Source organism: Bufo bufo, chromosome 10 (genome assembly GCF_905171765.1).
Source record: "Bufo bufo chromosome 10, aBufBuf1.1, whole genome shotgun sequence".
NCBI classification, from domain to species: Eukaryota; Metazoa; Chordata; class Amphibia; order Anura; family Bufonidae; genus Bufo; species Bufo bufo.
In genome coordinates this window covers 145,543,728-145,615,371 of record NC_053398.1, presented here as the reverse complement: position 1 = coordinate 145,615,371, position 71,644 = coordinate 145,543,728, and the positions used below count along the sequence as shown (strand labels likewise).

The 71,644-nt window shown below is 50.5% G+C and overlaps 3 protein-coding genes across 9 annotated transcripts; 2 read left to right on the top strand and 1 right to left on the bottom strand.

Annotated features, from left to right (window-relative positions):
* The first annotated feature begins 22 nt into the window (after positions 1-22).
* Positions 23-8,161, top strand: AARS1 (alanyl-tRNA synthetase 1). 3 transcript variants are annotated; one of them, XM_040409566.1, is made up of 21 exons: positions 23-164; positions 1,390-1,545; positions 2,808-2,996; positions 3,074-3,219; positions 3,302-3,493; positions 3,680-3,824; positions 4,428-4,573; positions 4,649-4,757; positions 4,837-4,987; positions 5,077-5,201; positions 5,369-5,513; positions 5,600-5,778; positions 5,905-6,018; positions 6,100-6,306; positions 6,399-6,583; positions 6,659-6,767; positions 6,845-6,958; positions 7,030-7,149; positions 7,227-7,313; positions 7,398-7,511; positions 7,595-8,161. In XM_040409566.1, the coding sequence occupies exons 2-21, from the start codon at positions 1,402-1,404 to the stop codon at positions 7,778-7,780; spliced, it is 2,907 nt and encodes a 968-aa protein (XP_040265500.1). In that variant the 5' UTR covers positions 23-164; positions 1,390-1,401; the 3' UTR covers positions 7,781-8,161. The 3 variants fall into 3 exon arrangements, with proteins under 3 accessions (XP_040265500.1, XP_040265502.1, XP_040265501.1); XM_040409568.1 differs by having other exon boundaries at positions 30-164; positions 1,397-1,545; XM_040409567.1 differs by having other exon boundaries at positions 84-184.
* Positions 8,162-10,954: 2,793 nt separating this feature from the next.
* Positions 10,955-12,689, top strand: EXOSC6 (exosome component 6). The gene is made up of 2 exons (XM_040410347.1): positions 10,955-11,645; positions 12,350-12,689. Exons 1-2 carry the CDS (start codon positions 11,022-11,024, stop codon positions 12,503-12,505), a joined length of 780 nt encoding a protein of 259 aa, XP_040266281.1. The 5' UTR covers positions 10,955-11,021; the 3' UTR covers positions 12,506-12,689.
* Positions 12,690-17,662: 4,973 nt separating this feature from the next.
* On the bottom strand, positions 17,663-51,045 carry ST3GAL2 (ST3 beta-galactoside alpha-2,3-sialyltransferase 2). Of its 5 annotated transcripts, XM_040409666.1 has the most exons (9): positions 50,903-51,045; positions 44,248-44,375; positions 32,043-32,124; positions 26,291-26,912; positions 25,114-25,307; positions 21,935-22,114; positions 19,645-19,690; positions 18,761-18,880; positions 17,663-18,674 (listed from the first exon to the last, which is right to left on the bottom strand). In XM_040409666.1, the coding sequence occupies exons 4-9, from the start codon at positions 26,630-26,632 to the stop codon at positions 18,495-18,497; spliced, it is 1,062 nt and encodes a 353-aa protein (XP_040265600.1). In that variant the 5' UTR covers positions 26,633-26,912; positions 32,043-32,124; positions 44,248-44,375; positions 50,903-51,045; the 3' UTR covers positions 17,663-18,494. The 5 variants fall into 5 exon arrangements, with proteins under 5 accessions (XP_040265600.1, XP_040265599.1, XP_040265602.1 ...); XM_040409665.1 differs by lacking the exon at positions 32,043-32,124; XM_040409668.1 differs by lacking the exons at positions 32,043-32,124; positions 44,248-44,375; positions 50,903-51,045 and adding exons at positions 36,888-36,957; positions 41,533-41,832.
* Positions 51,046-71,644: the final 20,599 nt, after the last annotated feature.

Below are 71,644 nucleotides of genomic sequence, written 5' to 3'. Positions count from 1 at the left end.
CACCGCCATTACCTGTTATCCAATCAGAGGAATGCAGGGGCGGAGATTCTACTGTCAGCGCTTTCTGCTTGTCCGATCTGAGACAACGTGAGAAGCCGGAGAAACGAGCGCAGATCCCGGTAATAGCCGCCACCTGCAGGAGCGGTCACCAGCCAGGAGCCAAGGGAGAAGCGCCGGAGCGGGGGTAATACAGGCCGGGTATCTATAGTTACCCCGGATATAGAGGTGTATGGTGGTAACAGCCTGGTATCAATAGCCCCCCCCCCCCCCCCGGAGGGTAGTTACCCCAGATATAGTGGTGTATAGAGGGGTAACAGCCTGGGGTATCTATAGAGACACCCCCCCCCCCCCCCCCCAGAGGAGGGTAGTTACCCCAGATATAGTGGTGTATAGAGGGGTAACAGCCTGGTATCAATAGCCCCCCCCCCCCCCCCAGAGGAGGGTAATTACCCCAGATATAGGGGGGTATGGTGGTAACAGCCTTGTATCAATAGCCCCCCCCCCCCCTTCCCCGAGGGTAGTTACCACAGATATAGTGGTGTATAGAGGGGTAGCAGCCTGGTATCTATAGCCCCCCCCCCCCCCCCGATATAGAGGGGTAACAGCCTGGGGTATCTATAGAGACACCCCCCCCCCCCCCAGGAGGGTAGTTACCCCAGATATAGTGGTGTATAGAGGGGTAACAGCCTGGTATCTATAGAGACACCCCCCCCCCCCCCCCGAGGAGGGTATGGGGGTAACAGCCTGCTATCTATAGACCCCCTAAATGAGGGTAATTACCCCAGATATAGTGGTGTATGGGGGTAACAGTCTGCTATCTATAGACTCCCTAGAGGAGGGTAATTACCCCAGATATAGGGGTGTATGGGGGTATAACAGCCTGCTATCTATAGACCCCCTAGAGGAGGGTAATTACCCCAGATATAGGGGTGTATGGGGGTATAACAGCCTGCTATCTATAGACCCCCTAGAGGAGGGTAATTACCCCAGATATAGGGGTGTATGGGGGTATAACAGCCTGCTATCTTTAGACCCCCTAGAGGAGGGTAATTACCCCAGATATAGGGGTGTATGGGGGTATAACAGCCTGCTATCTATAGACCCCCTAGAGGAGGGTAATTACCCCAGATATAGGGGTGTATGGGGGTATAACAGCCTGCTATCTATAGACCCCCTAGAGGAGGGTAATTACCCCAGATATAGGGGTGTATGGGGGTATAACAGCCTGCTATCTATAGACCCCCCAGAGAAGTGTAAGTTCATTGCTCTCTGGGGTGGTCTTCATTTCTCCGGGGTCCTGGCTGTCGGTGCCCCTGCACTATTGCAGTATCTGAGGGTCCCCTGTGAGGTTGGAGCCATCATTTTGACACGCGGTGTTCTTCTTTGCAGCTTGCAGTTACCATGACGACTTCGCTGACCGCCGCCGAGATCCGACAGAAGTTTATCGACTTCTTCAAGGAGAATGGCCACACGTACGTCCACTCCTCCGCCACCGTCCCCCTGGATGACCCCACCCTGCTGTTCGCCAACGCAGGCATGAACCAGGTGCGTCCAGTGTGAGGGCGCCCCCACCTGTGTGAGAGGTCTGGGGTACTGCTGGAACCTGAGGAGTACGGGGGGCCCCTCACCAACATTTACCATACTGTGATGTCCATCAGTGAATGGAGTGATGATTCCGCCCCCTACAAAGCGGATAGTGGGGGAGGGGGGTCATGCCCCCCCCCCCCTTCTCATCAACTAGGCGTGTCCCTCCTGCCCGTAGATGTGTGGGGATCTAAAGGGGGGCTTTGCAGACAGTTTTGTCCACACAATCCTCTGTAATAAACCTTCAGCTGTGAGAAGTATAAAAATCGGGATGGGTGTTGTAGCATCTAGATGTAAACAAGAAGATTCTCTTTCACTGACAGCAAGCGGACATCTTAATAGCCAGGGAAACGTGAAGTGTATGAGGTTCCCAGGGATTCCTGATTTTAATACTGGTTGATGGGGGTCTGGAGCAGGGTCTGAGCATGGTAGATGTTGGGGGTCCTCCTGCTGGATCCGTGGCATAAAGCAAGTGTAGTGCTGTGCGGCGGGCGGGCGTGAGAGCTGTGCGGCGGGCGGGCGTGAGAGCTGTGCGGCGGGCGGGCGGGCGTGAGTGCTGTGCGGCGGGCGTGAGTGCTGTGCGGCGGGCGTGAGTGCTGTGCGGCGGGCGTGAGTGCTGTGCGGCGGGCGTGAGTGCTGTGCGGCGGGCGGGCGGGCGGGCGTGAGTGCTGTGCGGCGGGCGGGCGTGAGAGCGCTGCAGGGGGCCTCTTATTACTCAGCATTTTGTATGGAGAGCTGACGGGGATGGTGCCGCCCGTCCCCCACGTGTCAGCAGATTAGTCAGTCCGTTCTGTGCGCTGTCATTACGAATGTATCAGCAGCTGTAGCCCCCCACCTGATGAGACCCCTGCAGCTCAGCGGGGCCCCGGGTCAGATCAGCCATGTGGCCCCATATGAGGCCTTCAATGCTGACGGCAGCCACTTTCCACGTGGGGATAAGGCAGGATTCGTCGCATTCTGAGTAGTTTTTAGACCTGGTGTAGTCGGTGGGTGGCTCCTGGCCGGCGGTGTACTTACTGGTGGCACAGGATGTGGCGTTGTCACGTGGCCGCCGGCTAAGTGCAGCCCTAGTAAACGCCTGTGATCACTTGTGTGGGGGCCGCGGTATTCGATGCAGCTGTCTGGATAGAACTCTGATTAATGCGTGTCTGCTGAGAATGATGAGTTTTGCGGATGATGAGGGTGATGTCCCACACTAACCATCTGCTCTTCCTTTTCTTCAGTTTAAGCCGATCTTTCTGAACACCATTGACCCTTCCCACCCTATGGCCAAGCTGGTCCGAGCCGCCAACACCCAGAAGTGCATCCGTGCTGGCGGGAAGCACAACGACCTGGATGACGTGGGGAAGGACGTCTACCATCACACCTTCTTTGAGATGCTGGGCTCCTGGTCCTTTGGGGACTACTTCAAGGTGAGGCCTCGCGGTCAGTGCTGCTGTGGTGTGATGGTATTCCTGGCGGGATATTAACCCTGGTCTGCCCCCTGTAGGAGCTGGCGTGTAAACTGGCCCTGGACCTTCTGACCAAGGAATTTGGCATAGACATTGATCGCCTGTACGTCACCTACTTTGGTGGTAACGAGGCGGCAGGTTTGGAACCGGACCTGGAATGTAAGCAGATTTGGCTCAACCTGGGGTAAGATGGGGTCTCCTGGGGTGGGGTCCTTACAGGACCAGAGGGGATCTACGGCGCAACGCTGACTCCTCGTTTTCTCCAGGCTTCCCGAGAGCCGCATATTACCAGGCAGCATGAAGGACAACTTCTGGGAGATGGGGGACACGGGCCCCTGTGGACCCTGCAGCGAGATGCACTTTGACCGGATTGGGGGCCGCGATGCCTCTCACTTGGTCAATATGGACGACCCCAACGTGCTGGAGATCTGGAACCTGGTGTTCATTCAGTTTAACAGGTAAACCTGCGGGAGCGGAGAGGTCACCCATGAAGTAGAGTTCATATGTTTAAAGGGCCGGCCCAGTCAGCCACATAATCGCATTGTGTTCCAACGTAATTCCTGTGCAGAGCAATGTGTTTCCATGGTTACAGACATCAAATGCGCTGTCCGTCTTGGACTGTAACGCTGGCTGTTCTGTTGTAGGGAAAGTGACGGCAGCCTAAAACCATTGCCCAAGAAAAGTATTGACACCGGGATGGGTCTGGAGCGGCTGGTGTCCGTGCTGCAGAGCAAGATGTCCAACTACGACACTGACCTCTTCGTTCCATACTTTGATGCCATCCAGAAGGTACGGGAGGCTTTATACTCTATGGCGTTCATCGGCACTGCAGATTATAACGAGGCCAGCGGGGGTTGGGAGGACGTGAAGCTGCACTGCCGCCCTCCATATTAGGGCTCTTTCACACGAGCGGATCCCGTGCGGGTAATCTGCTGCGTGAAAGAGAGCCAAGCCCCGCTCCGGACAGCAGAGACACGGAGCATGGACATGACTGATAACGCTCCGTGTCCCTCTGTGATCTGAGATAAAGTTGTCACTGTGATTTTGTAGTAAAAAGGTCACAGAGGCGCGGAGCGTTATCAATCATGTTACTGCTTCGTGTCTCTGCGGTCCGGAACGGGGCTTGGCTCTCTTTCACGCAGCAGATTACCCGCACGGGATCCGCTCGTGTGAAAGAGCCCTTACAGTCAACATATAGGGGATGCTGGGTAAATGAATTGATCCCAAGTTACAGCATGTCTCATACTCCAGAGCAGCATTCACATGCCTGCAGGCGTCAGAGCTAAGGCCTTCCAGCAGGATCCCCAGCTTGTTCAGTGTCTGCACACAGCATGCTGGCTGTCCCGATTGGTTTATGTAGCGGCTGGTTATGTAAAGTGTCTTTTGTCACAGGGCACCGGGGCAAGGCCCTATTCTGGCAAGGTGGGCGCAGAGGATGAAGATGGTGTAGACATGGCATACAGAGTGCTCGCAGATCACGCCAGGACCATCACAGTTGCCCTTGCTGATGGTGGGAGACCGGACAATACTGGCCGTGGGTAAGTCTTGTAGGGAAGGGTTGGTGTTTCTGCCGTGGGGAATTGTCGCCTCATCTCTTTCATACTTGGTTGTAGATATGTTTTACGCCGAATCCTGCGCCGCGCTGTGAGATACACTCACGAGAAACTTGGTGCATCCAAAGGCTTCTTCGCCAGCCTGGTTGATGTTGTCGTCCAATCGCTGGTAAATGTCGCTCATTGTGTCCTCCCTGCGTCATGTCATCTGCTGCCTGCAATGTCGTCGTCTTCTTCTGTCCATGCAGGGGGACGCTTTCCCCGAGCTTAAGAAGGACCCTGACATGGTAAAGGACATCATTAACGAGGAGGAGACTCAGTTCCTGAAAACTCTCAGCAGGGGGCGCCGCATCCTGGACCGGAAGATACAGAGCCTGGGGGAGAGCAAGACCATCCCTGGTAAGAGAAGCCGCTCACTGCAGGGCCTTCCATGACAGACAGCGCTGAGGACTAAGCCGAGTCCTGCTTCCCCCCCCCCCTTTCCCCAGGTGACACCGCATGGTTGCTGTACGACACATATGGATTCCCTGTGGATCTGACCGGCCTGATTGCAGAGGAACGAGGCATGAAAGTGGATATGGAGAGCTTTGAAGAGGAGCGAAAGGCCGCCCAGGTAACACTTCACGCCGTTCATCAGGTCGTTCAGGACTGCTCCACCCATCATCCACCTCTCTGCCTATGTTGGACTCTAGTAGATGGACCAATAATGGAGCAGCAGAATATTCACTGCTTCCTGTGTCGGAGAGTAGTCCTCATCCTCTACCCTGTGTCCTATTACAGCTCAAGTCTCAGGGGAAGGGGGCAGGTGACGAGGACCTGTTGATGTTGGATATTTACGCCATTGAAAAGCTGCGCACCCGGGGTCTGGAGCCGACAGATGATTCCACAAAGTACAACTACACGTCAAGTCCAGATGGTGTCTACGGTAAGACGAGGTGGTGCTCGGTGTATGTCATGGGGCAAATATAACCAACGATTCCTTGTGCATTGTCACATTCTGCTGCTCTGCAGTGTTTAATGGAGTGGAGGCCACTCTGAGGGCCATTCGGCGGGAGAAGACCTTTGTGGATGAGGTCCACACAGGGCAGGAGTGCGGTCTGGTCCTAGATAAGACCTGCTTCTATGCAGAACAAGGAGGACAGACGTACGATGAGGGATACATGGTTCGGGTGGATGACAGCAGCGAGGACGTGAGTATGGGCGATGGGGAAGGGATCACTTTCTAGGTCACTGCTATTTAGGAATGTCAAATAGTTAGACTTGTGATGGGTGTGAGGTTCGGCTTGAGGCGTCATTGAGTGATCTTGTCTTTGTAGAAAACAGAGTTCAGTGTAAGGAACACACAGGTCCGGGGCGGTTACGTCCTACACGTGGGGACTGTGTACGGCAACCTAAAGGTCGGTGACCGCGTACATCTCTACGTCGATGAGGTGAGTTCGCGGTTCTTCCCCATTTACTAGAGGAAATGCCGGGATCGGCCTTCTTGTAATAAACGTGTCTTCACATTGTAGGCAAGGCGACGTCCAGTTATGAGCAACCACACAGCCACCCACATCCTGAACTTTGCCCTGCGCTCGGTCCTCGGGGAGGCGGATCAGCGGGGGTCTCTGGTTGCTCCTGACAGGTTGAGGTTTGATTTCACAGCAAAAGGAGCCATGAGCACAAATGAAATCCGCAGAACAGAGGAGATCGCAAACCAGCTGATCCAGGAGAAGAAGGTGAATGAGACATCACTGACCCTAGCCCCCCCGACAGGAAACCCTCTAATTATCATCTGTTTAGTGACAAAGGTCTATATATCTTTGCCCAGACCGTCTATGCCTTGGACTGTCCCTTAGCAGCTGCTAAAGAAATTCAGGGGCTACGTGCGGTGTTTGATGAGACCTACCCGGACCCTGTACGCGTGGTGTCTGTAGGGATCCCTGTAGAAGATCTGCTGGCTGACCCCTCTGGCCCCGCAGGCTCTGTGACGTCGGTGGAGTTCTGTGGTGGAACGTAAGTGATGGGTCACTGGCCTACCACATGTAGACTTCTGGTGCAGAGGTCCCTGACATTGACTTCTCTTTCCAGGCACCTGCAGAACTCTGGCCATGCTGGACAGTTTGTCATTGTCACAGAAGAAGCCATTGCAAAGGGAATCCGGAGAATTGTGGCCCTCACCGGGGTGGCAGCGCAGAAGGTGAGTTGTATCTGCCTCTGCCCTGTTGAGCAGCTCGATGGCGGCTCAGATGATGACTTTCTTACCTGTTGCTGCAGGCTGTGAGGAGGCAGGAGACCCTGAAAGCTGCACTCGCTCAACTGGAAGCCAAAGTGAAGCAGCAGACTACCCCCAACAAGGATGTTCAGAAGGACATTGCTGACCTCAGCGAGGTATGACCACCACACGGTGCCCTCTGCTCTTCTCTCTCTCTGCCTCTCTGACCTCCTTGTCGTGTCCTCAGACCCTGGCTACAGCAGTCATCTCTCAGTGGCAGAAGGACGAGCTCCGAGAACTGCTGAGATCCCTTAAGAAGACGATGGATGATCTAGACCGCTCCAGCAAAGCTGATATCCAGAAGCGGGTGAGTGTGACCAGAACCTACTGTGACCATGATGGCTGCAATGTGCGTTTTTACTTCAAGTTTCTGTTCCTGTTCAGGTCCTGGAAAAGACAAAACAGCTGATAGCAGAAAACCCGAACCAACCCCTCCTGGTCCTAGAGATGGAAGCGGGGGCATCTGCCAAGGTGCGTTCATATTGCTCTCACAACTTCTCCGGTCCTGCTCGCTGCTTTCCATCACTCTTCTAGTCTCTCTTCTCCTTTTCTCAGGCTCTGAATGAATCTCTGAAACTGCTCAAGTCTCAGTCTCCGAACACCTCAGCCATAATCTTTGCTGTGGACAACGAGGCTGGAAAAATCACCTGCCTGTGCCAAGTGCCCCAGGTAAACAAGACGGGCAGCCCTTTATGGGACCAGTCCGGGGTTCTTGGTCAGCTTGAGTGCCTGACTGATCTTCTCTTCCACAGGAGGCCGCGGACAAAGGCCTGAAAGCCAACGAGTGGGTGCAGCAAGTGACTGACCTGATGGACGGTAAGGGAGGCGGGAAGGATACGTCGGCACAGGCCACTGGCAGGAACCTGAGTTGCCTTCCTGACGTGCTGAGACTGGCCGAGGACTTCGCCAAACTCAAGTTCGATTCCTTGAAGAACTAAAAGGGAGAAGTCATTGTGACAACACTGGAGAGAACGCTCCTTCCGTCTAGTGCTTGTGGGACCGTTTATCCACCTGGCATGGAAAGGGTTAATGTGGTGGCACTGGCCCCCGTGGACATGTTTCATCCTGTAGTTTCAACCCCCCCCCCCTCCCTTCTCCCTCCTCCCTCAGTATTAGTGCATCGCTCATTCATTGGCCTTGCATGGGACGTAGCTGCTCACATTCCCTTACAGACAAAAAGGGATTAGCCAGGAAAGGGTTAAGAATGTAGCCTGTTAATAACCTGTGTCCTGCCCTCTGGTATTGGGGGCCCGACGTGTTCACCGCCTTGTATGTAGAGCAAGACTTACATGTCTGACCTTAAATAAAAAAATAACTGATGCAAAGTGTTGGGGGTCCATGTGTACACGCCATAGAAGGGCCCTGCCCAAAGTGCAGGTCACTGGGGCCCCACATGTCCAGAACCAGCAGCAATAATGGGACCCTGGATTACAGGTCACTGGGGCCCCACATGTCTGAAGTATAAGAAAATAATGTACAGCCATTACTGGAGCAGCCGGAGACCTGAACAACATTTAACACTTAGGCCTCTTTCACACAGGCGTCCCGGATTGTGTGTCCATTGCGGGTAAACCCGCGCGACGCAATTTCAGTCGGTTTTGACTGCAATTGCGTCGTTCAGTTTTTATCACGCGGGTGCAATGCGTTTTGCACGCGTGTGATAAAAAACTGAATGTGGTACCCAGACCCGAACCCTGACTTCTCCACTGAAGTTCGCGTTTGGTTTCGGAGTTTTGTATATTTTATTATTTTCCCTTATAACATGGTTACAGAGGAAAATAATAGCATTCTTAATACAGAATGCTTATTAAAATGTGCCTTGAGGGGTTAAAAAATAAATAAAATTAACTCGCCTCATCCACTTGATCGCGCAGCCGGCATCATATTCTTTCAGGACCTTTGACGTAAAGATCCTTCTATCTTCATTCAGCAGGACCTGCGCTGACGTCACCTGAGCGCGATTACGTCATTAAAGGTCCTTTAGCAGGTCCTGAAAGAAGACTATGCCGGCTGCGCCATCAAGTGGATGAGGGGAGGTTAATTTTAATTTTTTTTTTAACCCCTCCATCCCTAATTTACTTTGCATTCTTAATACAGAATGCTATCATTTCCCCTTACAACCATGTTATAAGGGAGACTAATGCTGTGAATTTACGTTAATGGGGTCCGGGGTTGCTCATCCCTATCATCTCCAAGCAACCATGCGTGAAAATTGCACCGCATCCGCACTTGCTGCATGTAAAACGCAGAATATAGAACATGCTGCGATTTTCACGTAACGCACAAGTGATGCGTGAAAATCACCGCTCATCCATTCAGTGTGGATGCAATGCGTTCACCTCGCGCATTGCACCCGCGTGGAAAACTCGCCCATGTGAAAGCGGCTTTAGCGTACTGGAGGTTTTTGCGTTTTCATTTTTCTTCCTTGAGCCATAAGTTATTTCTCCGTTCACATGTCCATATGAGGGCTTGTTTTTTGTGGGACAAGTTGTACTTTCTAATGCCACCATTTAGTATGGCATACCATGTAGTGGGAAGCGGGGGGAAAAATTCCAAAGGATGGGGGGGGGAGAAACGCAATTCCTCCACTGTTTTGAGTTTTGTCCCTGCAGCTTTCCCTTTTTGCGGCAAAACTGACCCTGTACGATTACGATACCAAATATGTATAGGTTTTTATGTCTAAATAGTGTAAAAATACATTTAAATTGTAAAAACTATTTTTAAATTTTTTTTTTTTACATCACCATATTCTGACCCCCATAACTTTTTTTTATTATAGTTATGTCTACTGAGCTGTGCGGGACAACCTAGTTTTTATTGATATCATTTTGGAGAGTGTGACTTTTTGATCTCGTTTTATAAAATTTTTTGAGTAAGAAGAAATGAAAAAATGGCCAATTGGCCATTTTGACCCTTTTTGTATTTTAATAGTACGGGAGTTTTCGGACATGGTGATACCCATGATGATTATATTTTTTTATTCTATGGAGGAGGGTGATTTAAACGTAATTTCTTTTACTTATGGTTTTGAAGCTCCTATTTGAGCCTACAAAACTTTTTTTTTTTTAACCCTCATGGGTTTTGCTCATTTCTAATGTTGGCCTGAAATAAGAATTGCAGCTTCAATACCCTGGGTCTCTTCAGATAGATCCAGCTTATTAAAACCACATACCAGCATCCTCATTGGCCGCAGAGGATGCTGTTAAGAAGCGCGAGCTTCTGGGTTTTCATCCTTTAGAGCAGGGACGCTCAACCTGCGGCCCTCCAGCTGTTGTAAAACTACAACTCCCACAATACCCTGCTGTAGGCTGCCTGAGAATGCTGGGGGTTGTAGTTTTGCAACAGCGGGAAGGCCGTAGGTTGAGCATCCCTGCTTTAGAGGCTGTGGTCACACTTGATAACGGCCTGTAAAGGTTTTAATGACTGTGATGGCCATGTTTGCATTTCCCTCCAGTGCCATACATGTATGGTGCTGGTACCGAAGGGGTTAACAAATGAACTGCAAGTATCAGCCATCAGGATGCCAATGTAAGGCAGTGTTTGGTCCTTCAGTGAGTGTGAGCCAAAACCAGGAGTGGAGCCTCCACAGAGATAAGGGGAAGATCTGCACCCGGTTTTGGCTCAAAAGCACTGACTGTGAATAAGGGCTCATGCCCATGACTGCGGTTTTGCTCTGCATGCATTTGGCCCGGTCTTCATGTTTTGTGGAGCACAAAACACCCAACAGTTGTGCGCATGAGCCCTAAGCCAGCAGCGTGTGGGCCAGAAGCTGCAACTCTTAACACTCATCCCAGACCCATTCTGGCCGTGGCCCCCAGCCGCTCTGTCCCTTCCTCCCCTCAGTCTCGCTGGTTTCTCTATTACTATTCCTACCTAGTTTCCCCCCAGCCGCTCTATCCCTCCCCTCAGTCTCGCTGGTTTCTCGCGGCCGCTCTGTCCCCCCTTCGATCTCGCTGGTTTCTCGCGGCCGCTCTGTCCTTCCCTCCCCCCAGTCTCGCTGGTTTCTCGCGGCCGCTCTGTCCTTCCCTCCCCCCCAGTCTCGCTGGTTTCTCGCGGCCGCTCTATCCTTCCCCTCAGTCTCGCTGGTTTCTCGCGGCCGCTCTGTCCTCCTCCTCCCCTAGGTCTCGTTGGTTGTTGGAGGCCCAGACCTCTCAGCTCTCACGCTGTGCAGTAGCAGTCATGCCCGGTGACAGCCGCCGTGTCCGGGGCCCGGAGGACTCTCAGAGCCCGTTATTGTACGCCGTCTCCGAGCAGCCCCCGGCGGAGAGGACGGGTCGTGGCGCCGGGGAGCCTCGGGCGGTGTTTGTGCGGGCCGGGCTCCTCAGTCAAGCTGCGGGATCCGCTTATGTGGAGGCTGGGGGCACGAAGGTGCTGTGCGCGGTGTCCGGGCCCCGGGAGTGGGGCGGCGGGGGCAGAGAGAGCCGGGGCCGCCTGGTGTGTGACCTGCGCTGGGCCCCGTTCTCTCGGGCCGGGCCCTGGTCGTCGTCTTCCTCCTCCTCGTCCCCCCGTCAGGCCGGTCTGCTGCTGCAGGAGAGCCTGGAGGCCGCGGTGCGACTGGAGCGGTACCCCCGGGCGGAGCTGGCGGTGTGGGCGCTGGTGCTGGAGGACCGGGGCTCCGCCGTGCCCGCTGCCGTCTCCTGCGCCTCCCTCGCCCTGGCGGACGCCGGAGTGGAGATGTACGACCTGGCGGTGGGCGCGGGGCTGAGCCGGGGCCCCGGGGAGCTGCTGCTGCTGGATCCGGACGACGCCGAGGAGAAGGCGGGAGCCACCATGTATCTCACCCTGCTGCCGACCCTCAACCAGGTGAGCTGAGGGGCTGCTACAGTGTGTCAGGGCAACAGAACCTCAGCGGTGAGAAGTGTTCCCGATCACTGACTGTATATCGGGGTCGTCGGGGGCTCCTGTATATCTGGGGTCGTCGGGGGCTCCTGTATATCTGGGGTCCTCTCTGCGGTGGGGTCGTCGGGGGCTCCTGTATATCGGGGTCGTCGGGGGCTCCTGTATATCTGGGGTCGTCGGGGGCTCCTGTATATCTGGGGTCCTCTCTGCGGTGGGGTCGTCGGGGGCTCCTGTATATCTGGGGTCGTCGGGGGCTCCTGTATATCGGGGTCGTCGGGGGCTCCTGTATATCGGGGTCGTCGGGGGCTCCTGTATATCTGGGGTCCTCTCTGCGGTGGGGTCGTCGGGGGCTCCTGTATATCGGGGTCGTCGGGGGCTCCTGTATATCTGGGGTCCTCTCTGCGGTGGGGTCGTCGGGGGCTCCTGTATATCGGGGTCGTCGGGGGCTCCTGTATATCTGGGGTCCTCTCTGCGGTGGGGTCGTCGGGGGGCTCCTGTATATTGGGGTCCTCTCTGCGGTGGGGTCGTCGGGGGCTCCTGTATATCTGGGGTCCTCTCTGCCGTGGGGTCGTCGGGGGCTCCTGTATATCTGGGGTCCTCTCTGCCGTGGGGTCGTCGGGGGCTCCTTTATTTTAGGGCGTGCCCCTCATGTGTCTCCTCTTGTCCAGGTCTCCGGCCTCCTGTGCAGCGGCGAGTGGGAGGGCGACAGCTCGGTGGCGGCTGTCCGGATGTGTATGGAGGGCTGTCAGCGGCTGTACCCGGTGCTGCAGCAGAGTCTCCTGAAGGCGACGAAGCGGAAGATCCCAGCCCCCGAGACCGCGTGACCCCGGTGGAAGATTTAGGGACAATTCTTGCACATTCAGGACTCTGGACCCCACACATTCCGTGTAATGGAGGATTACTGGACACCGGTCCCTGGAGCTGCTAAGATCTCCTGGTTGTCACTGCCCTGCCCAATCACTGACCAGATGGTTTATTTTTTTTTATTTTTGTAAGAATTGTAAATAAAAATTAGTTTGTGAACCCCAGGTCATGTGATCTGCTTCCCCCTTGGATTTATGCCACCACTGCCCCTCGTAGCCCAGCAGAGCGCGGGGAGCTGTAGTGGCTCCTGGTGCACCTCCCACTCACCCCTGCATGGTGGACAGTCCCTTGAAGCCTCTATTTTGGTGCCTTTGCTCTGTGGTATTTATGGATCAGCCTGGCAGTTGCTCCTTTGTGGCCGATGTGTAGTATCGATGCTGCTGAGGAGCACCAGGATTGACCGGTCAGCGGCGGTGTTCACTGCGCCATCTTGTGGAAATGATATAAAATACAGCCTGGACTGAGCAAAGCAGGGGGTCACATATTAATACACCGTGATGGAGGACACGTGTGAATGAGGTCTTAAATGTCAGAGATGTGCCCCTGTTCTAGATCCTGCAATACACAACAGAGGTGCCGAGGAACAATCAACTGTTCTAGACTCGGCAGGGAGTCGCGTGGTCTCCAGGTGGTGCTGTTTTCAGGATTTCCTTAGTACATGCTGCAATATAATTCCAGATCTCTCTGAGGGGATCCTGTGAGGTAATCTCTGTGGAGATCTTGTGCAATGATCAAAACATGAAACTCGCCTGTGTGAATACAGCGTTAGGACTGGAGTAAACTGTTCTAGACTATTCAAGCAAAACCATTTGCTGTTCTTGGTGAGGCGGTGTACAGCAGTATTGGCCAATAGGTCTAGATTGTTTAGTGCTGAAGATTAAGTTCTACATTGGCAGGTACTGTGGTTGGAGTCAACGGGCGCTGTGTTCTGGAGAGGCCGGGGGGAAGACGGGCGCTGTGTTCTGGAGAGGCCGGGGGGAAGACGGGCGCTGTGTTCTGGAGAGGCCGGGGGGAAGACGGGCGCTGTGTTCTGGAGAGGCCGGGGGAAGACGGGCGCTGTGTTCTGGAGAGGCCGGGGGAAGACGGGCGCTGTGTTCTGGAGAGGCCGGGGGAAGACGGGCGCTGTGTTCTGGAGAGGCCGGGGGAAGACGGGCGCTGTGTTCTGGAGAGGCCGGGGGAAGACGGGCGCTGTGTTCTGGAGAGGCCGGGGGGAAGACGGGCGCTGTGTTCTGGAGAGGCCGGGGGGAAGATGGGCGCTGTGTTCTGGAGAGGCCGGGGGGAAGACGGGCGCTGTGTTCTGGAGAGGCCGGGGGGAAGACGGGCGCTGTGTTCTGGAGAGGTTGGGGGTCCTCTGGTGGTCTGTTCTGGAGTACACAGCTGTTCTAGGTTGTCTTCTGGTAGTTGTAGTGATTTAGGATCTTACAGTCATTCCAGTTGAATTGAGATCTCTACAAAGTTGAAGCAGAGGACCCCTTAGTATATGGAGACCACCACCTGACTGAACGTCTGTGCTGTTCACCTGCCCCAGGGTAAAGCTTTGCCAGGAGACTGGGTCCCTGCAATCCCAGCAGAAGGATGAAGTGGCTCTTAAAAGGTCAGGACTATTTGGAGAGCAGAAGCATGAGTGCTGCTCTGAAGCAGATATAGGGAGGTTAAAGTGGCCCTCCAGCTGTAGTGGAACTACGACTCCCAGTATGCCTGGGCATCCATACTGGGAGTTGTAGTCTCACCACAGCTGGAGAGTCCTAGGTTGCAGGGTGGGTGGAGTATGCATCAGTCTAGAACTTCTGGAAGTCTCCGTCCATCGAGGAGGGAGAACCAAAACCTCCTGAGTCTTCTGGGTCCTAACTTCTGCCAGATGCCCCCATAATCTGCTTAGAGATCATAAGAGGGGAGGACGCTGGCAATGTCGGGCAGCTAGTGTGAGGACCTCCTCAGGGACGCACACAGCTGACACACTGCCGTTGTGGTGGATGTTATACCCCGCAATATTGTGCAAGCTTTGGCCACAGCAGGTGGCAGGGCTCTAGCTGCACCCAGCGGCAGGTACCAATTACCACTCATGGCTGTGGTGACGTATGGCCATTACCAGTAAACTATGTGCGTTACCGCGGCTCAACTGCCCAAAAACTGGGTCCGGTGCCAGTGGATACATCACCATGGTAACAGCATCTTACCTGTGCGCTCCGGCACCTGTCTACACACAGGAACGTTCAGACAGCAAGATCTGCCCCATCAGTAATCCAGAACTCCTGCTAGTCCGGCATAGGCAGGGGCTGGACTAAGCGTAAGTCCCGGTACTCGGGAGGGGAAGGAGTCAGGGCCCCTTGACTGTGCAGCCGTGACTAATTCCTCACTCCATTGTTTGTTACAATGTATCGGTGCAGGTCAGAGACATCCGCCTGGAGGACAGGACCTGAGATTTGTGCTAGTAAATTAAGCTCAGAGCGCATGGAGGATGACTGCAGAGAACTGTCTGTGAGGAGGTGCAGGTCAGAGACATCCGCCTGGAGGACAGGACCGGATGACTGAGCGCCCGAGTGCCCACCGGAGGACTGTGTGTCCGCCAGCACTTGGCTCCGGATGAGAGAAAGCAAATTGGTTTACACTGTGAGCATCAGGTGGAGCCATAGTATGTCAGTAACTGAACACCAGGGGGTGCCATACTATGTCAGTAACTGAACACCAGGGGGAGCCATACTATGTCAGTAACTGAACACCAGGGGGAGCCATACTATATAACTGAACACCAGGGGGAGCCATACTATGTCAGTAACTGAACACCAGGGGGAGCCATACTATGTCAGTAACTGAACACCAGGGGGAGCCATACTATGTCAGTAACTGAACACCAGGGGGAGCCATACTATGTCAGTAACTGAACACCAGGGGGAGCCATACTATGTCAGTAAATGAACACCAGGGGGTGCCATACTATGTCAGTAAATGAACACCAGGGGGTGCCATACTATGTCAGTAAATGAACACCAGGTGGAGCCACACTATGTAAGTAACTGAACACCAGGTGGAGCCATACTATGTAAGTAAATGAACACCAGGGGGTGCCATACTATGTCAGTAAATGAACACCAGGGAGAGCCATGATATGTCAGTAAATGAACACCAGGGAGAGCCATACTATGTAAGTAACTGAACACCAGGGAGAGCCATACTATGTAAGTAACTGAACACCAGGTGGAGCCATACTATGTAAGTAACTGAACACCAGGTGGAGCCATACTATGTCGGAAACTGAACACCAGGGGGCGCCATACTATGTCACTAAATGAACACCAGGGGGCGCCATACTATGTCACTAAATGAACACCAGGGGGCGCCATACTATGTCACTAAATGAACACCAGGGGGTGCCATACTATGTCAGTAACTGAACACCAGGGGGTGCCATACTATGTCAGTAAATGAACACCAGGGGGAGCCATACTATGTAAGTAACTGAACACCAGGGGGTGTCATACTATGTCAGTAAATGAACACCAGGGGGAGCCATACTATGTAAGTAGTGATAAGCGAAGTGAGATACGGAAGTTGCTTTGCTCAAAACTTCGGATTAATGGTGTCCTAAGATCTGTCTATATAAATAGTGACACCATAATTAACCCCATGTTGCGCACTATATGAGTTAGCAAATGACCCCATCATGTACTAGTAATGTGAGGCACATGAAGGTACTAAGAGCTCATGCACCATACGTGCAGATGGATGCAGTCCCATTCAACTTGAACGGGTCCGTGATCCATCTGCACCGCAATAAAATAGAACATGTTCTATGTTTTTGCGTTGTGGAGGCACGGACAGAAACCCCAGATACTCTGTAATGCTTCCATGCCTGTGTTCCGCACCTTCCTGATTGCGGACCCATCCGTGATGTGGTGCACAAACAGCCAGTGCCCATATTGCAGCCCACAAACAGCCATGTTATTTTCGGGTTGTGCGGTGAGTTTCCGCTCCCCTGCCCTCCTGTTCTCCCTCACACATTGGGCCACTCAGTGGCCGGCCGTGTCACAGGGAGGAGAGAGGCACACGCTCCCTCCTCCTCCTCCTCCACTGTGCGGCCGCTTATGATAACACGGTATGTGCTCGCCCTGTTCACTGGCAGGTGCGGATACTGAGCTGTGCAAGGTTTGGTATCGAAAAAATAGTATCGCATCGAACCGGGTATCAAAGTACCGAAAAAATATTGAGATTCGATACCTGGTGCAACCCTAACGTGAACACCAGGTGGCGCCATATTATGAATTATATGAACTCCAGGCGGCGCCATAAGAGGTGATACATCATATGGTAAAAATCGCATGGTATTTAATGCCTCCAGCGTGACCATTTTGCATGCTGAGCGGTGATTGCGGGAGAACAAGAAGCAGGAGATGAGTGTTTTGCATTTATTATAACAAACCTCGCTGTATGTTCCCCGGGGGCAGAGCCATAAAGACAATCCCTCTAGAACAGGGGTGCACAACGTTTCCTGGTTGGGGGCCACATTGCCAGACTGAACCAATGACGAGGGCCGAAATTAAAATTTAAAGGTGTATTAACAACTGAAATATTGTACTTATGGCTTATTGAACACACATTATATACCATTAATGTCTAGTTACACTTCCAGGACTCCCATCTAATGGGAGAAATAAATGAAAAATACATCTGAGCAGCCACAAGACATAGGCATACATGTCTGTTACTAGATGGTTGGGGGCCGCACAGAATGGTATCAAGGGCCGCATGTGGCCCCCGGGCCGCAGGTTGTGCACCCCTGCTCTAGAAAGTGCACAAAGAATAAGAATACTGATAAGCCCCACCCCCAAGGATCCACAAAGAGGAGGAAACTGAAGGGTTGAAGCAAAGAAAATTCACAAAGTCACATTTCTATTAAACACTGAAATCGTCTCAACGCCTGCACAGCCGTGATCGGGCCCCTGACAACATCAGAGTCGGCAAAAGACCATGTGACCCAGAGCTACCAATCAGAATCAATGATTCATTTATTTCAGTGCCGTTTAGACTTAAAAAGCAGAGCTGTGATTGGCTTCTCTGGATAGCATGGCCCCTCCCCCTGGAGATGCAATCGGGTCCAGCTGTTCCTGCGAGAGCGATAAACCCTTGTGTGGCCCTCTGTGCAGGCGGACATCTTGTACGACCGATCATGATGGCGTCACCAGCCTCCGTCATGTGCAGGAACCCCAAAACATTTAGTCCATTGTCAGCTCAGAAGTTGGCTCCACACGCAGCCATGTAAAAAGGGCGGAGGAGGGTAAAAAAAGAGGAGGCGATAGGACTGCACCCATCACCGAATACTGGGGGGAAGAAGTGGGGTGATCACCGCACCCACAAACTAAGGGATCGATTTATGTGGATAGCAAAGTTCTGCAATCTTCTGATATGTTTCAGCTCCATAGTCTTCAATATCTCTGCTTGCTGTCAGCATAAGAGAAAGCTTATTATAAAACACCATCCTGACCTTGTCCTGCGCTCACGGCTGAGTTCTTGTTACATTGTACACAGACAATCCTGTGTGAGAACCGCTCTATTCACTGACAGCAAGCAGACGGTGGCACTAGGAAGGGAGCCCCAGGACTCAGTGCTGACCCCCAGGGGTCGGAGCAGCTCATGACCACAGGGTCAGAAAATGTCTCAAACATGATTGGCTGATGCAAGAAGAGGATTGAACAAGGCGTACGTCACAGGAGATTGTCAGTGCCAGGAGGCTGCTCGGGGGGGATACAGCACGGAGTAATACGTAGTCTTCTCATCGTCAGTGCACATGGAGGGCACCCCGTCTGGTCACCCCCAAATCCACGCTGGAGGCAGAATCCGATATTACAAAAGTCGAACTCTGAAGCCGCCATCAGGGCGAGACTCTAGAAAAATAGCGGCTTGACCAGTTCTGGAGGGGCGGGACCTCTGCGGTCTATGAAATGTAGGCGGGGCTTACAGAGACTGCCCACCGTACACCTTGATTTTTTCCTCCCGGGCAAGTGTGTCAATCAGCTGCGCCTCAAAGTCTGCATCATGGACGCCAGTTTTGCGGAATTCACCGGCGTAGCGGTTGTTTTCCCAGTAGTGATGCCAATTTCCCCGACTGTCTGCACCAAAACCAAAAACATCCACCTGAGGGGGAACCAAAAATATACACAGGGGTTACTGGCGACACGCGGACAGGACAGAGCTGCCAAGGGCGCACGCCCGCCACTCACCTCGTCACAGACATGGAGGGCGAAGAACAGGACCAGCATGCCGGTGGAGGGGTAGCGGCCATGATGCTCCGTCCAGCGGTCATGGATGTATTTAAAGAACGCTGGATTGTAGATCTGAACCTGTGGAGGAAATGCAAGAAAGTGATAGTGAGCTCCACCCAATCACAGTGCCCCTCCCACAGCTCCACCCAATCACAGTGCCCATCCCACAGCTTCACCCAATCACAGTGCCCCTTCCACAGCTTCACCCAATCACTGCCCTTCCCACAGCTCCACCCAATCACTGCCCCTCCCACAGCTCCACTCAATCACAATGCCCCTCCCACAGCTCCACCCAATCACAATGCCCCTCCCACAGCTCCATCCAATCACAGTGCCCAACCACATGTGCACCCACTTACTGTGCCCCTCCCCGGCTCCACCCACTCACAGTTCCTATCCCCATCATAGCCCCTAACCTATTCACTGTGCCCCCCCGTGGGTCCATTCACTCACTGTGCCCCCCCCCCCGTGGGTCTACCCGCTCACTGTGCCCATCCCCTGACCTCACTCATTGCTCCCTTTCCCTGGCCAGACCCTCTCACTGATCCCCTCCCCAGGTCCCAACCCCTTTTCTAGTCTTCACCCACTAACTGCACTCCCTGGGCTCCACCCAATTACCGAGCCCACCCACTCACTGTTGTTCCCCAGGCTCCACCTACTCAAAGCTCTTTACCAAGCTCCACCCACCTCACACTACTTGCTGCACCCCCAAACCATTCCGGATACCCCCTCTGCTGCTTGCATCCTCCTCCTAGTTGCCCTCTCCCGGACCAGAGGGGGCGTCACCTCCTGCAACTTCTCATGTGCCGTCCAGTAATAGAACAGACACTCTGGACCCTCACCTTATCCTTGTCCACCCGCAGGAACGCCTTCACCGGGGCGTATGTGCTGTGAGGAGGAGACAAGCGGCGGTCAGTGACTAGATCAGCGGCAGGACAATTACTACACACTGAATTTACAATATACCAGCCAGCAGGTGGCGATCTATTCACATGTAACCCCCCCCCCTCCCTTAACTTAAAAGGGTTATCCGATGGCCGAGAAAGGAATAGCACACAGTAAGAGCAAACTTCATTCTATCTTAGCTTACAACCAGCAGCTAGAATCAAACTTCTTGTGTTGGAGTGTCCCCCAGTAATACATGCTGGATGTGAGGTCTGTGTGTCCCCCAGTAATACATGCTGGATGTGAGGTCTGTGTGTCCCCCAGTAATACATGCTGGATGTGAGGTCTGTGTCCCCCCCAGTAATACATGCTGGATGTGAGGTCTGTGTGTCCCCCAGTAATACATGCTGGATGTGAGGTCTGTGTGTCCCCCAGTAATACATGCTGGATGTGAGGTCTGTGTGTCCCCCAGTAATACATGCTGGATGTGAGGTCTGTGTGTCCCCCAGTAATACATGCTGGATGTGAGGTCTGTGTGTCCCCCAGTAATACATGCTGGATGTGAGGTCTGTGTGTCCTCCAGTAATACATGCTGGATGTGAGGTCTGTGTGTCCCCCAGTAATACATGCTGGATGTGAGGTCTGTGTGTCCTCCAGTAATACATGCCGGATGTGAGGTCTGTGTGTCCTCCAGTAATACATGCTGGATGTGAGGTCTGTGTGTCCCCCAGTAATACATGCTGGATGTGAGGTCTGTGCCCCCCCCCCCCCCCCCCAGTAATACATGCTGGATGTGAGGTCTGTGTGTCCTCCAGTAATACATGCTGGATGTGAGGTCTGTGTGTCCCCCAGTAATACATGCTGGATGTGAGGTCTGTGTGTCCCCCAGTAATACATGCTGGATGTGAGGTCTGTGTGTCCTCCAGTAATACATGCCGGATGTGAGGTCTGTGTGTCCTCCAGTAATACATGCTGGATGTGAGGTCTGTGTGTCCCCCAGTAATACATGCTGGATGTGAGGTCTGTGTGTCCCCCAGTAATACATGCTGGATGTGAGGTCTGTGTGTCCTCCAGTAATACATGCTGGATGTGAGGTCTGTGTGTCCCCCAGTAATACATGCTGGATGTGAGGTCTGTGTGTCCCCCAGTAATACATGCTGGATGTGAGGTCTGTATGTCCCCCAGTAATACATGCTGGATGTAAGGTCTGTGTGTCCCCCAGTAATACATGCTGGATGTGAGGTCTGTGTGTCCCCCAGTAATACATGCTGGATGTGAGGTCTGTGTGTCCTCCAGTAATACATGCCGGATGTGAGGTCTGTGTGTCCTCCAGTAATACATGCTGGATGTGAGGTCTGTGTGTCCCCCAGTAATACATGCTGGATGTGAGGTCTGTGTGTCCCCCAGTAATACATGCTGGATGTGAGGTCTGTGTGTCCCCCAGTAATACATGCTGGATGTGAGGTCTGTGTGTCCCCCAGTAATACATGCTGGATGCGAGGTCTGTGCTCCCTCCCCCCAAGTAATCTATGCTGTATCGGTGTGCTCAGGATGCTGCTGTATTCACTAGCTCTCATGTATCAGCGCAGCTTCATTACTGTATTTCTGCTTTTACATCAGACAGACTGATGCTGAGGAGTATGTGATCCCCCTCCCTGCTCCTGCACAGTCTGCTGTAGATGCTCTGCTAAGGAGTATGTGATCCCCCTCCCTGCTCCTGCACAGTCTGCTATAGATGCTCTGCTAAGGAGTATGTGATCCCCCTCCCTGCTCCTGCACAGTCTGCTATAGATGCTCTGCTAAGGAGTATGTGACCCCCCTCCCTGCAGTCCGCTATGGATGCTCTGCTAAGGAGTATGTGACCCCCCTCCCTGCAGTCCACTATGGATGCTCTGCTAAGGAGTATGTGACCCCCCTCCCTGCAGTCCGCTAAGGATGCTCTGCTTTCTCTCAGACTTTGTCTCTTTCCTCTTTGATGTGGGCCCATGCTGTGTGCTCTAGTCTGAACCGCTGCATGGCCCGGCTGGAGGGCTCTGAGAACAGATCAACACCTGAGCGTCCTATTCATCTGTATGAGGTTGACCCGTGGTAGCTGGACAGGGTAACTGCGCAAGGGCAGCCCCCTCACCCTCGCACTGTACCAACAGAGGAAGGCACTGGGGCAGGACGCAATACAAACTATTAATGGTCCGCTGAACAGATCCCAAGCAGTAAGTAGTGAACATCTCGACAACCCCAAGGACTTACAAGTGGATCTGCCCGGTAGAGAGCGCGCTGGTGATCCACAGGAGATCCAGAGCTTTAAACGGCACCAGCACGAAGCTGACGTTGGTAGGCAGATTCTTTGCACTCTCTGGGTACATGAAGTGGTGGGTGGTTCTGGAGCCAACGTCATTCTCAAAGCCAAGTGTCGGAGCCTGGTTTATCCTGACAGACAAGACCTAGGGTTAGATTCAGTACACAGCAGGCGGCTCAATCACCCTGCAGCACTCATATTGGGTAGGGACCCGGTACAGTGCATGCTGGGAGCGGAGCGCACCGTATAATGTTACACCTCAAAACTCCAAGATGTGAGACGCATTCCCCTCAGTGACCACAAGGGAGCAGTGTCTGCAGGCCGGGGAGAGGATGACTGTAGGACAGGAGAATACAGTCTATTGCCTCCTGTTATCAGCCATTTCAGGGGAGAGGATGACTGTAGGACAGGAGAATACAGTCTATTGCCCCCTGTTATCAGCCAGTTCAGGGGGGAGGATGACTGTAGGACAGGAGAATACAGTCTATTGCCCCCTGTTATCAGCCATTTCAGGGGGGAGGATGACTGTAGGACAGGAGAATACAGTCTATTGCCCCCTGTTATCAGTCATTTCAGGGGGGAGGATGACTGTAGGACAGGAGAATACAATCTATTGCTCCCTGTTATCAGCCATTTCAGGGGAGAGGATGACTGTAGGACAGGAGAATACAGTCTATTGCTCCCTGTTATCAGCCATTTCAGGGGAGAAGATGACTGTAGGACAGGAGAATACAATCTATTGCTCCCTGTTATCAGCCATTTCAGGGGGGAGGATGACTGTAGGACAGGAGAATACAGTCTATTGCTCCCTGTTATCAGCCATTTCAGGAGAGAGAATGACTGTAGGACAGGAGAATACAGTCTATTGCTCCCTGTTATCAGCCATTTCAGGGGAGAGGATGACTGTAGGACAGGAGAATACAGTCTATTGCCCCCTGTTATCAGCCATTTCAGGGGAGAGGATGACTGTAGGACAGGAGAATACAGTCTATTGCTCCCCTGTTATCAGCCATTTCAGGGGAGAGGATGACTGTAGGACAGGAGAATACAGTCTATTGCTCCCTGTTATCAGCCATTTCAGGGGAGAGGATGACTGTAGGACAGGAGAATACAGTCTATTGCCCCCTGTTATCAGCCATTTCAGAGGAGAGGATGACTGTAGGACAGGAGAATACAGTCTATTGCCCCCTGTTATCAGCCATTTCAGGGGAGAGGATGACTGTAGGACAGGAGAATACAGTCTATTGTCCCCTGTTATCAGCCATTTCAGGGGAGAGGATGACTGTAGGACAGGAGAATACAGTCTATTGCTCCCTGTTATCAGCCATTTCAGGGGAGAGGATGACTGTAGGACAGGAGAATACAGTCTATTGCTCCCTGTTATCAGCCATTTCAGGGGAGAGGATGACTGTAGGACAGGAGAATACAATCTATTGCCCCCTGTTATCGGCCATTTCAGGGGAGAGGATGACTGTAGGACAGGAGAATACAGTCTATTGCCCCCTGTTATCGGCCATTTCAGGGGAGAGGATGACTGTAGGACAGGAGAATACAATCTATTGCCCCCTGTTATCAGCCATTTCAGGGGAGAGGATGACTGTAGGACAGGAGAATACAATCTATTGTTCCCTGTTATCAGCCATTTCAGGGGAGAGGATGACTGTAGGACAGGAGAATACAGTCTATTGCCCCCTGTTATCAGCCATTTCAGGGGAGAGGATGACTGTAGGACAGGAGAATACAGTCTATTGCTCCCTGCTATCAGCCATTTCAGGGGGAGGATGACTGTAGGACAGGAGAATACAGTCTATTGCTCCCTGTTATCAGCCATTTCAGGGGAGAGGATGACTGTAGGACAGGAGAATACAATCTATTGCCCCCTGTTATCAGCCATTTCAGGGGAGAGGATGACTGTAGGACAGGAGAATACAGTCTATTGCTCCCTGCTATCAGCCATTTCAGGGGGAGGATGACTGTAGGACAGGAGAATACAGTCTATTGCTCCCTGTTATCAGCCATTTCAGGGGAGAGGATGACTGTAGGACAGGAGAATACAGTCTATTGCTCCCTGTTATCAGCCATTTCAGGGGAGAGGATGACTGTAGGACAGGAGAATACAGTCTATTGCCCCCTGTTATCAGCCATTTCAGGGGGGAGGATGACTGTAGGACAGGAGAATACAGTCTATTGCCCCCTGTTATCAGCCATTTCAGGGGAGAGGATGACTGTAGGACAGGAGAATACAGTCTATTGCCCCCTGTTATCAGCCATTTCAGGGGAGAGGATGACTGTAGGACAGGAGAATACAGTCTATTGCTCCCTGTTATCAGCCATTTCAGGGGAGAGGATGACTGTAGGACAGGAGAATACAGTCTATTGCTCCATGTTATCAGCCATTTCAGGGGAGAGGATGACTGTAGGACAGGAGAATACAATCTATTGCTCCCTGTTATCAGCCATTTCAGGGGAGAGGATGACTGTAGGACAGGAGAATACAGTCTATTGCCCCCTGTTATCAGCCATTTCAGGGGAGAGGATGACTGTAGGACAGGAGAATACAGTCTATTGCCTCCTGTTATCAGCCATTTCAGGGGAGAGGATGACTGTAGGACAGGAGAATACAGTCTATTGCCTCCTGTTATCAGCCATTTCAGGGGAGAGGATGACTGTAGGACAGGAGAATACAGTCTATTGCCTCCTGTTATCAGCCATTTCAGAGGAGAGGATGACTGTAGGACAGGAGAATACAGTCTATTGCCTCCTGTTATCAGACATTTCAGGGGAGAGGATGACTGTAGGACAGGAGAATACAATCTATTACCTCCTGTTATCAGCCATTTCAGGGGAGAGGATGACTGTAGGACAGGAGAATACAGTCTATTGCCCCCTGTTATCAGCCATGTCAGAGGAGAGGATGACTGTAGGACAGGAGAATACAATCTATTGCCTCCTGTTATCAGCCATTTCAGAGGAGAGGATGACTGTAGGACAGGAGAATACAATCTATTGCTCCCAGTTATCAGCCATTTCAGGGGAGAGGATGACTGTAGGACAGGAGAATACAGTCTATTGCTCCCTGTTATCAGCCATAGGGATAGGCACACAGAGGGGTATCTTGGCCCTTTACTACCTCATAATGAAGCTGTGGCTGTCGATGTCTTTTCCGTAGCCAGATCCTCGCAGGTTGCCGGAATTTCCAACCACAGCACAGCGTTGGCACAAAAGGGGATCCTGTAGCTTGTAGGGGTTGTGCCCAGGAATGATCTGGAAAAGATGAGTCAGGACCTCCAGGGTGTTCTGTGACCGGAACTGAGGCTGCAGCATCTGATGAAGGACAAATAACATACAACATGGATTCTGGGCAAAGGACAGGGCAACAGAAACAGCCAATCAGATGACACCAATCCTGCCTGTAATTACACCTGTTATTAGACTAGTGGTGGCTGTATAATCTGTATGCAGTGAGCTCCCTCTAGTGGTGGCTGTATAATCTGTATGTAGTGAGCTCCCTCTAGTGGTGGCTGTATAATCTGTATGTAGTGAGCTCCCTCTAGTGGTGGCTGTATAATCTGTATGCAGTGAGCTCCCTCTAGTGTTGGCTGTATAATCTGTATGTAGTGAGCTCCCTCTAGTGGTGGCTGTATAATCTGTATGTAGTGAGCTCCCTCTAGTGGTGGCTGTATAATCTGTATGTAGTGAGCTCCCTCTAGTGGTGGCTGTATAATCTGTATGCAGTGAGCTCCCTCTAGTGGTGGCTGTATAATCTGTATGTAGTGAGCTCCCTCTAGTGTTGGCTGTATAATCTGTATGTAGTGAGCTCCCTCTAGTGGTGGCTGTATAATCTGTATGTAGTGAGCTCCCTCTAGTGGTGGCTGTATAATCTGTATGTAGTGAGCTCCCTCTAGTGGTGGCTGTATAATCTGTATGCAGTGAGCTCCCTCTAGTGGTGGCTGTATAATCTGTATGTAGTGAGCTCCCTCTAGTGGTGGCTGTATAATCTGTATGTCATGAGCAATCTGTATGTAGTGAGCTCCCTCTAGTGGTGGCTGTATAATCTGTAGGTAGTGAGCTCCCTCTAGTGGTGGCTGTATAATCTGTAGGTAGTGAGCTCCCTCTAGTGGTGGCTGTATAATCTGTATGTGAGGAGCTCCCCCTAGTGGTGGCTGTATAATCTGTAGGTAGTGAGCTCCCCCTAGTGGTGGCTGTATAATCTGTATGTGAGGAGCTCCCTCTAGTGGTGGCTGTATAATCTGTATGTAGTGAGCTCCCTCTAGTGGAGGATTTCTTTTCTGCTCAGGCCTACTGACCATCCACCAGTGCTGGACATCGGCTGGCAGCTCCAGGTTCTCCAGGGTCCACACAGGAGAGATGGCCGCATCGTAGTGACCGTCGAACCAGGCGGAATGCCCAGGTTGGCGCAGGCAGTGGCGGCAGGCACAGTCCTTGGAGAGATGAGGAGCAGGGGGGCGATGCCTCACCCCGGGGTAACCTGGCACGAGCCGGACCGGGTGCCCATCTGCTGATGCCCATCCCCCCAGCTCTGAGTACAGCGGGGCCTCCGTTCCATTGTGAGAGAAGGTAAAGAGGAGAGACATGATGAAGAGCAGAACGGAGGTGCTGAGAAGCCATATTCGCAGGGAGCACCTCATCCTTCCCAGGGACCCCCAGTCCCACAGATCCACAGCATGGGCCTCCACCCTGGCACACCTAGGAGGGCTGGCAGCTGACACTGGAGAAAGCGAGAACCATGTGCCGATGTGAGTAAGAGTCAGCTACGGGACCTGGGGCCAGCAGATCCGTACATTTATCTCTGTCTTCAGCCCCTCCACCACACGCCTGCTGCGCTATCAACATGAAGTCCACACTGCAGGGATTGGCGCCTCCCAACCAGTCACCGAGCGTCACCACCACATCTCATGGCAACATCACCTGCAGAAAAGAGAAGAGGTGTAAAGACCGCTGACAACCTCTTCACACTGACACCTTCCACCAACAGCACCCACGTCTCTAACCCTGCACCAGTCCCCTATAGTGCCAATCTCTCTAACCCTGCACTAGTCCCCTACAGTGCCAACGTTTCTAACCGTGCACCTGTCTCCCGCAGCGCCCATGTTTCTAACCGTGCACCTGTCCCACAAAGCACCCACCTCTCTAACCCTGCCCCATCTCTACAGCGCCCATCTCTCTAATCCTGCTCCAACCCCCTGCAGCACCATCTCTAACCCTGCACTCGTCCCCCACAGTGCCCCCCTCTCTAACCCTGCCCTCGTTCCCTGCAGTGCCCCCCTCTCTAACCCTGCACTCGTCCCCCACAGTGCCCCCCTCTCTAACCCTGCCCTCGTTCCCTGCAGTGCCCCCCTCTCTAACCCTGCACTCGTCCCCCACAGTGCCCCCCTCTCTAACCCTGCCCTCATTCCCTGCAGTGCCCCCTCTTTAACACTGCCCTCGTTCCCTGCAGTGCCCCCTCTCTAACACTGCCCTCGTTCCCTGCAGTGCCCCCCTCTCTAACACTGCCCTCGTTCCCTGCAGTGCCCCCCTCTCTAACACTGCCCTTGTTACCTGCAGTGCCCCCCTCTCTAACACTGCCCTCGTTCCCTGCAGTGCCCCCTCTCTAACACTGCCCTCGTTCCCTGCAGTGCCCCCCTCTCTAACACTGCCCTCGTCCTCCACAGTTCCCCCCTCTCTAACCCTGCACTCATCCCCCACAGTGCCCCCCTCTCTAATCCTGCCCTCGTTCCCTGCAGTGCCCCCTCTCTAACACTGCCCTCGTTCCCTGCAGTGCCCCCCTCTCTAACACTGCCCTCGTCCTCCATAGTGCCCCCCTCTCTAACCCTGCACTCGTTCCCCGCAGTGCCCCCCTCTCTAACACTGCCCTCGTTCCCTGCAGTGCCCCCTCTCTACCCCTGCACTCGTTCCCTGTAGCGCCCACGTCTCTAACCCTTTACAAGTCCCCCACAATGCCCATCTCTCTAACTCTGCACCCTTCCCCCTCAGTGCCAACGCCTCAAACCTGAACTCGTCCCCCACAGTGCCCACCTCTCTAACCCTGTACCCCTCCACTACAGCACTCACCTATAATTCTGCACCCATCACCCACAGCGGCCATATCTTTTAACACCTGCAGCTGGCACCAGCAGAGCCTCAGGATGCCCGGGGAAAGTTAATGCGATATTAAATTCCTGCTCTGAGATAAGGAGGTCACATGACACTTAATCCTCCCCTGGCACGAACCTCACATTAATACCCGCAGCTGTGCCAGCGCCTCGGCTGCCCCTGAACATCTGCCCAATGAGAAGGAAGCAATCGCACAAGCACAGACAAGATAATGGGGGGAGGGGCGGCTGATGGACGGCTGGACTCTCTAGGAGAGGGGGGGCAATGCCAAGGACTGAGGTCTTTTCAGCCTCAGCACAGGTGATGGAGTCCAGGTCCTGTCCAGAGATCAGCGGCCAACTTTTTGGAGCTGCTCCAGGTTGGCGACTCTCTATTCTGGCCCCTAGAGGGGTCCTGATCACATCCATACGGTATAATGAGAGACAGGGTGGTGTACATGGCGCACCGCAGCCCAACACGTGGAGAGCCGCAGCCAGGGGACCCTGGAAAAAATACTAAATGGTGCTCTATGTTGTAGGCGGGTCCAAACTGACAGAAGGCGGGACCAATACAAGTAGGCAGAGCCAGCAGAACCATATAGCACCACAAAATACCGCCCAGTATCTAATGGGAAAATACTTGTGAGCTGCCACAAGACATAGACATACATGTCTGTCACCAGATGGTTGGGGGCCGCACAAAAATGATAGAGGGCCGCATTTGGCCCCCGGGCTGCAGCTTGTGCCCCCCCCCCCCCCCCCCCCCCGCTCTAGACCCAGACATGCAAAGGGGAGAGCAGAGAAGGGAGAATACAGGAGAAGGAGCCATTATAACCAGTGATGTCATCAATGGCACTGCCCTGCCTGGGAGAGGGAGGATGTGATCTATGGAGGGGCCAGAGACAGAGGCTGGGATCTATAAGGGGTTCTAAGAGAGGGAGGATGGGATCAGAGAGAGGCTGGGATCTATGGGGGTCCTAAGAGTGGGAGGATGTGATCAGAGACAGAGGCTGGGATCTATGGGGGTCCTAAGAGTAAGAGGATGTGATCTATGGAGGGGTCAGAGACAGAGGCTGGGATCTATGGGGGTCCTAAGAGTGGGAGGGTGTGATCTATAAGGGGGGGTCAGAGACAGAGGCTGGGATCTATGGGGTTCCTAAGAGTGGGAGGATGTGTTCTAAGAGGGGTCAGAGACAGAGGCTGGGATCTATGGGGGTCCTAAGTGAGGGAGGCTGGGATCTATGGGGGTCCAAAGAGTAAGAGGATGTGATCTATGGAGGGGTCAGAGACAGAGGCTGGGATCTATGGGGGTCCTAAGAGTAAGAGGATGTGATCTATGGAGGGGTCAGAGACAGAGGCTGGGATCTATGGGGTTCCTAAGAGTGGGAGGATGTGTTCTAAGAGGGGTCAGAGGCAGAGGCTGGGATCTATGGGGGTCCTAAGAGTGGGAGGGTGTGATCTATTGAGGGGTCAGAGACAGAGGCTGGGATCTATGGGGGTCATAATAGTAAGAGGATGTGATCTATGGAGGGGCCAGAGACAGAGGCTGGGATCTATGGGGGTCCTAAGAGTGGGAGGGTGTGATCAGAGACAGAAGCTGGAATCTATGGGGGTCCTAAGAGTGGGAGGATGTGATCAGAGACAGAAGCTGGGATCTATGGGGGTCCTAAGAGTAAGAGGATGTGATCTATGGAGGGGCCAGAGACAGAGGCTGGGATCTATGGGGGTCCTAAGAGTGGGAGGGTGTGATCAGAGACAGAAGCTGGAATCTATGGGGGTCCTAAGAGAGGGAGGATGTGATCTATGGAGGGGTCAGAGACAGAGGCTGGGATCTATGGGGGTCATAATAGTAAGAGGATGTGATCTATCAGGCATCCAGTGGGAGGAAGGATGAGATCTGTGAGGAATTCAGAAGGAGGGAGGATGTGATCCCTGGGGTTCTGATGTTGGGGAAATTTACTGTGTTTTCTAGAATATTTACTTGATGTATGTGCAGGGGCCCGATCTATGCAATAAAGAGTCTGACGCCCTGGAGACACAGATCATTGCCACTTTGAAACTAGAGATAAGCACAACAGCTGGAGCGGATCTGGTTCTTTTTAATAAATTACCCTTCATGTCTGTTACAGTTATCATTTGCCTTTCTAACTGTGAATATGGTATTAAATCTAGTTCAAACCAGTTTTCATTATGCCTAAAGATTTTCTATATAAACTCGACTTTGACAATACACGGCAGACATTCTGCCGCACCTCCACACAGCGCCTCTGTCTCTACTTATAGAAGAACAAAGAGATTGCCTCCTTTTAACCTTAAATTCAGATGACATCGCGATCCTTCCTTGGTAAAGAAAATTCTTGCGACACTTGGCCCGTTGAGTCGGGATCCAACATCTCCTAATACCTCGGTTCATCCACGGCTGAACACCGTCGACGGCAGGGAGTCCCCCGACTCCCTGATTTGGAAAGACCTCCGGCTGAATTGCTGTTAAACAGAGGCCGGCAGGCGGAAGGACGGGGGACGGATTCAAAGAACTTAGTATGGAGAATCAAGGATCCGGTATCATCTGAATATAGGTAAGACAGTAACCATTTCTGTTGGTAGATAGATATAGTTATTACTGTGGTTACCAATACAAGACGGGGCCTTGGGGTTTTAGGAAGATTAAATTTAGTTAGACGAAAACTCAAGACTAGAGTCTTGAGCACTTGAGATAGGATTCTCAAGGGGGTAAAGGCCATAGCCTGTGTGAGAAGGCTACAGGAATAAATAACTATGAGCATGTAGATGACCGGTACCGGGTAGGTAGGGACATGCAACAAGTAACTGTGTTTATGTAACTATTGTCCAAGTATCTTTATGTAAATTGTTTATTTTGTCTGTACTGTATGTAAGTTGTCTATTTTGCATGTCTAAGTGTTGCAAAAGTAAGAGTTAAGACTTACAAATACCAGTCATGGTCACCTCGAGTGAGCGACATTACTGTCTTTAGACTAGCGGCTCTGGGCGTCCGGAGGGCGGCGAACATTACAGTCCCGGGAGGGTGACGTTTTGGAAAGCAGCTTTGATCATAGTGCAGCGAGCACCGTTACTCACGACTGTTCGAGTCATCCCACTTGGCCATAAAACATATGTTTTGTGTATACATCTGAAACTCCTTGAGTGATTTGTGTGAATGTATAAGGGTTAAATAAATAAAACCCTGAATGGATTAAGGAGATCAATTAGGTGTGGTCTGAGGTCATTGTTTGGACTGACGACAAAACGATAGGTAGAAAACGGTAAAAAACACATTTCCCAAATAATAACACCCGTCCCATGTCATAGTGTGGAAAGTGTATTATTTGTACTATAACTTTGAGAGGCCTTCAGGTCAAATATATAAATCAGATTTTCCATAAACACTTAATTTATTGGACAAATCAGGTTGTAATTACCTTGTGTTGTTAGGAGGTAATTCCTTTATCATTATTAGGAAATAGAGAGACAGAGAGGAAGATATTTAGGTCATAGTAATATTTCTGAGGACAAGTTGGATCCCGGTTATTAATGAATATAACTGAGCCTGCCTCGGTCAGTGCCCACGGTACTGGAGGAACTGGTTTAATAATCACAGGTCTATGGGCATTCACTGTATATTGGAGCCTTCATCAGAAATAAAGAAAAATCTTCCACCCACTGCAATGATGTAAATTTGGGTCAACGCTAGGCATTTCCTTAGGAGGATGGAGGATTTTGATTACGATTAAATATATACCGGATACAGTCCTTTGATACCTAAATACCTAATTTTTATAGTGTATAGGTCGAATATACGTGTTTCCAATAGTACCAACAATTGTAGTAACTTTTTTCTTTTTTTCATTATTTGAGGAAAGTTAGATTTACTTGAAAATAGTGTAAATAGACACTAAGAGAATCAAGGAGATCTTCAAAACTAGACAAGTGATAAGTCAGGGATACATACCACGGGGAACGTATCGGGGGAAGCTTTAGGGTGTGGAAGTCTTGTTGTCAGAAGAATGTTTCTTTAGAAGGTGATGTTAAGTCTATGCACAAATTAGATCAAATTGGACAAATTAGATCCAGAGAATGTAAAGTATGTGGAACGGTGGCGTAAAAAGTCTAAAGGGAAGCCGAGTGTGGTGAAGGAAATTGAAAAGAGTGTGATGAGAAAAAAGGAGAAGAAAGTATGGTTGTGCAAGAAAATGGTTGAAAGAATCTAAAAAAAAGAAAACAAGGCAGAGGAGACCGAAAATGTGTGATAAAGAAGACGAGAATTCCTTAACCCCTACTACCCCGGGCCAGTTTTCACAATTTTTTGCAAATCTGACATATCTCACTTTATGTGGTAATAACTTTGGAACACACTTATCCAAGCCATTCAGAGACTGTTTTCTCGTGACACATGGTACTTCACGACAGTCATAAATTTGAGTCAATATATTTCACCTTTATTTATGAAAAAAAAAAAAAATCACAAATTTACCCAAAATTTGGAAAAATTTGCAATTTTCAAAATTTAAATTTCTCCGCTTTTAAAACAGAAAGTGATACCTCATAAAATATTTATTACTTAACATTCCCCATATGTCTACTTTATGTTTGCATCATTTTGTAAATGTCATTTTATTTTTTGGGGACGTTAGAAGTTTAGAAGCAATTCTAAAAAGTTTTAAGAAAATTTCCAAAACCCACTTTTTAAGGACCAGTTCAGGTCTAAAGTCACTTTGTGAGGCTTACATAATAGAAGCCCCCCATAAATGACCCCATTGTAGAAACTACACCCCTCAAGTTACTCAAAACTGATTTTACAAACGTTGTTAACCCTTCAGGTGTTCCACAAGAATTAAAGGAAAATGGAGATATGTCAAAATTTCACTTTTTTGGCAGATTTTCTTTAACACATCGAGGGTTAACAGCCAAACAAAACTCAACATTTATTACCCTGATTCTGACGTTTACAGAAACACCCCATATGTGGTCGTAAACCGCTGTACGGGCACACGGCAGGGCACAGAAGAAAAGGACTGCCACATGGTTTTTGGAAGGCACATTTTGCAGGACTGGTTTTTTGACACCATGTCCCATTTGAAGCCTCCCTGATGCACCCCTACAGTAGAAACTCCCAAAAGTGACCCCATTTTGGAAACTAGGGGATAAGGTGACCGTTTTATTGGTACTATTTTGGGGTACATATGATTTTTAATCCCTCTATAATACATTTTTTGTGAGGCAAGGTAACCAAAAATTGGCTGTTTTGGCACGGTTTTTATTTTTTATAACGTTCATCTGACAGGTTAGATCATGTGCTATTTTTATAGAGCAGGTTGTTATGGATGCGGTGATATCAAATATGTCTACTTTCTTTGTTTCAGCTTTACATAATAAAGCATTTTTGGAAAAAAAATATGTGTGTGTCTCCATTTTCTGAACACCATATATTTTTTTCTTTTTCTGCCAATCATCTTGTGCAGGGGCTCATATTTTGCAGGAAGAGTTGACATTTTTATTGGTACCATTTTTGGGTACATATGATTTATTGATCATTCATTATTACACTTTATGGGGCAAGGCGACCCAAAAAAATGGCTTTTTTGGCACTGTTTTTATTTTTTTACGGTTTTCACCTGAGGGGTTAGGTCATGTGATATTTTTATAGATCAGGTTCTTACGGACACGGCGATATCTAACATATCTACTTATTTTTTTTATTTCACTTTAACACAATAATAGCATTTTTGAAGCAAAAAGAAAATCATATTTTAGAGTCTCCATTGTCTGAGAGTCATAGTTTTTAGGGCGATTGTCTCAGGTAGGGGCTCATTTTTTCCGGGATCAGGTGACGGTTTGATTGGTACTATTTTGGGGGGCATACGCCTTTTTGACTGCATGGTGTTGCACTTTTTGTGATGTAAGGTGACAAATGGTTTATTTAGCACAGTTTTTATTTTTTACGGTGTTCATCTGAGGGGTTAGGTCATGTGATATGTTTATAGAGCCAGTCAATACTGACACGGCGATACCTAATATGTATACTCCCCCCCCCCCCCCCCCCCTATTTTTTACCAATTTTTTTTAACTTTATTTGGGGAAAATGAAGTTTTTGTTTATTTTTACTTAAAACTAAATTTTTTGGGGGGAAAAAACTTTACTTTTTACTTTATTTTTTGTCCCACTTTGGGACTTGAACTTTTGGGGGTCTAATCCCCTTTACAATGCATTCCAATACTTCTGCATTGGCTGTATGAGTAATACTGTGTGTATTACTCATACAGCTTCCGGCCTGTGAGATCCAGGGGGTTGGACCTCACAGGCTCGTCACCGGTAGGCATCACGCTGCCTTCCATGCCATCGGGTCCCCCCCACAGCCGCATGCGGACCCGATGGCACCACCGATCGCCGCCGCAAACCGCAGGTCTCAATTGACCTGCGGTTTGCTGCGATCGCCGATGCGGGGGGGGTTCACCCTGTTCCGATTAACCCCCGCCGCGCCGCAATGTAGTTTTAAAGTTAGGACGTACCGGTACGTCATGGGTCCTTAAGGACTCGGCAAACATGGCGTACCGGTACGTCCTAAGTCCTTAAGGGGTTAATAACAATTAGGGCTAGAACCTGGGATCTTTTAATCCCTTGTCCTAGTCACCCTAATAGATCTCTATCAGGGTGAATAGGACCTCACACTCTCCCTGCTGCTCTGTGCACACAGCAGCAGGGAGCTGACTATGGCAGCCAGGGCTTCAGTAGCGTCCTGGCTACCATGGTAACTGATCGGAGCCCCAGGATTACACTGCTGGGGCTCCAATCACAACTGCCGCCAATGAGGGGGAGGGGAGGAGACCCTGTGACCACTGCCACCAATGATTTTAATACTGGGAGGGGTCGGGGGGGGCGCACTGCGCCACCAACGTTTTTAATACTGGGGGGGGGAGGCGGGCACACTGCGCCACCAATGATAATTAACCTTTAATACAGGAGGCGGGTGCCGGCAGCAGATCAGTGGCAGTTAACCCCTCAGGTGCTGCACCTGAGGGGTTAACTGCAACTGATCGCAGCTCCCTGTCAGAGGCAGGGTGCCGGCTATGTGATTCTGCTGCCAGCACCTGCCTCCTGTATTAAAGGTTAATTATCATTGGTGGCGCAGTGCGCCCGCCCCTCATCGGCAGCAGCGGCACAGGGGGGAGGGAGACACTCCTTCTCCCCTGTGCTGCTGAGGGAACATGACAGAAAGACATTTTAAAGATAAAAAGAAACAGAAAAAGAACAATACATTGGTGGTTGAGGAAGGGAGAGAAGTGTATGTTGACATAATAGACTTAGAGACAGGAAGAAAGGCCAATTGTCAGATGGTCTTCTCTACAGTCTGTCCATGTAATCTCTTAGGCAGGGATAGGAGTTGTCCCTACAAAGAAAGGGGTACAAGCAAAGTGCGAGGCTAAGAACATGGTGGTGCAGGAAATGGATGAGCCAAGATATTATTACAGCTTAGATTTGGTCACAGAAGGTCCCTCCGCAGTAACAAAAGAACAAAAAAAGTCCCTCAGCTGAATTCCACCAAGCAGATGAACTTCAGATAATTATAGGTACGCTGAGGGCCCAGATAGAAGGTATGAGGAAAAGTTCCTTAAAGGGAACCCGTCATCAACTTTATAGTGACCTCACTGAGGGCAGCATAAAATAGTGACAGACATGCTGATGTCAGCGCTGTGTCCCTCATGAGCTAAAAGTCAGTGGTTGCTGAGAACCAGCATCATAATCATTGCAGCCCAGGCCATGAAAAGAGTCAGATCTACCTGAGAAGAGTCCTGGTTATTATAATCTCCTGCTGATTATTGGCAGTTCTCTCCTAGAGAGAAAGGGAGAAAACCAGGTAGAAGCCTGTCAGTCATCAGCAGGAGATCATGAATAACCAGGACTCTTCTCAGGAGGCCGGGACTCTTTTCCAGGCCCAGTCTGCAAGGATTGTGATGTTGGTTCTCGGCAACCGCATACTTTTAACTTTTAAATGACAGATCGCCGAAATCAACTTGCCTGTCTCTACTTAATTCTGCCGTTAGTATGGGTAGCTTAAAGTTGATGACAGGTTCCCTTTAGAGAATCATCTTCTAGGTTATTTCTTAAAACTCTCTATTGGGATAAAAAAGGAAACTGTGGAGCGAGTTGTAAAATATCTGAACGTATGAAAAAAGCTTTTCGAGGTACTTGTCTCCATGTCTCGGTAACAAAGGGATGTAGGAGGAGAATTTGTGGAGCAGTGGTGGGACAGTATCTTGGGGACCTCCTGTTGAAGGGATCCGATTCGATCAATACAAAACCATTCAATTGGCTTACAATATCTGTCCCTAGTGCACATATCAGACAAACCTCCGAAATAAGCTAGCCGCTGCTACTTCTGACAGAGGAGCAGAATGAGCAACTCAAGGAATACCCCGACTCCTTGTGGTCTCCAGGGCCTAATGAAAGGAGCGGACCCAGTCATGATGACACCTAAATCTACATTTAGGCCACATCAGAGACAGAAGCAGAAAAAGGGTATTGAACCAATTATTGAGGCTCTGTTGGCATCTGGAATATATTTCCCATGCCCAGATTCTCCATGCAATGCTCCTTGGTTTCCTGCCAAGAAGGCTTCTCCCTCTGTGGGGTCGAGAACCAGTAATACCAGATCCACATACACTCCTAGATGAACTACATCCAGAAAGCAAATAGGTCACTGTTGTTGGCGGCAGTAATGCTTTTTTCTGTATCCCTATACATCCAGATCCGTTCAGCTTTGCATCTACCTATAAAGGAAAACAATAATTACTCTTACCGGTAATTATTTTTCTTGAAACCCATGACTGCTCCCATGCGACTAGAACCTTCCATCCGGGACAGGAAACCTGAAGAGATAAAATGATTCACACACCCGCCGCACCTCAGTGATTTTAATAAACAGGCGTGCCAGCCACCAAGTACAAGCAGGTTGGAAACAGAAACCCAAAGAGGAGAACCAATCTGAGAAGTTATATCCCCTCTAATACCTTCTGCAGCTACTGTGTGTATATATATATATATATAGATAGATATCCTTTTTTTGGGGTGCAGTCATGGGTTTCAAGAAAAACAATTACCGGTAAGAGTAATTATTGTTTTCCCCTCACCCATGCGAGAATAAACTATAAGATAAAGCATTTAGGGGCGACTACAGTTTGTAGCACTTTTCTCACATCCGAGTCAAGACGCAGTCTGTAATGTCTACAAAAAGGTATGAGGAGCGCTCCATATCTGGGCCACAGACGCATCCGCTTTCTCCGCCCAAGAGGCCGCCACAGCCCTAGTGGAATGAGCCCCGAACCCCGAAGGGGGAGTTAGGCTAAGGGAAGAATAAGCCAGGGAAATAGCATTCCTAACCCATCCAGCTATAGCACTAGTAGAGGCTTTGCGACCTCTAGCTCTACCCAAAAACCGAATAAGGAGATTCTCATCTATTCTCCAAGATGATGTGGAGTCTAGGTAAAAAATTTAAACACCTTCTGACGTCAAGGCAATGGAATTTTTCTTCCAACAGATTAGTTGGATTTGGACAGAAGGAGGGTAGAATCTCATCCTGAAAAATCGGAGACCACCTTAGGCTGAAAGGATGGCAGCGGTCTAATAATCACCTTGTCTTCTAAAATGGTAGTATAGGGAGGGAAGGCAAAGAAAGAGTGGGATTTACGAAAGAAAATACTTTTGAGGAACTGGGAAACCCTTCTTTTTATCCAAGGCCCTCTCTAGGATGTCATCAAGCGAGGAGCCAAACAGCCTAGAACCTTCACATGGAAGAGAGCCGAGTCTAGGCTTGGAACCCTGCTCCCCCTTCCATGATTTAAGCCCGTCTAGCAGCGTTAGACATGGCAACTGCTCTGGCAGAAAAATGGATCGCATCAGTAGAAGCGTCCACCAGGAAATCTGCGGCTTTAGCAAAAGTAGGGAGTGAAGAGAAGAATTACTTTCTCCTTAATATGAACCTCCAGTTGATCTAACCAAAGCCTTAAGGACCTGGAAACCCAAGAGGCGGCAATGGCCGGCCTAAGACTTGTTTAAGCAGACTCCCAAGCCTGTCTAAGGCTACTCTCACACTGGCGTTTTGGCTTTCCGTTTGCGAGATCCGTTCAGGGCTCAGCGGTCCTAAACGGATCAGTTCAGCCCTAATGCATTCTGAATGGAAAAGGATCCGCTCAGAATGCGTCAGTTTGCCTCCGTTCTGCTCTGGAGGCCGCCTGCAGCGTTTTGGTGTCCGTCTGACGAAACTGAGCCAAACGGATCCGTCCTGACACACAATGTAAGTCAATGGGCACAGATCCGTTTTCTATGACAGAATCTGGCACAATAGAAAACGGATCCGTCCTCCATTGACATTCAAGACGGATCCGTCCTGGCTATGTTAAAGATAATTCAAACGGATCCGTTCTGAGCGGATGCGGACGGTTGTATTATCTGAACGGATCCGCACCAAACGCGAGTGTGAAAGTCGCCTAAGATAAACGTCTGCCTTTTTATCTAGAGGATCTCCTAAGCAGCCTAAATCATCGAAAGGTAGAGCCGATTTTTGGACTATTTTAACTACTGGGGCATCTACCTTGGGGGCTCTGCCCCAGACGCCCGCTACCGAATCCTCAAAAGGATATTTTCTTTTTACAGAATTAGGAATGAAAATTTTTTTTCCATTCTTTTCTGATAAGGGCTTCCATATTATTATGAACAGGGAAAACTCTACGGCTTTTAGATCCTCAAAAACCTGGTCAGCAATAGATTTAGGCTACATGCACACAACCGTATGTGTTTTGTGGTCCGCAAAAAAAAAAAAAAATGGATGACATTCGTTTTTTTGGGCAGATCCATTGTAACAATGCCTAAAACAGACGAGAACAGGACATGTTCTATTTTTTTTTGAGGGGCTGCAGAACGGACATACGGATGCGGAGAGCACACGGTGTGCTGTCTGCATTTTTTGCAGACCCATTGAAATGAATGGGTCCGCATCCTATCCGCAAAAAGAACGGAACGGACACGGAAACAAACAACGTTCGTGTGCATGTAGCCTTAGGCTGTCTTACATCCTCTAATTGCATGGCGGCTTTAACGGCTTTAAGTAAAGACTCGGTATCTTCCGGTGGAAAAGCAGCCCTCCCCGCTGAATCCTCATCTGATAAGGCCTGGCCCGATTCTCTATCCTCGTCCTCCCCAGAAAAATCCGAATCAGAGTCCTTATTATAAGGCCTCATGCACACAACCGTTTTTCGGGTCCGCATCCGAGCCGCAGTTTTTGCGGCTCGGGTGCAGACCCATTCACTTCAATGGGGCCGCAAAAGATGCGAACAGCACTCAGTGTGCTGTCCGCATCCGTTGCTCCGTTCCAAGGCCCCACCAAAAAAAAAAAAGCGCATGTCCTATTCTTGTCCGTTTTGCGGATCGCAAAAAAACAAACGGTCGTGTGCATGAGGCCTAGTGGATCTTTCAGGAGACCTTGGGCGACTTTGACTGAGTGCTTTGATTCTGACCGTACCAAGGCCTGACAGTGGTTTAATAGAAGAGGCTGCTGAAGCTACTCTGCAGCCTCCACATTCATCAAATAAAATGGCATTCACAAAATGATCCAAAACATGAAGTAGATATATGGGGAATGTAAAGTAATAACTATTTTTGGAGGTATTACTATCTATTATAAAAGTAGAGAAACGGAAATTTGCTAATTTGCACATTTTTCAAATTTTTTTTTAAAAGTTGGTATTTTTTTTAATAAATAAAAATGTATTTATTTTTACTAAATTTTACCAGTGTCATAAAGTACAATACGTGACGAGAAAACAGTCTCAGAATGGCCGGGATAAGTAAAAGCGTTTTAAAGTCATCACCACATAAAGTGACACTGGTCAGATTTGCAAAAAATGGCCTCTACAGGAAGGTGAAATATGGCCCGGTCCTTAAGGGGTTAATGCTGTTTGTAGATGGTTCGTGTAAAAAGAACCCCGATGGAATTAACGCCCCCGACTATGGCAGTAGTCACCCAGGAAGGGGTATTGATAGCAAAATCTCTACCAAACTATTTAGCGGCACAAATAGCTGAATCAATACAGAAGCACGAAAACTGGCGAAAGGTAAGAAGGTGACTATATACAGTATACAGAAACAGCCGGCACTCCGATTATCAGCCTCGGGGTGCTCGCGTCCCATAAATCAATATGAAGTAAAGGACCGGCCCTCGCAGTCATAAAGAAAGATGGAAGATCACACCTTTACTTCATATATACAGTATATAGTCAATATGCATTGTCAACTGCACAGGTGTTTGCCCAACAATGGAAAAACAGAGGAATAATCACCTCAGCGGGTAAAGAGATGAAACCCCAAACCACTTATACTACAACTTCTAGAAGCTTTTCAATGACCGGAAAGTGTAGCTATACGTAAACGTGCGGCGCACACAGAAAAGGCGACACCATTTCAAAGGGAAATGAAAAAGCTGCAAAACAGGTCAAAAGAAACACCACAAAGGGTAGATCTGCAAATACTACAGGACATGCAACAGTCATCACCAAAGCAGCAGCAACAACTAAAATGGGAAACTAAAGGGGCCACTATCCAGAACGGCCTATATGTATCCACAGAAACCAAATATATTCTGCCTAGTAACTTATTTAGGTATGCAGCCATATTGGAGCCATGGGGGGATGGTAGCGATGATATCCAGAGTATTCACAGCATATGGCTTTACTAATTATCGCAAACAAATTTGCTTAGCATGTGCTGAACCTAATCCACGGGGGAACGTCAGACCAAGAAGAGGACGGTTCCCACAACCACAATATCCATCCCAACACGTTTGTATGGATTTTATTGAACTAAACAAATGTGAAGAAAAGAAATAAATAATTGTTTGGTCATTGATGCCTTTACTAAATGGATAGAGGTGTTTCCTACAGCAAGTCCAGATGCAATGACAGCGGGGGCTCAGGCACTGGTGGGGGAGGTAATAATAATACCTAGGTGTGGGATACTGGAAATAACATATAGTGATAACGGATCACATTTTAGCACAATGTTTACAAATAGAGTAAAAAAAATAAAAAAATCACTGCCTGTGTCGTCCACAATCAGCAGGGCTAGTAGAAAGACACAACGGAATATTGAAAAACAAACTCAAGAAAAGAGACTGGTAAGAATTGGGCGCACCGCGTGCCATGCGACTCCTACAGCCTCAGGACTGACCACAGTTAAAACCATTTTCTAGAATAGATGAAGAATCTGATTTTACACTTGCTGAATATACGGCAAAGATGTTAACAAGGAAGTTGCTGCTTCTAACTGTATTCCAGGTGACCCTACACCCGAGGGCGAGACTGTGAGGCCGGGAGGTTGGCTGCGGATCAGAGTCATAAAGCGGAAACACCGGCATCATCCTCGTCGGAGGGACCATATCAGGATTTACTCACCGCACCTACTGCAGTATTAATAGCTGGATACACTTATCACACGGCAAGATAGTTCGGGAACTGCCAGGATCCTCCTGGGCTACAGAAGTCTGATTACAAAGGGTGGCCACTTGTCAGAAGTGACTGATCTCAGTGAAGAATCCTCCAGAGTCTGGGAGGGAGACGGGGCAGGACGATGCAAGTCCTAATAATTACAGGGTGCGCTCCTGGCAGCTCCAGGTTTCATCTCCTGATCCAGAATCCACCGGGTATTTGCTGCTATTAGGTTGGTGCATATGCAGGAGGTTTTCTGTGCTGTAGCTTCTCTCCCCTATTGGGTTTATGTAACTTTTGCCTTCTTTCCTGTATTATTTGTTGGAATGTACTTCCTTCCTTCTTTGGAGGAGCCCCTTATGCCTCTTTATGTATTATGGAAATAGTCATAGAGGGGGGGATTTCTAACCTTGGGGGGCTGCTTTTTCCCAGCGCTGCCACGTACTTATTTATCTATTTATTCGTGTATATGTCGTCTTCTAAATGATGTCATTCAATAAAATATGTTATCGTAATACATGTGCGTCTTTGTTACTATAAGTTATAATAATTGTAGCACTGTATCTGGGGATCATAGAGAAGACACAAATAACCGCACCGCGGGTAGATAGAACTAGAAACCCGCTGGTCATAGGAATAGGAACATCTACAGCGGGCGGATGAATAGATCTGCGTCACTGAGGCAACAACAGGATTTGGATCAAATTGTGAGAAATGGGGATTTGTAGGATGGAACTCAGGACCCCTAAGCCGGGGGTATGCACCGGATATAGCCCAAAAGAAAATAAGGTATGGTCGCAACTTGTTACATAGAATGACCCCCAGGGTGTAACCGAGAGGAATGTAATCCTATAAAGGACCCTGGAGAGATAGATATGGGAACATACATCCCTGGAACCGATCCCTTGGGAAAATTGGTATTAAAACAAACTGAAACTAAAGAGATTAACAATCCCGATAAAGAACCTAGCCCAGGAATAAGATACCCGTCCAATTTAACCTATGAGGATAAATTTGCATTACAAACAGGATATAGTGATAAAAATGAATGGTTAACCTGGATGAGATACACTGCGATACGGATCAATAGAACTGACTGTACAGCTTGTGCTGAGGCTAGGCCACATCTAGGTACTGTACCGTTCAGATATGGAAAGCCCACAATGCGTATTGTCTTCATCTAATGCCCGACGTAATCCAGAGGATAGCTTGTGTCAGACTCTTTACTGTATCCAGTACCCAGGTCACTACACCTGCCTCATGAGAGACGGACCAGGTAGGGAATCAGGGAACCTTACTGAAGAATACTGTGAAAGGACCATCAGGACTGATCACCACTATAAGCTGGTTTATTAACCCAACAAGTGCCAGGACTGATATCTGGTGGCTGTGTGGAGATAGGAAGCGGAGGCCCAGGCTCCCGCTGAATCAGCTCCTTATGCCCTTCCATTTATTTTCAGCCACGGAGTTTGAGAAGGTGAGGAAAAGTCCTGAAAGCCAAATATATCGCTATAAGGCCTCTTTCACATGGGCGTCATGTTTTTTGCCCGGATGTAATGCGTTTTGCACGCGCAAGAGAAAAATCGGCGGGTTTGGGTTAGGTGTTCTGTATATTGTAATATTTTACCTTATAACATGGTTATAAAGGGGAAAAAAATAGCATTCTGAATACAGAATATATAGTACAATAGGGCTGGAGGGGTTAAAAAATAAATAAAAAAATTTAACTCACCTTAATCCACTTGTTCGCGCAGCCGGCATCTCTTCTGTCTTCTTTCTTCAGGACCTGGGTAAAGGACCTGTGATGACGTCACTGCGCTCATCACATGGTCCATCATATGATCTTTTACCATGGTGATGGATCATGTGACGGGCCATGTGATGAGCGCAGCAATGTCATCACAGGTCCTTTACCCAGGTCCTGAAGAAAGAAGACAGAAGAGATGCCGGCTGCGCGATGAATTGGATTAAGGTGAGTAAAATTTTGAATTTTTTATTTTTAACCCCTCCAGCCCTATTGTACTATATATTCTGTATTAAGAATGCTATTATTTTCCCTTATAACCATGTTATAAGGGAAAATAATAATGATCGGGTCTCCATCCCGATCGTCTCCTAGCAACCGTGCGTGAAAATCACCGCTCATGTGCACAGCCCCATAGAAATGAATGGGTCCGGATTCAGCGCGGGTGCAATGCGTTCACCTCACGCATTGCACCTTGATCTGTGTGAAGCGTATGGGAGTCGGCTTTACATTACCTTATACTGGCTCCTATATACTATACACAGATGTTGTTCTATTATGTATCCAGCGGATATGAAATAACCGTATATTTACATAACCTTTTTGGTCTTGGGGAGATTTCGTTATCCATGATTTTATTAGATGTGTCGTTTATTTGTTTTTGGTTTTTAATTCATATGTACTCAGCTGATATTTGATTAAATACGAGGAGTGAGAAGTTTTAAATAAACCGTGTTTCCTACAGCGATCGGAATCCAGCGACGCTAGTGTGAGAGCACCTGAACTGTGAATATGGTATTACATCTAGTTCAAACCAGTTTTCATTATGCCTAAAGATTTTCTATATAAACTCGTCTTTGACAATACACGGCAGACATTGTGCCGCACCTCCACACAGCGCGTCTGTCTCTACTTATAGAAGAAGAAAGAGAAATTACCTCCTTTTAACCTTAAATTCAGACGACATCGTGATCCTTCCTTGGCAAAGAAAATTATTTTGACACCTGGGCTGGGAGGCTGGGATCTAATGGGATCCCTTGGGAGAAAGAGCAATCCAAGTCGAATCCTGGGGAACAAAAGATGTGATCTATGGGGATCCTTTGGAAGGATTTGAGCTCTGGAGGAGGGCAAAGGTGCATACAGTGGGGTGTATGTATACTGAGGATATATACAGTGGGGTGTAGGTATACTGAGGATATATACAGTGGGGTGTAGGTATACTGAGGATATATACAGTGGGGTGTAGGTATACTGAGGATATATACAGTGGGGTGTAGGTATACTGAGGATATATACAGTGGGGTGTAGGTATACTGAGGATATACAGTGGGGTGTAGGTATACTGAGGATATATACAGTGGGGTGTAGGTATACTGAGGATATATACAGTGGGGTGTAGGTATACTGAGGATATATACAGTGGAGTGTAGGTATACTGAGGATATATACAGTGGGGTGTAGGTATACTGAGGATATATACAGTGGGGTGTAGGTATACTGAGGATATATACAGTGGGGTGTAGGTATACTGAGGATATATACAGTGGGGTGTAGGTATACTGAGGATATATACAGTGGGGTGTAGGTATACTGAGGATATATACAGTGGGGTGTAGGTATACTGAGGATATATACAGTGGGGTGTAGGTATACTGAGGATATATACAGTGGGGTGTAGGTATACTGAGGATATATACAGTGGGGTGTAGGTATACTGAGGATATATACAGTGGGGTGTATGTATACTGAGGATATACAGTGGGGTGTAGGTATACTGAGGATATATACAGTGGGGTGTAGGTATACTGAGGATATATACAGTGGGGTGTAGGTATACTGAGGATATATACAGTGGGGTGTAGGTATACTGAGGATATATACAGTGGGGTGTATGTATACTGAGGATATATACAGTGGGGTGTATGTATACTGAGGATATACAGTGGGGTGTAGGTATACTGAGGATATATACAGTGGGGTGTAGGTATACTGAGGATATATACAGTGGGGTGTAGGTATACTGAGGATATATACAGTGGGGTGTAGGTATACTGAGGATATATACAGTGGGGTGTATGTATACTGAGGATATACAGTGGGGTGTAGGTATACTGAGGATATATACAGTGGGGTGTAGGTATACTGAGGATAGATACAGTGGGGTGTAGGTATACTGAGGATAGATACAGTGGGGTGTAGGTATACTGAGGATATATACAGTGGGGTGTAGGTATACCGAGGATATATACAGTGGGGTGTAGGTATACTGAGGATATATACAGTGGGGTGTAGGTATACTGAGGATAGATACAGTGGGGTGTAGGTATACTGAGGATATATACAGTGGGGTGTATGTATACTGAGGATATATACAGTGGGTTGAAAAGTATATTGGGGTATATACAGTGGGGTGTAGTTATGTCAGGGGTATATATGGTGGGGAGTAGGTATATCTGGGGGGTATATAAGGTGAGGTGTAGGTATATGGGAGGTATACACAGTGGGGTGTAGGTGTAATAGGAGTATATAAGGTGAAGTGTAGGTATAGGGGGGTATGTATATTTGAGGGTATATACGGTGGAGTGTAGGTAAATCAGAGATATATGCAGTGGGGTTGAAAAGTATATTAGGGGTATACACAGTGGGGTGTAGGTATATCAGGGCATATACTGCGGGGTGTATGTATATTTGGGGGTATATACAATGGAGTGTAGGTAAATTGGGGATATATGCAGTGGGGTGTAGGAATATCTGGGGAGTATATACAGTGGGATGTAGGTATATATGGTGAGGGGTAGGTATATGGGGGGTATATCTGGGGAGTATATATGGTGGGGTGTAGGTGTATCTGGAGGTTATACACTGTGGGGTGTAGGAATATCTGGTAGGTATAATACGGTGGGGTGTAGGAATATGGGGAGTATACACAGTGGGGTGTAGGTGTATCGGGGGTATATAAGGTGAGGTGTAGGTATATACGGTGGAGTGTAGGTAAATTGGGCATATATGCAGTGGGGTTGTAGGAATATCTGGGGAGTATATACGGTGGGATGTAGGTATATATGGTGGGGGGTAGGTATATGGGGGTATACACAGTGGGGTGTAGGTGTATCTGGTGGGTATATAAGGTGAGGTGTAGGTGTATCGGGGGTAAATCTGGGGAGTATATATGGTGGGGTGTAGGTGTATCTGGAGGGTATATATGGTGGGGTGTAGGTATATACGGTGAGATGTAGGTATATGGGGGGTATATACGGTGAGGTGTAGGTATATGGGGGATATATACAGTGAGGTGTAGGTATATACGGTGAGGTGTAGCTATATGGGGGTATATACGGTGAGGTGTAGGTATATGGTGGTATATACAGTGAGGTGTAGGTATATCTGGGGGGTATATACGGTGAGGTGTAGCTATATGGGGGGTATATACGGTGAGGTGTAGGCAGGGCCAACTTTAACAAGGGGCAAAAGGGGCAGCTGCCCCGGGCCCAGTTGCTCCTGGGGGGCCCAAGGCAGCTGCCTCTTGAGCCCTGCTGGCCACTGCCCCGAGTATCAGGCTGTCAGCTACACAGGGGGGTGCTGCCATGCCATGCCTGCCGGCACTCCAGGGAGCGTACTGTGAGCTGTGATTTTCTAGGACCTTAGATGACATCATCACCATGTGACCAGTAACCTAGCAATATTACTGGTCACATGGCTATGAGGTCATCACAGGTCCTGTCTACCAGGAGTGTTGCTGCAGGAGAAGTTTCCCATAATTGTGGAGCTTTTTTGAGAAGATTACATCAGGAAAGGTGACAGGGGCTGTAATGCTAATATACTGTAAGCTACTGTATAGTGGGGTGCTATACTGCTCTACTGTATACTATGGGGGTGCTGTATACTGTATGTTGTGAGGTGCTTTATACTGTGGGGGGCTGTATAGTTTGGCGTGCTGTATACCGTGAGGTGCTGTATATTGTGGAGTGCTATACTGCTGTACTGTATAGTGTGGAGGGCTGTATAGTGTGGGGTGCTGTATAGTTTGAGGTGCTGTATTCTGTATAGTTTGGGGTGCTGTATAGTGTATAGTTTGGGGTGCTGTATAGTGTATAGTTTGGGGTGCTGTATACCGTGAGGTGCAGTATACTGTGGGTGCTATACTGCTGTACTGTATAGTGTGGGGGGCTGTATAGTGTGGGGTGCTGTATAGTGTATAGTTTGGGGTGCTGTATACTGTGAGGTGCGGTATTCTGTATATTTTGGGGTTCTGTATACTGTGAGTGCTGTATATTGTGGAGTGCTATACTGCTGTACTGTATAGTGTGGGGTGCTGTATAGTGTATAGTTTGGGTGCTGTATACTGTGAGGTGCTGTATATTGTGGGGTGCTATACTGCTCTACTGTATACTGTGAGGTGTTGTATACTGTATAGTGTGGGGTGCTATACTGCATAGTGTGGGGTGCTGTATACTATAGGGTGCTATACTGCATAGTGTGGGGTGCTGTATACTATAGGGTGCTATACTGCATACTCTGGGGTGCACTGTAACACTAGGGTGAGCCGAGCCCCGGTCTCCTTCCTGCAGAGCGGTGCCCACTTCCAGCCTGAGCCCAGCTGCCCAGAGCACTGATCCTGAGCCGCTGGAGTCTTCTGAACTGGAAGTATTTATATCACTGGACTCTACCAGGTGTGTGGATTTTGTGTGTGTGTATTGTGGTGGAGGCCGTGATTGCCTGCTAGGGTGTGGGAAGGCGGGATCCAGGGGGCCCAAGTAAATTTTTGCCCAGGGTCCAATCAATATTAAAGACGGCCCTGGGTGTAGGTATATGGGGGGTATATATACGGTGAGGTGTAGGTATATGGGGGGTATATATACGGTGAGGTGTAGGTATATGGGGGGTATATATACGGTGAGGTGTAGGTATATGGGGGGTATATATACGGTGAGGTGTAGGTATATGGGGGGTATATATACGGTGAGGTGTATATATACAGTACAGACCAAAAGTTTGGACACCTTCTCATTCAAAGAGTTTTCTTTATTTTCATGACTATGAAGGCATCAAAACTATGAATTAACACATGTGGAATTATATACATAACAAACAAGTGTGAAACAACTGAAAATATGTCATATTCTAGGTTCTTCAAAGTAGCCACCTTTTGCTTTGATTACTGCTTTGCACACTCTTGGCATTCTCTTGATGAGCTTCAAGAGGTAGTCCCCTGAAATGGTCTTCCAACAGTTGACCTGGCCTCCACAGTCACCGGACCTGAACCCAATCGAGATGGTTTGGGGTGAGCTGGACCGCAGAGTGAAGGCAAAAGGGCCAACAAGTGCTAAGCATCTCTGGGAACTCCTTCAAGACTGTTGGAAGACCATTTCAGGGGACTACCTCTTGAAGCTCATCAAGAGAATGCCAAGAGTGTGCAAAGCAGTAATCAAAGCAAAAGGTGGCTACTTTGAAGAACCTAGAATATGACATATTTTCAGTTGTTTCACACTTGTTTGTTATGTATATAATTCCACATGTGTTAATTCATAGTTTTGATGCCTTCATAGTCATGAAAATAAAGAAAACTCTTTGAACGAGAAGGTGTGTCCAAACTTTTGGTCTGTACTGTACGTAAGGTGTAGGTATATGGGGGGTATATATATACAGTGAGGTGTAGGTATATGGGGGGTATATATACGTGAGGTGTAGCTATATGGGGGGTATATACGGTGAGGTGTAGCTATATGGGGGGTATATACGGTGGGGTGTAGCTATATGGGGGGCATATATGGTGAGGTGTAGGTATATGGGGGGTACGGTGAGGTGTAGCTATATGGAGGGTATATACGGTGGGGTGTAGCTATATGGGGGGTATATACGGTGAAGTGTAGCTATATGGTATATACGGTGAGGTGTAGCTATATGGGGGTATTTACGGTGAGGTGTAGCTATATGGGGGGTATATACGGGTGTAGCTATATGGTGGGTATATATACGGTGAGGTGTAGGTATATGGGGGGTATATACGGTGAGCTGAGGTGTAGCTATATGGGGGGTATATACGGTGAGCTGTAGCTATATGGTATATACGGTGAGGTGTAGGTATATGGAGGGTAAATACGGTGAGGTGTAGCTATATGGGGGGTATATACGGTGAGGTGTAGCTATATGGGGGGTATATACGGTGAGGTGTAGCTATATGGGGGGTATATACGGTGAGGTGTAGCTATATGGTGGGTATATATACGGTGAGGTGTAGCTATATGGGGGGTATATACGGTGAGGTGTAGCTATATGGGGGGTATATACGGTGAGGTGTAGCTATATGGGGGGTATATACGGTGAGGTGTAGCTATATGGGGGGTATATACGGTGAGGTGTAGCTATATGGGGGGTATATACGGTGAGGTGTAGCTATATGGGGGGTATATACGGTGAGGTGTAGCTATATGGGGGGTATATACGGTGAGGTGTAGCTATATGGGGGGTATATACGGTGAGGTGTAGCTATATGGGGGGTATATATGGTGAGGTGTAGCTATATGGGCAGGGGCGTAGCTAAAGGCTCATGGGCCCTGGTGCAAGAGTTAGGCTTGGGCCCCCCTTCCCTCAGTGCTTTGTGTGTCTTCTTATGCAGCACAAGTGTCTTTGGGCCCCCTCAGGCTCCTGGGCCCGGTAGCGACTGCTACCTCTGCACCCCCTATAGCTACGCCCCTGTATATGGGGGGTATATACAGTGGGGTGTAGCTATATACGGTGAGGTGTAGCTATATGGGGGGTATATACGGTGAGGTGTAGCTATATGGGGGGTATATATACGGTGAGGTGTAGGTATATGGGGGGTATATACGGTGAGGTGTAGCTATATGGGGGGTATATACGGTGAGGTGTAGCTATATGGGGGGTATATACGGTGAGGTGTAGCTATATGGGGGGTATATACGGTGAGGTGTAGGTATATGGGGGGTATATACGGTGAGGTGTAGGTATATGGGGGGTATATACGGTGAGGTGTAGCTATATGGGGGGTATATACGGTGAGGTGTAGCTATATGGGGGGTATATACGGTGAGGTGTAGCTATATGGGGGGTATATACGGTGAGGTGTAGCTATATTGGGGGTATATACGGTGAGGTGTAGCTATATTGGGGGTATATACGGTGAGGTGTAGCTATATGGGGGGTATATACGGTGAGGTGTAGCTATATGGGGGGTATATACGGTGGGGTGTAGGTATATGGGGGGTATATATACGGTGAGGTGTAGCTATATTGGGGGTATATACGGTGAGGTGTAGCTATATGGGGGGTATATACGGTGAGGTGTAGGTATATGGGGGGTATATATACGGTGAGGTGTAGCTATATTGGGGGTATATACGGTGAGGTGTAGCTATATGGGGGGTATATACGGTGGGGTGTAGCTATATACGGTGAGGTGTAGCTATATTGGGGGTATATACGGTGGGGTGTAGCTATATACGGTGAGGTGTAGCTATATTGGGGGTATATACGGTGAGGTGTAGCTATATGGGGGGTATATACGGTGGGGTGTAGGCACATTGGGGGGGGGGGGGTGTATGAATATATGGGGTGACACATAAAGGCACGTACCGCACAGCAGCCGGACCCTCCCCGGTACCGGCACCGCCGCTCAGGCCTTTGTCTGTCCGTCCCTCCTCTTCTTATCTCTGGCTCATCCCTGGACCACACCAGCCCCCTCCGTCCAGCCGCGGCGCACATCACAGGCTCCGCTAACAGCGAGCCGCGGCCTCCTCGGGACTTCTGGGAAATGTAGTCCCGCCTCCCTGACAACGGCATCTTACCAGTGAGCACTGCGCTCAGATAAAACTACGACTCCCAACTCTTCTGGAGGGGGAGCGCCGTGCTCTGCTGCGCGCTGCATTCTGGTCATTGTAGTCCATTACGCGAACATCCCTATTGTAACCCACATTATCCACTGAAGACCGGACTACAGATCCCAGAGGCGCCCGAGACTGAAGGAATTCTGCCTGTTCTGGATAACGGGACCCAGCGCGGGGATCTGGCGCACAGCTCGTCCATTCATAGCAAGAGCACGGACTGCGGGAGGCGGAGGGCACACACCGTAACCGGGACCCTGCATACAGCTCTGCAGACCTCACCGCCTCTGACAGGAAGTCAATTCAGACAGATCCCTGAGAGGCAGAAGATCCCGTCAATAAGAAGTGATCCATGAAATAACAGGATCCGATCAATATACCAACAGGAGCCAATCACCGATCAGTATACCTCAGGGGAGATCGCCGAACCATATACTAAGGGGGATTGCCGATCCATATACTGAGGGAGATCGTCGATCCATATACCGGGGAGATCACTGATCCATATACTGAGGGAGATCTCCGATCCATATACTGAGGCAGATCACTGATCTATATACTGAGGGAGATCGTCGATCCATATACCGGGGAGATCACTGATCCATATACTGAGGGAGATCTCCGATCCATATACTGAGGCAGATCACCGATCTATATACTGAGGGAGATCGCCGATCTATATACTGAGGGAGATCGCCGATCCATATAGAAGGGCTGGTGGGATTTGCTGATCCATATACCGAGGGGAGATCACAATCCATATACTGAGGGAGATCGCTGATCCATATACTGAGGGAGATCGCCGGTCCATATACTGAGGGAGATCGCCGGTCCATATACTGAGGGAGATCGCCGGTCCATATACTGAGGGAGATCGCCGGTCCATATACCGAGGGAGATCACCAATCAATATACCGAGGAGGAGATCGCTGATCCATATACCGGGGTGGAGAGAGCCGATCTTTATACTGAGGAGAGATCGCTGATCCATATACTGAGTGAAATCGACGATCAATATACCGAGGAGGAGAGCACTGATCCATATACTGAGGGAGATCGCCGGTCCATATACTGAGGGAGATCGCCGGTCCATATACTGAGGGAGATCGCCGGTCCATATACTGAGGGAGATCGCCGGTCCATATACTGAGGGAGATCGCCGGTCCATATACTGAGGGAGATCGCCGGTCCATATACCGAGGGAGATCACCAATCAATATACCGAGGAGGAGATCGCTGATCCATATACCGGGGTGGAGAGAGCCGATCTTTATACTGAGGAGAGATCGCTGATCCATATACTGAGTGAAATCGACGATCAATATACCGAGGAGGAGAGCACTGATCCATATACTGAGGGAGATCGCCGGTCCATATACTGAGGGGAGATCACAATCCATATACTGAGGGAGATCGCTGATCCATATACTGAGGGAGATCGCCGGTCCATATACTGAGGGAGATCGCCGGTCCATATACTGAGGGAGATCGCCGGTCCATATACTGAGGGAGATCGCCGGTCCATATACCGAGGGAGATCACCAATCAATATACCGAGGAGGAGATCGCTGATCCATATACCGGGGTGGAGAGAGCCGATCTTTATACTGAGGAGAGATCGCTGATCCATATACTGAGTGAAATCGACGATCAATATACCGAGGAGGAGAGCACTGATCCATATACTGAGGGAGATCGCCGGTCCATATACTGAGGGAGATCGCCGGTCCATATACTGAGGGAGATCGCCGGTCCATATACTGAGGGAGATCGCCGGTCCATATACTGAGGGAGATCGCCGGTCCATATACTGAGGGAGATCGCCGTCCATATACTAAGGGAGATCGCCGTCCATATACTGAGGGAGATCGCCTGTCCATATACTGAGGGAGATCGCCGGTCCATATACTGAGGGAGATCGCCGGTCCATATACCGGGGTGGAGAGAGCCGATCTTTATACTGAGGGAGATCGCCGTCCATATACTGAGGGAGATCGCCGGTCCATATACCGGGGTGGAGAGAGCCGATCTTTATACTGAGGGAGATCGCCGTCCATATACTGAGGGAGATCGCCGTCCATATACTGAGGGAGATCGCCGTCCATATACTGAGGGAGATCGCCGGTCCATATACTGAGGGAGATCGCCGTCCATATACTGAGGGAGATCGCCGGTCCATATACCGGGGTGGAGAGAGCCGATCTTTATACTGGGGGGAGATCGACTATCCATATACTGAGGGAGATCGCCGGTCCATATACTGAGGGAGATCGCCGTCCATATACTGAGGGAGATCGCCGGTCCATATACCGGGGTGGAGAGAGCCGATCTTTATACTGAGGGAGATCGCCGGTCCATATACTGAGGGAGATCGCCGGTCCATATACTGAGGGAGATCGCCGTCCATATACTGAGGGAGATCGCCGTCCATATACTGAGGAAGATCGCCGTCCATATACTGAGGGAGATCGCCGTCCATATACTGAGGGAGATCGCCGGTCCATATACTGAGGGAGATCGCCGGTCCATATACTGAGGGAGAGCGCCGTCCATATACTGAGGGAGATCGCCGGTCCATATACTGAGGGAGATCGCCGTCCATATACTGAGGGAGATCGCCGGTCCATATACTGAGGGAGATCGCCGGTCCATATACTGAGGGAGAGCGCCGTCCATATACTGAGGGAGATCGCCGTCCATATACTGAGGGAGATCGCCGGTCCATATACCGGGGTGGAGAGAGCCGATCTTTATACTGGGGGGAGATCGACTATCCATTTGTGGTCATGGCTACGGCCAAGAGATATTCGAAGAACCCTAGGGAGAGAAACAACGGGAACAACCTAACCCAGCTCGGCGTGTCTTAGCTTACCTGACTAAATGGCTTGTTGTGTGCCCTAAGCCATGATCGTGGGTAGGCCTATAAGTGGGCATACCCTGTGGAAATGAGAAGATAAGGGAGGGAGGGTGGGGCACCTGAGAACCCACGCCTGTGAGTGAGGCTGTGGCTCGTATATGAAGAGCCTCTGCCCCTCCCACAAATGCAGGCTGACTAATCAGCCTTACCAACATATCAAGGGGGAGAGCACGAACCATATACTGAGGGGGATCACCGATCCATATACCGGGGGGGAGATCGCTGATTCATATACCGGGGGGGAGATCGCTGATTCATATACCGAGGGGGACATTGCCGATCCATATACCGAGGGGAATTGCCGATCCATATACCGAGAGGGAGATCGCCGATCCATATACCAAGAGAGAGATCACCGATCCATATACCGAGGGGGATCACAGATCCATATACTGAGGGAGATCGCCGGTCCATATACTGAGGGTAGATCACGATCCATATCCCGGGGGGGAGATCACTGATTCATATACCGAGGGGAGTACACGATCCATATACTGAGGAAGATCGTCGATCCATATACTGAGAGGGAGAGCGCTGATCCATATACTGAGGGGGAGAGCGCTGATCCATATACTGAGGGGGAGAGCGCTGATCCATATACTGAGGGGGAGAGCGCTGATCCATATACTGAGGGGGAGAGCGCTGATCCATATACTGAGGGGGAGAGCGCTGATCCATATACTGAGGGGGAGAGCGCTGATCCATATACTGAGGGGGAGAGCACTGATCCATATACTGAGGGAGATTGCCGGTCCATATACTGAGGGAGATCGCCGTCCATATACTGAGGGAGATTGCCGTCCATATACTGAGGGAGATCGCCGGTCCATATACTGAGGGAGATCGCCGGTCCATATACCGGGGTGGAGAGAGCCGATCTTTATACTGAGGGAGATCGCCGTCCATATACTGAGGGAGATCGCCGTCCATATACTGAGGGAGATCGCCGTCCAAATACTGAGGGAGATCGCCGTCCATATACTGAGGGAGATCGCCGGTCCATATACCGGGGTGGAGAGAGCCGATCTTTATACTGAGGGAGATCGCCGTCTATATACTGAGGGAGATCGCCGGTCCATATACTGAGGGAGATCGCCGGTCCATATACTGAGGGAGATCGCCGGTCCATATACTGAGGGAGATCGCCGTCCATATACTGAGGGAGATCGCCGTCCATCTACTGAGGGAGATCGCCGTCCATATACTGAGGGAGATCGCCGGTCCATATACTGAGGGAGATCGCCGGTCCATATACTGAGGGAGATCGCCGTCCATATACTGAGGGAGATCGCCGGTCCATATACTGAGGGAGATCGCCGTCCATATACTGAGGGAGAGCGCCGTCCATATACTGAGGGAGATCGCCGTCCATATACTGAGTGAGATCGCCGGTCCATATACCGGGGTGGAGAGAGCCGATCTTTATACTGGGGGGAGATCGACTATCCATTTGTGGTCATGGCTACGGCCAAGAGATATTCGAAGAACCCTAGGGAGAGAAACAACGGGAACAACCTAACCCAGCTAGGCGTGTCTTAGCTTACCTGACTAAATGGCTTGTTGTGTGCCCTAAGCCATGATCGTGGGTAGGCCTATAAGTGGGCATACCCTGTGGAAATGAGAAGATAAGGGAGGGAGGGTGGGGCACCTGAGAACCCACGCCTGTGAGTGAGGCTGTGGCTCGTATATGAAGAGCCTCTGCCCCTCCCACAAATGCAGGCTGACTAATCAGCCTTACCAACATATCAAGGGGGAGAGCACGAACCATATACTGAGGGGGATCACCGATCCATATACCGGGGGGGAGATCGCTGATTCATATACCGAGGGGGACATTGCCGATCCATATACCGAGGGGAATTGCCGATCCATATACCGAGAGGGAGATCGCCGATCCATATACCAAGAGAGAGATCACCGATCCATATACCGAGAGGGAGAGCGCTGATCCATATACAGAGAGGGAGATCGACGATCCATATACCGAGGGGGATCACAGATCCATATACTGAGGGAGATCGCCGGTCCATATACTGAGGGAGATCGCCGGTCCATATACTGAGGGTAGATCACGATCCATATCCCGGGGGGGAGATCACTGATTCATATACCGAGGGGAGTACACGATCCATATACTGAGGAAGATCGTCGATCCATATACTGAGAGGGAGAGCGCTGATCCATATACTGAGGGGGAGAGCGCTGATCCATATACTGAGGGGGAGAGCGCTGATCCATATACTGAGGGGGAGAGCGCTGATCCATATACTGAGGGGGAGAGCGCTGATCCATATACTGAGGGAGATCGCCGGTCCATATACTGAGGGAGATCACCGGTCCATATACTGAGGGAGATCGCCGGTCCATATACTGAGGGAGATCGCCGGTCCATATACTGAGGGAGATCGCCGGTCCATATACTGAGGGAGAGCGCTGGTCCATATGCCGGGGTGGAGAGAGCCGATCCTTATACTGAGGAGAGATCACGATCCATATACGGAGAGGGAGAGCATTGATCCATATACTGAGTGAGATCGCCGATCCATATACTGAGTGAGATCGCCGATCCATATACTGAGTGAGATCGCCGGTCCATATACTGAGTGAGATCGCCGGTCCATATACTGAGTGAGATCGCCGGTCCATATACTGAGTGAGATCGCCGGTCCATATACTGAGTGAGATCGCCGGTCCATATACTGAGTGAGATCGCCGGTCCATATACTGAGGGAGATCGCCGGTCCATATACTGAGGGAGATCGCCGTCCATATACTGAGGGAGATCGCCGGTCCATATACTGAGGGAGATCGCCGTCCATATACTGAGGGAGATCGCCGGTCCATATACTGAGGGAGATCGCCGGTCCATATACTGAGGGAGATCGCCGGTCCATATACTGAGGGAGATCGCCGTCCATATACTGAGGGAGATCGCCGTTCCATATACTGAGGGAGATCGCCGGTCCATATACTGAGGGAGATCGCCGGTCCATATACTGAGGGAGATCGCCGGTCCATATACTGAGGGAGATCGCCGGTCCATATACCGGGGTGGAGAGAGCCGATCTTTATACTGAGGGAGATCGCCGTCCATATACTGAGGGAGATCGCCGTCCATATACTGAGGGAGATCGCCGTCCATATACTGAGGGAGATCGCCGTCCATATACTGAGGGAGATCGCCGGTCCATATACTGAGGGAGATCGCCGGTCCATATACTGAGGGAGATCGCCGGTCCATATACTGAGGGAGATCGCCGGTCCATATACTGAGGGAGATCGCCGGTCCATATACTGAGGGAGATCGACGTCCATATACTGAGGGAGATCGCCGGTCCATATACTGAGGGAGATCGCCGGTCCATATACTGAGGGAGATCGCCGGTCCATATACTGAGGGAGATCGCCGGTCCATATACTGAGGGAGATCGCCGGTCCATATACTGAGGGAGATCGACGTCCATATACTGAGGGAGATCGCCGGTCCATATACTGAGGGAGATCGCCGGTCCATATACTGAGGGAGATCGCCGGTCCATATACCGGGGTGGAGAGAGCCGATCTTTATACTGAGGGAGATCGCCGTCCATATACTGAGGGAGATCGCCGTCCATATACTGAGGGAGATCGCCGTCCATATACTGAGGGAGATCGCCGGTCCATATACTGAGGGAGATCGCCGTCCATTTACTGAGGGAGATCGCCGGTCCATATACTGAGGGAGAGCGCCGTCCATATACTGAGGGAGAGCGCTGATCCATATACTGAGGGGGAGAGCGCTGATCCATATACTGAGGGGGAGAGCGCTGATCCATATACTGAGGGGGAGAGCGCTGATCCATATACTGAGGGAGATCGCCGGTCCATATACTGAGGGAGATCGCCGGTCCATATACTGAGGGAGATCGCCGGTCCATATACTGAGGGAGATCGCCGGTCCATATACTGAGGGAGATCGCCGGTCCATATACTGAGGGAGAGCGCTGGTCCATATGCCGGGGTGGAGAGAGCCGATCCTTATACTGAGAAGAGATCACGATCCATATACGGAGAGGGAGAGCATTGATCCATATACTGAGTGAGATCGCCGATCCATATACTGAGTGAGATCGCCGATCCATATACTGAGTGAGATCGCCGGTCCATATACTGAGTGAGATCGCCGGTCCATATACTGAGTGAGATCGCCGGTCCATATACTGAGTGAGATCGCCGGTCCATATACTGAGGGAGATCGCCGGTCCATATACTGAGGGAGATCGCCGTCCATATACTGAGGGAGATCGCCGTCCATATACTGAGGGAGATCGCCGGTCCATATACTGAGGGAGATCGCCGTCCATATACTGAGGGAGATCGCCGGTCCATATACTGAGGGAGATCGCCGGTCCATATACTGAGGGAGATCGCCGGTCCATATACTGAGGGAGATCGCCGTCCATATACTGAGGGAGATCGCCGTTCCATATACTGAGGGAGATCGCCGGTCCATATACTGAGGGAGATCGCCGGTCCATATACTGAGGGAGATCGCCGGTCCATATACTGAGGGAGATCGCCGGTCCATATACCGGGGTGGAGAGAGCCGATCTTTATACTGAGGGAGATCGCCGTCCATATACTGAGGGAGATCGCCGTCCATATACTGAGGGAGATCGCCGTCCATATACTGAGGGAGATCGCCGTCCATATACTGAGGGAGATCGCCGGTCCATATACTGAGGGAGATCGCCGGTCCATATACTGAGGGAGATCGCCGGTCCATATACTGAGGGAGATCGCCGGTCCATATACTGAGGGAGATCGCCGGTCCATATACTGAGGGAGATCGCCGGTCCATATACTGAGGGAGATCGCCGGTCCATATACTGAGGGAGATCGCCGGTCCATATACCGGGGTGGAGAGAGCCGATCTTTATACTGAGGGAGATCGCCGTCCATATACTGAGGGAGATCGCCGTCCATATACTGAGGGAGATCGCCGTCCATATACTGAGGGAGATCGCCGGTCCATATACTGAGGGAGATCGCCGTCCATTTACTGAGGGAGATCGCCGGTCCATATACTGAGGGAGAGCGCCGTCCATATACTGAGGGAGATCGCCGTCCATATACTGAGGGAGATCGCCGTCCATATACTGAGGGAGATCGCCGTCCATATACTGAGGGAGATCGCCGTCCATATACTGAGGGAGATCGCCGGTCCATATACTGAGGGAGATCGCCGTCCATATACTGAGGGAGATCGCCGGTCCATATACTGAGGGAGATCGCCGGTCCATATACTGAGGGAGATCGCCGGTCCATATGCCGGGGTGGAGAGAGCCGATCTTTATACTGAGGGAGATCGCCGTCCATATACTGAGGGAGATCGCCGTCCATATACTGAGGGAGATCGCGTCCATATACTGAGGGAGATCGCCGTCCATATACTGAGGGAGATCGCCGGTCCATATACTGAGGGAGATCGCCGTCCATTTACTGAGGGAGATCGCCGGTCCATATACTGAGGGAGAGCGCCGTCCATATACTGAGGGAGATCGCCGTCCATATACTGAGGGAGATCGCCGGTCCATATACTGAGGGAGATCGCCGTCCATATACTGAGGGAGATCGCCGGTCCATATACTGAGGGAGATCGCAGTCCATTTACTGAGGGAGATCGCCGGTCCATATACTGAGGGAGATCGCAGTCCATTTACTGAGGGAGATCGCCGGTCCATATACTGAGGGAGAGCGCCGTCCATATACTGAGGGAGATCGCCGTCCATATACTGAGGGAGATCGCCGGTCCATATACTGAGGGAGATCGCCGTCCATATACTGAGGGAGATCGCCGTCCATATACTTAGGGAGATCGCCGGTCCATATACTGAGGGAGATCGCCGTCCATATACTGAGGGAGATCGCCGGTCCATATACCGGGGTGGAGAGAGCCGATCTTTATACTGGGGGGAGATCGACTATCCATTTGTGGTCATGGCTACGGCCAAGAGATATTCGAAGAACCCTAGGGAGAGAAACAACGGGAACAACCTAACCCAGCTCGGCGTGTCTTAGCTTACCTGACTAAATGGCTTGTTGTGTGCCCTAAGCCATGATCGTGGGTAGGCCTATAAGTGGGCATACCCTGTGGAAATGAGAAGATAAGGGAGGGAGGGTGGGGCACCTGAGTACCCACGCCTGTGAGTGAGGCTGTGGCTCGTATATGAAGAGCCTCCGCCCCTCCCACAAATGCAGGCTGACTAATCAGCCTTACCAACATATCAAGGGGGAGAGCACGAACCATATACTGAGGGGGATCACCGATCCATATACCGGGGGGGAGATCGCTGATTCATATACCGGGGGGGAGATCGCTGATTCATATACCGAGGGGGACATTGCCGATCCATATACCGAGGGGAATTGCCGATCCATATACCGAGAGGGAGATCGCCGATCCATATACCAAGAGAGAGATCACCGATCCATATACCGAGGGGGATCACAGATCCATATACTGAGGGAGATCGCCGGTCCATATACTGAGGGTAGATCACGATCCATATCCCGGGGGGGAGATCACTGATTCATATACCGAGGGGAGTACACGATCCATATACTGAGGAAGATCGTCGATCCATATACTGAGAGGGAGAGCGCTGATCCATATACTGAGGGGGAGAGCGCTGATCCATATACTGAGGGGGAGAGCGCTGATCCATATACTGAGGGGGAGAGCGCTGATCCATATACTGAGGGGGAGAGCGCTGATCCATATACTGAGGGGGAGAGCGCTGATCCATATACTGAGGGGGAGAGCGCTGATCCATATACTGAGGGGGAGAGCGCTGATCCATATACTGAGGGGGAGAGCACTGATCCATATACTGAGGGAGATCGCCGGTCCATATACTGAGGGAGATCACCGGTCCATATACTGAGGGAGATCGCCGGTCCATATACTGAAGGAGATCGCCGGTCCATATACTGAGGGAGATCGCCGGTCCATATACTGAGGGAGATCGCCGGTCCATATACTGAGGGAGATCGCCGGTCCATATACCGGGGTGGAGAGAGCCGATCTTTATACTGAGGGAGATCGCCGTCCATATACTGAGGGAGATCGCCGTCCATATACTGAGGGAGATCGCCGGTCCATATACTGAGGGAGCTTGCCGGTCCATATACTGAGGGAGATCGCCGTCCATATACTGAGGGAGATTGCCGTCCATATACTGAGGGAGATCGCCGGTCCATATACTGAGGGAGATCGCCGGTCCATATACCGGGGTGGAGAGAGCCGATCTTTATACTGAGGGAGATCGCCGTCCATATACTGAGGGAGATCGCCGTCCATATACTGAGGGAGATCGCCGTCCAAATACTGAGGGAGATCGCCGTCCATATACTGAGGGAGATCGCCGGTCCATATACCGGGGTGGAGAGAGCCGATCTTTATACTGAGGGAGATCGCCGTCTATATACTGAGGGAGATCGCCGGTCCATATACTGAGGGAGATCGCCGGTCCATATACTGAGGGAGATCGCCGGTCCATATACTGAGGGAGATCGCCGTCCATATACTGAGGGAGATCGCCGTCCATCTACTGAGGGAGATCGCCGTCCATATACTGAGGGAGATCGCCGGTCCATATACTGAGGGAGATCGCCGGTCCATATACTGAGGGAGATCGCCGTCCATATACTGAGGGAGATCGCCGGTCCATATACTGAGGGAGAGCGCCGTCCATATACTGAGGGAGATCGCCGTCCATATACTGAGTGAGATCGCCGGTCCATATACCGGGGTGGAGAGAGCCGATCTTTATACTGGGGGGAGATCGACTATCCATTTGTGGTCATGGCTACGGCCAAGAGATATTCGAAGAACCCTAGGGAGAGAAACAACGGGAACAACCTAACCCAGCTAGGCGTGTCTTAGCTTACCTGACTAAATGGCTTGTTGTGTGCCCTAAGCCATGATCGTGGGTAGGCCTATAAGTGGGCATACCCTGTGGAAATGAGAAGATAAGGGAGGGAGGGTGGGGCACCTGAGAACCCACGCCTGTGAGTGAGGCTGTGGCTCGTATATGAAGAGCCTCTGCCCCTCCCACAAATGCAGGCTGACTAATCAGCCTTACCAACATATCAAGGGGGAGAGCACGAACCATATACTGAGGGGGATCACCGATCCATATACCGGGGGGGAGATCGCTGATTCATATACCGAGGGGGACATTGCCGATCCATATACCGAGGGGAATTGCCGATCCATATACCGAGAGGGAGATCGCCGATCCATATACCAAGAGAGAGATCACCGATCCATATACCGAGAGGGAGAGCGCTGATCCATATACAGAGAGGGAGATCGACGATCCATATACCGAGGGGGATCACAGATCCATATACTGAGGGAGATCGCCGGTCCATATACTGAGGGAGATCGACGTCCATATACTGAGGGAGATCGCCGGTCCATATACTGAGGGAGATCGCCGGTCCATATACTGAGGGAGATCGCCGGTCCATATACCGGGGTGGAGAGAGCCGATCTTTATACTGAGGGAGATCGCCGTCCATATACTGAGGGAGATCGCCGTCCATATACTGAGGGAGATCGCCGTCCATATACTGAGGGAGATCGCCGATCCATATACTGAGGGAGATCGCCGTCCATTTACTGAGGGAGATTGCCGGTCCATATACTGAGGGAGAGCGCCGTCCATATACTGAGGGAGATCGCCGTCCATATACTGAGGGAGATCGCCGTCCATATACTGAGGGAGATCGCCGGTCCATATACCGGGGTGGAGAGAGCCGATCTTTATACTGGGGGGAGATCGACTATCCATTTGTGGTCATGGCTACGGCCAAGAGATATTCGAAGAACCCTAGGGAGAGAAACAACGGGAACAACCTAACCCAGCTCGGCGTGTCTTAGCTTACCTGACTAAATGGCTTGTTGTGTGCCCTAAGCCATGATCGTGGGTAGGCCTATAAGTGGGCATACCCTGTGGAAATGAGAAGATAAGGGAGGGAGGGTGGGGCACCTGAGAACCCACGCCTGTGAGTGCGGCTGTCCCTCGTATATGAAGAGCCTCCGCCCCTCCCACAAATGCAGGCTGACTAATCAGCCTTACCAACATATCAAGGGGGAGAGCACGAACCATATACTGAGGGGGATCACCGATCCATATACCGGGGGGGGAGATCGCTGATTCATATACCGGGGGGGAGATCGCTGATTCATATACCGAGGGGGACATTGCCGATCCATATACCGAGAGGGAGATCGCCGATCCATATACAGAGAGGGAGATCGACGATCCATATACCGAGGGGGATCACAGATCCATATACTGAGGGAGATCGCCGGTCCATATACTGAGGGAGATCGCCGGTCCATATACTGAGGGTAGATCACGATCCATATCCCGGGGGGGAGATCACTGATTCATATACCGAGGGGAGTACACGATCCATATACTGAGGAAGATCGTCGATCCATATACTGAGAGGGAGAGCGCTGATCCATATACTGAGGGGGAGAGCGCTGATCCATATACTGAGGGGGAGAGCGCTGATCCATATACTGAGGGGGAGAGTGCTGATCCATATACTGAGGGGGAGAGCGCTGATCCATATACTGAGGGGGAGAGCGCTGATCCATATACTGAGGGGGAGAGCGCTGATCCATATACTGAGGGGGAGAGCGCTGATCCATATACTGAGGGAGATCGCCGGTCCATATACTGAGGGAGATCGCCGGTCCATATACTGAGGGAGATCGCCGGTCCATATACTGAGGGAGATCGCCGGTCCATATACTGAGGGAGAGCGCCGGTCCATATACTGAGGGAGATCGCCGTCCATATACTGAGGGAGATCGCCGGTCCATATACTGAGGGAGATCGCCGTCCATATACACTGCGTGCAGAATTATTAGGCAAATGAGTATTTTGACCACATCATCCTCTTTATGCATGTTGTCTTACTCCAAGCTGTATAGGCTCGAAAGCCTACTACCAATTAAGCATATTAGGTGATGTGCATCTCTGTAATGAGAACCGGTGTGATCTAATGACATCAACACCCTATATTAGGTGTGCATAATTATTAGGCAACTTCCTTTCCTTTGGCAAAATGGGTCAAAAGAAGGACTTGACAGGCTCAGAAAAGTCAAAAATAGTGAGATATCTTGCAGAGGGATGCAGCACTCTTAAAATTGCAAAGCTTCTGAAGCGTGATCATCGAACAATCAAGCGTTTCATTCAAAATAGTCAACAGGGTCGCAAGAAGCGTGTGGAAAAACCAAGGCGCAAAATAACTGCCCATGAACTGAGAAAAGTCAAGCGTGCAGCTGCCAAGATGCCACTTGCCACCAGTTTGGCCATATTTCAGAGCTGCAACATCACTGGAGTGCCCAAAAGCACAAGGTGTGCAATACTCAGAGACATGGCCAAGGTAAGAAAGGCTGAAAGACGACCACCACTGAACAAGACACAGAAGCTGAAACGTCAAGACTGGGCCAAGAAATATCTCAAGACTGATTTTTCTAAGGTTTTATGGACTGGTGAAATGAGAGTGAGTCTTGATGGGCCAGATGGATGGGCCCGTGGCTGGATTGGAAAAAGGGCAGAGAGCTCCAGTCCGACTTAGACGCCAGCAAGGTGGAGGTGGAGTACTGGTTTGGGCTGGTATCATCAAAGATGAGCTTGTGGGGCCTTTTCGGGTTGAGGATGGAGTCAAGCTCAACTCCCAGTCCTACTGCCAGTTTCTGGAAGACACCTTCTTCAAGCAGTGGTACAGGAAGAAGTCTGCATCCTTCAAGAAAAACATGATTTTCATGCAGGACAATGCTCCATCACACGCGTCCAAGTACTCCACAGTGTGGCTGGCAAGAAAGGGTATAAAAGAAGAAAATCTAATGACATGGCCTCCTTGTTCACCTGATCTGAACCCCATTGAGAACCTGTGGTCCATCATCAAATGTGAGATTTACAAGGAGGGAAAACAGTACACCTCTCTGAACAGTGTCTGGGAGGCTGTGGTTGCTGCTGCACGCAATGTTGATGGTGAACAGATCAAAACACTGACAAAATCCATGGATGGCAGGCTTTTGAGTGTCCTTGCAAAGAAAGGTGGCTATATTGGTCACTGATTTGTTTTTGTTTTGTTTTTGAATGTCAGAAATGTATATTTGTGAATGTTGAGATGTTATATTGGTTTCACTGGTAAAAATAAATAATTGAAATGGGTATATATTTGTTTTTTGTTAAGTTGCCTAATAATTATGCACAGTAATAGTCACCTGCACACACAGATATCCCCCTAAAATAGCTAAAACTAAAAACAAACTAAAAACTACTTCCAAAAATATTCAGCTTTGATATTAATGAGTTTTTTGGGTTCATTGAGAACATGGTTGTTGTTCAATAATAAAATTAATCCTCAAAAATACAACTTCCCTAATAATTCTGCACTCCCTGTACTGAGGGAGATCGCCGGTCCATATACTGAGGGAGATCGCCGGTCCATATACTGAGGGAGATCGCCGTCCATATACTGAGGGAGATCGCCGGTCCATATACTGAGGGAGATCGCCGGTCCATATACTGAGGGAGATCGCCGGTCCATATACTGAGGGAGATCGCCATCCATATACTGAGGGAGATCGCCGGTCCATATACTGAGGGAGATCGCCGGTCCATATACTGAGGGAGATCGCCGTCCATATACTGAGGGAGATCGCCGGTCCATATACTGATGGAGATCGCCGGTCCATATACTGAGGGAGATCGCCGGTCCATATACCGGGGTGGAGAGAGCCGATCTTTATACTGAGGGAGATCGCCGTCCATATACTGAGGGAGATCGCCGTCCATATACTGAGGGAGATCGCCGGTCCATATACTGAGGGAGATCGCCGTCCATATACTGAGGGAGATCGCCGGTCCATATACCGGGGTGGAAAGAGCCGATCTTTATACTGAGGGAGATCGCCGTCTATATACTGAGGGAGATCGCCGGTCCATATACTGAGGGAGATCGCCGGTCCATATACTGAGGGAGAGCGCCGTCCATATACTGAGGGAGATCGCCGTCCATATACTGAGTGAGATCGCCGGTCCATATACCGGGGTGGAGAGAGCCGATCTTTATACTGGGGGGAGATCGACTATCCATTTGTGGTCATGGCTACGGCCAAGAGATATTCGAAGAACCCTAGGGAGAGAAACAACGGGAACAACCTAACCCAGCTAGGCGTGTCTTAGCTTACCTGACTAAATGGCTTGTTGTGTGCCCTAAGCCATGATCGTGGGTAGGCCTATAAGTGGGCATACCCTGTGGAAATGAGAAGATAAGGGAGGGAGGGTGGGGCACCTGAGAACCCACGCCTGTGAGTGAGGCTGTGGCTCGTATATGAAGAGCCTCCGCCCCTCCCACAAATGCAGGCTGACTAATCAGCCTTACCAACATATCAAGGGGGAGAGCACGAACCATATACTGAGGGGGATCACCGATCCATATACCGGGGGGGAGATCGCTGATTCATATACCGAGGGGGACATTGCCGATCCATATACCGAGGGGAATTGCCGATCCATATACCGAGAGGGAGATCGCCGATCCATATACCAAGAGAGAGATCACCGATCCATATACCGAGAGGGAGAGCGCTGATCCATATACAGAGAGGGAGATCGACGATCCATATACCGAGGGGGATCACAGATCCATATACTGAGGGAGATCGCCGGTCCATATACTGAGGGAGATCGCCGGTCCATATACTGAGGGTAGATCACGATCCATATCCCGGGGGGGAGATCACTGATTCATATACCGAGGGGAGTACACGATCCATATACTGAGGAAGATCGTCGATCCATATACTGAGAGGGAGAGCGCTGATCCATATACTGAGGGGGAGAGCGCTGATCCATATACTGAGGGGGAGAGCGCTGATCCATATACTGAGGGGGAGAGCGCTGATCCATATACTGAGGGGGAGAGCGCTGATCCATATACTGAGGGGGAGAGCGCTGATCCATATACTGAGGGGGAGAGCGCTGATCCATATACTGAGGGGGAGAGCGCTGATCCATATACTGAGGGGGAGAGCACTGATCCATATACTGAGGGAGATCGCCGGTCCATATACTGAGGGAGATCGCCGGTCCATATACTGAGGGAGATCGCCGGTCCATATACTGAGGGAGATCGCCGGTCCATATACTGAGGGAGATCGCCGGTCCATATACTGAGGGAGATCGCCGGTCCATATACTGAGGGAGATCGCCGGTCCATATACTGAGGGAGAGCGCTGGTCCATATGCCGGGGTGGAGAGAGCCGATCCTTATACTGAGGAGAGATCACGATCCATATACGGAGAGGGAGAGCATTGATCCATATACTGAGTGAGATCGCCGGTCCATATACTGAGGGAGATCGCCGTCCATATACTGAGGGAGATCGCCGTCCATATACTGAGGGAGATCGCCGGTCCATATACTGAGGGAGATCGCCGTCCATATACCGAGGGAGATCGCCGGTCCATATACCGAGGGAGATCGCCGGTCCATATACCGAGGGAGATCGCCGGTCCATATACCGAGGGAGATCGCCGGTCCATATACTGAGGGAGATCGCCGGTCCATATACTGAGGGAGATCGCCGGTCCATATACTGAGGGAGATCGCCGTCCATATACTGAGGGAGATCGCCGGTCCATATACTGAGGGAAATCGCCGGTCCATATACTGAGGGAGATCGCCGGTCCATATACTGAGGGAGATCGCCGGTCCATATACTGAGGGAGATCGCCGGTCCATATACTGAGGGAGATCGCCGGTCCATATACCGGGGTGGAGAGAGCCGATCTTTATACTGAGGGAGATCGCCGTCCATATACTGAGGGAGATCGCCGGTCCATATACTGAGGGAGATCGCCGGTCCATATACTGAGGGAGATCGCCGGTCCATATACTGAGGGAGATCGCCGGTCCATATACTGAGGGAGATCGCCGGTCCATATACTGAGGGAGATCGCCGTCCATATACTGAGGGAGATCGCCGGTCCATATACTGAGGGAGATCGCCGGTCCATATACTGAGGGAGATCGCCGGTCCATATGCCGGGGTGGAGAGAGCCGATCTTTATACTGAGGGAGATCGCCGTCCATATACTGAGGGAGATCGCCGTCCATATACTGAGGGAGATCGCCGTCCATATACTGAGGGAGATCGCCGTCCATATACTGAGGGAGATCGCCGGTCCATATACTGAGGGAGATCGCCGTCCATTTACTGAGGGAGATCGCCGGTCCATATACTGAGGGAGAGCGCCGTCCATATACTGAGGGAGATCGCCGTCCATATACTGAGGGAGATCGCCGGTCCATATACTGAGGGAGATCGCCGTCCATATACTGAGGGAGATCGCCGGTCCATATACTGAGGGAGATCGCAGTCCATTTACTGAGGGAGATCGCCGGTCCATATACTGAGGGAGATCGCAGTCCATTTACTGAGGGAGATCGCCGGTCCATATACTGAGGGAGAGCGCCGTCCATATACTGAGGGAGATCGCCGTCCATATACTGAGGGAGATCGCCGGTCCATATACTGAGGGAGATCGCCGTCCATATACTGAGGGAGATCGCCGTCCATATACTTAGGGAGATCGCCGGTCCATATACTGAGGGAGATCGCCGTCCATATACTGAGGGAGATCGCCGGTCCATATACCGGGGTGGAGAGAGCCGATCTTTATACTGGGGGGAGATCGACTATCCATTTGTGGTCATGGCTACGGCCAAGAGATATTCGAAGAACCCTAGGGAGAGAAACAACGGGAACAACCTAACCCAGCTCGGCGTGTCTTAGCTTACCTGACTAAATGGCTTGTTGTGTGCCCTAAGCCATGATCGTGGGTAGGCCTATAAGTGGGCATACCCTGTGGAAATGAGAAGATAAGGGAGGGAGGGTGGGGCACCTGAGAACCCACGCCTGTGAGTGAGGCTGTGGCTCGTATATGAAGAGCCTCCGCCCCTCCCACAAATGCAGGCTGACTAATCAGCCTTACCAACATATCAAGGGGGAGAGCACGAACCATATACTGAGGGGGATCACCGATCCATATACCGGGGGGGAGATCGCTGATTCATATACCGGGGGGGAGATCGCTGATTCATATACCGAGGGGGACATTGCCGATCCATATACAGAGAGGGAGATCGACGATCCATATACCGAGAGGGAGAGCGCTGATCCATATACAGAGAGGGAGATCGACGATCCATATACCGAGGGGGATCACAGATCCATATACTGAGGGAGATCGCCGGTCCATATACTGAGGGAGATCGCCGGTCCATATACTGAGGGTAGATCACGATCCATATCCCGGGGGGGAGATCACTGATTCATATACCGAGGGGAGTACACGATCCATATACTGAGGAAGATCGTCGATCCATATACTGAGAGGGAGAGCGCTGATCCATATACTGAGGGGGAGAGCGCTGATCCATATACTGAGGGGGAGAGCGCTGATCCATATACTGAGGGGGAGAGCGCTGATCCATATACTGAGGGGGAGAGCGCTGATCCATATACTGAGGGGGAGAGCGCTGATCCATATACTGAGGGGGAGAGCGCTAATCCATATACTGAGGGGGAGAGCGCTGATCCATATACTGAGGGAGATCGCCGGTCCATATACTGAGGGAGATCGCCGGTCCATATACTGAGGGAGATCGCCGGTCCATATACTGAGGGAGATCGCCGGTCCATATACTGAGGGAGATCGCCGTCCATATACTGAGGGAGATCGCCGGTCCATATACTGAGGGAAATCGCCGGTCCATATACTGAGGGAGATCGCCGGTCCATATACTGAGGGAGATCGCCGGTCCATATACTGAGGGAGATCGCCGGTCCATATACTGAGGGAGATCGCCGGTCCATATACCGGGGTGGAGAGAGCCGATCTTTATACTGAGGGAGATCGCCGTCCATATACTGAGGGAGATCGCCGGTCCATATACTGAGGGAGATCGCCGGTCCATATACTGAGGGAGATCGCCGGTCCATATACTGAGGGAGATCGCCGTCCATATACTGAGGGAGATCGCCGGTCCATATACTGAGGGAGATCGCCGTCCATATACTGAGGGAGATCGCCGGTCCATATACTGAGGGAGATCGCCGGTCCATATACTGAGGGAGATCGCCGGTCCATATACTGAGGGAGATCGCCGGTCCATATACCGGGGTGGAGAGAGCCGATCTTTATACTGAGGGAGATCGCCGTCCATATACTGAGGGAGATCGCCGGTCCATATACTGAGGGAGATCGCCGGTCCATATACTGAGGGAGATCGCCGGTCCATATACTGAGGGAGATCGCCGTCCATATACTGAGGGAGATCGCCGGTCCATATACTGAGGGAGATCGCCGTCCATATACTGAGGGAGATCGCCGGTCCATATACCGAGGGAGATCGCCGGTCCATATACTGAGGGAGATCGCCGGTCCATATACTGAGGGAGATCGCCGGTCCATATACCGGGGTGGAGAGAGCCGATCTTTATACTGAGGGAGATCGCCGTCCATATACTGAGGGAGATCGCCGGTCCATATACTGAGGGAGATCGCCGGTCCATATACTGAGGGAGATCGCCGGTCCATATACTGAGGGAGATCGCCGTCCATATACTGAGGGAGATCGCCGGTCCATATACTGAGGGAGATCGCCGTCCATATACTGAGGGAGATCGCCGGTCCATATACTGAGGGAGATCGCCGGTCCATATACTGAGGGAGATCGCCGGTCCATATGCCGGGGTGGAGAGAGCCGATCTTTATACTGAGGGAGATCGCCGTCCATATACTGAGGCAGATCGCCGTCCATATACTGAGGGAGATCGCCGTCCATATACTGAGGGAGATCGCCGTCCATATACTGAGGGAGATCGCCGGTCCATATACTGAGGGAGATCGCCGTCCATTTACTGAGGGAGATCGCCGGTCCATATACTGAGGGAGAGCGCCGTCCATATACTGAGGGAGATCGCCGTCCATATACTGAGGGAGATCGCCGGTCCATATACTGAGGGAGATCGCCGTCCATATACTGAGGGAGATCGCCGGTCCATATACTGAGGGAGATCGCAGTCCATTTACTGAGGGAGATCGCCGGTCCATATACTGAGGGAGAGCGCCGTCCATATACTGAGGGAGATCGCCGTCCATATACTGAGGGAGATCGCCGGTCCATATACTGAGGGAGATCGCCGTCCATATACTGAGGGAGATCGCCGTCCATATACTTAGGGAGATCGCCGGTCCATATACTGAGGGAGATCGCCGTCCATATACTGAGGGAGATCGCCGGTCCATATACCGGGGTGGAGAGAGCCGATCTTTATACTGGGGGGAGATCGACTATCCATTTGTGGTCATGGCTACGGCCAAGAGATATTCGAAGAACCCTAGGGAGAGAAACAACGGGAACAACCTAACCCAGCTCGGCGTGTCTTAGCTTACCTGACTAAATGGCTTGTTGTGTGCCCTAAGCCAT

Coding starts and splice junctions, on each gene's coding strand:
- ST3GAL2 (XM_040409666.1), bottom strand. CDS start 26,632: ATGAGGTGCTCCCTGCGAATATGGCTTCTCAGCACCTCCGTTCTGCTC. Junction 22,115..25,113: donor AGCCACAGCTTCATTATGAG/GTAGTAAAGGGC, acceptor CTTGTCTGTCAG/GATAAACCAGGCTCCGACAC. Junction 19,691..21,934: donor TCTACCGGGCAGATCCACTT/GTAAGTCCTTGG, acceptor TCCTCCTCACAG/CACATACGCCCCGGTGAAGG.
- AARS1 (XM_040409566.1), top strand. CDS start 1,402: ATGACGACTTCGCTGACCGCCGCCGAGATCCGACAGAAGTTTATCGAC. Junction 5,202..5,368: donor AGGAGCGAAAGGCCGCCCAG/GTAACACTTCAC, acceptor GTCCTATTACAG/CTCAAGTCTCAGGGGAAGGG. Junction 7,512..7,594: donor GCCTGTGCCAAGTGCCCCAG/GTAAACAAGACG, acceptor TCTCTTCCACAG/GAGGCCGCGGACAAAGGCCT.
- EXOSC6 (XM_040410347.1), top strand. CDS start 11,022: ATGCCCGGTGACAGCCGCCGTGTCCGGGGCCCGGAGGACTCTCAGAGC. Junction 11,646..12,349: donor TGCTGCCGACCCTCAACCAG/GTGAGCTGAGGG, acceptor CCTCTTGTCCAG/GTCTCCGGCCTCCTGTGCAG.